The sequence below is a fragment of the Rhododendron vialii genome, chromosome 5a (assembly GCF_030253575.1).
Source record: "Rhododendron vialii isolate Sample 1 chromosome 5a, ASM3025357v1".
NCBI lineage: Eukaryota > Viridiplantae > Streptophyta > Magnoliopsida > Ericales > Ericaceae > Rhododendron > Rhododendron vialii.
The window spans coordinates 29,877,637-29,949,725 of NC_080561.1; the positions used below are offsets into that span (position 1 = coordinate 29,877,637).

Sequence of the window (72,089 nt, forward strand, 5' to 3'; positions counted from 1 at the left end):
TGGATAAACTCCTTGAGATAGCCCCGAGAGACCAAATCATCAAGGTGCCTCTTGTATACCTCACAATCCTCGGTCATATGGCCCCAATCCTTGTGATAACTGCAGTGCTGATTCGTAGCACGTTTTGCATCTTTGTCTCCACCTAGACTTGTGGGCCATTTAAAATATGGCTGATTCTTTATTCGATAAAGAATCCTGTATATTGGCTCTTTCCAAACCGTAGTGATAGAAAAGAAGGACTTGGGGTCAGGAGCTTGCTTGTCTTTGTATGCCTCCTTCTTAGCCTGCCCGTACTCCCTTCTGTCTTTGTAAGACTTGGGTTCTGGCTTATCCACCTTTTTGGCAGGTGCCTTCTGCTGTTCGGCAACCGTCCTGCCATCCTCACGGAGTATGTCATCCTCCATTCTGGCGTGTTGCTCTATCCGTTCCATCAATTTAGCCAAAGTGGCTACTGGATGTTTATTCAATGAACGGCGTAGCTCCCCCCGAACAGGCAAACCAGTTTTGAACGTAGCAATTGCATACTCTTCACTGCAACTTTCAATCTCGTTGAAAGTTTCCCAGTACTTCTTTGCATAATCCCTGATCTGCTCGTTCTCCTCCTGCTTCATGGTGGAAAGACTCTCAAAAGTCTTTGGGGCCTTTCTGCTCGTTAAGAACCGAGCAGTGAATTCCTCTGCCAACTGCCTCCATCCTCGTATGGATCGTGGGGCCAACTTATGAAACCAGGATAAAGCCACCTTGCCAAGACTGGAGGGAAACATCTTGCACAAGATGGAATCATCCCCCTCATGCATAAACATGGCCTGTTGGTAATGCTGTATGTGAGCTACGGGATTCGTATTTGTCTCGTAAAGTACGAATGCACCGTGCTTCACTCTGCTCGGCAACCTTGCTTCTTGTAGCCTCTTTGTAAAGGGAGAGGCTGCAATATTACTCAGGGCCTTGCGTGCTGCTTCTCGTGCAGTCACTGTCCCATCCTCTTGCTCCTTTGACTTGTGGGCCGAAGTCTTGACCCAATCAGCATCAGGTCTTTCGTACCTGTCTCGATGATGCTTTCTCGTGTCTTCTTCCTCGGGGGTAGAACCCCGGTCTCTGCTCCTTCTTTTTCGTGACGAAGTCCTCCTCTCTGGTGTTCGGCTTCTACTTTTTCTTCCCCTTTTTCGTGGAGAAGCTTCATGACGCCCTATGACAGGACTTCTGCTCCTTATTCCTCGTGAAGGATCTTTTCTGTATTGTACCATAGCATACCTACTACCTCTAGAATTTCTTCGAGACAGGCCAGAATCCTCCGGATGATCCCTAATTCTTTCCAATTCTCTGATCTCATGCTCTCGTTTTTTAATCAGACGAGCATACTCCTCGACTTCTTGCCTCTTCCTATCAAGAACGTCGTCACTATGGTGCACACTCCTGGAGTGCGCGATCGATTCATCCCTGTGATGGGATTTAGTCCTTCTCGTGGATCTTGAAGCCGTCTCTCCATCTCCTCTATTTTTGGAGTTATGATGCACGGTAAGGGGGCGGTCCTTACTCGTGTTCCTCCTGTGCCCACCCTGGGGCTTTCTCGGAGCCCCAGGTGGGGATTTGTCCCTTCCCTCATCTAACACATCTTTTGGCTCATGCGGTGTTACTGGAGTTACTCCCACCATGGTCGTATTTCAAAGGGAATTCCTTCGTTTCCCACAGACGGCGCCAATTGTAGGGGGATGAAAACAATTGACGCTTCGGATCAACTGGATTGCAACGGCTTATTCGTGCCTCTTCACCGGAACCCTAGCTCGACGTCTGAACCCTAATCTGCAAAATAGACAGGGGGTGAGTGCACCTTTGCCTCTCGTGGCAAAGGCCCTCCGATGCCTTTGTTAGTATCACGTACTAGCAATTAAACCCTAATTATCAGTAGGAAAGCAATAATAATGCAACGTATTGCGTACCTTTCACCTCTAGGTTTTCCTCATATTTATAGATTTATGGATGCTTGCTGTCCAAGCATCCTTATTGCCATAGGATTCCTAACTCGTGTAGGAAACCCAGGATATCAAGGAGTCTCGTTTCCTTTATCAGTTTATGGAAAAGAGTCCTTTTAGGATTCTTTTCCATTAAGAGCCGAACATCCCATACTTGTTGGGTATCTTTCTCAGATCCTATATTCTTGGGATCTTTATCCCTATATGGGACATGACTATTCTGGAATCTTCCAGAGCATTCCCTCTGCTCCTACTCTCGATTGGAGCTCCATCTTTGTTCGGCCGTCTCATGGCCGAACAGACGGCTTAGACCAATTACCTCACATGTAACCGGTCCTTGAACCCGTACTGTCCTGTCTATATTCAAACTATGGTCCCACGTACCATTTATTCGGATATCGATTGCATTGCTTTCAACCCGTGATTACTCATATCACATGCTAGGTTCTTTACATCATCTGTTCGGCTGTATCATAACCGAACAGTCTATTTATAGCCATGACTTCTCATAACACTGGTCCATATCGCTGTTCACCGAACTGCTCGGCGATAAGTCCAGTCGTATTTACCACGTGTTCCTAAACATCACGTGTTCGGTAACTAAATGTATCTGCTCGGGAATACCTCCCTACATTTTCTTCCCTAGCCTTTTCCTCTGCCGCTGCTCCTGTACGTGTCGAGAAGTTGCTGCCTTGCAATCTTCAAAAGCCGAATTCTGTGAAAGCGTCCTGCTCTGTTTCGTCATGTTTTCTTTTTATAAGGCTAGCTGAGAGTTCCTTTAAAGGAAAACAAAACCTTTTCTGATTTTGCTTCCCTAAAATTGTGAACCACTATCCCAAATAAAGAATAATATGTTTCCTAATTGTATAATAATATTAGGTATATATGGTGGTGATCAAACACTAGTATTTGGTCCTGCCATACTCGTACAATCCGTCCAAACATGAGCTGCCTTTCATATTTCCTTCCAAAACCCGACTCAAAATCCTTTTTTTTTAAATCTCGGACAAAGCCTTTTTGTGCGACAAGTCCAAAATACCTACAAAACATGAATCAATAATAATAAGTCTTAAATAACTATTAAGTGCCGACTAAAAATGCAAGTATGAGATACTTTTTAATACTATATTTTGTGTTCATCAAATACCCCCAAACCTGCATTTTGCTAGTCCTCGAGCAAAAGAAATAAATAAAACAAAGAACAAGGAAAACACTAGATAATCCTTTTTCGGAGGAGTCCGATTGCATTTAGCGTATGCAACAAGCCTTTAAACCCCTAGGTTGCCCTAGTGGACGAGTTATAGTCTCGTGAGGGTTTGCCGTGAATATACCCACAAAATACTTAACAAGATGACACTCGATTAGAATTCCAAAACATAGTCTATGGCCTCTCAAAGTAACTAGCGTGAGAATAACACAATTTAGAGGCAAGATATTTCATCCATTAACAAAGTTAAACAAGTGAACATTTTGATCCGAATTTGCACAAAAACTGTTCCTCCCACATATATTTGGATAAAAAGAAATCACAAGGCATGCGTGTAAATGAAAAATCACACAAAGATGTTCATTAACCTCGAAAACAATACACGCACCTTCAATGCCTCAATACTCATCAAAATGCTTATATCAAATTATAGCCCTTCCCTTTATTCATACTTTTTTCTTTTTTTTTGCTATATATATTTTTTCTTTTGGTCGTGCAATGCCTTGGTCCCTTAAGCTTTCTAATTGACCCTTGTAACGAGTTTTAGGCCAGTGACACCCAAACCAAATGGCTTTAGGGCACTAGATGTAGAGAACACCCCAACGGACTTAATCACTCAAGTCAAAAAGGCTACGAACCCAAGCTAACCACACATGACAATCGCGGAACTCTCCACTGTTTGACGCGAACACTCACTGCTTACTGAGGCAAGAGGCCTGGTCACTAAGTGAAAAGCCCGAAAAAGCATACTTTTTATTCTCTCCTTTTTTTTTTTTACTTTTTGGGGAAAGGACATTACGCATTTTAATAAGACATATGACTCATACTGAGGCATCAAAAATATATGTATGGTACTCGAGGTCAAATCCAACTCCAAGTGTGACGGTGCTCGTGCAAAGGCATGTACACAAGTGATTAATCGCTATCCAAACATAGATGATTTGAACCAACTGAGTGCCTCTCTTCAATACATGTGTTCACAAGTTTAACTAAACCAATGAATTCATATCAAGACTCCAACTTGGGCAACAATCAAACTAGCACTAATTGAAAACCAATAGACAAGTCGGAAATCATAATCAAGTATCCAAAATATTTTTTTTTTACTCATTTTTTCTTTTTTTTTTATAAGAGAAACAACAAAAAAAATTAAAAAAAAAATGGTTGATTACGGAGTCCATGCATTGAACAGACATAAATAATAAGTGAACCCTCCGCCAAACCTAAATGTGACAGTGTCCTCAATGTCATGAATGCAAGCGCTTACAAAATAGACTGTAACATAAAAGTGAGAGAGGATAGGATACACCTGATAAGCGCAATAAGACTGAACTATGTGACTCCTGCAAAACAAATTATGGGAACACAAGAAAAGAAAAGAATGCCTACAAATATTGAATGAGACAAATAAAAATAAAATAAAATAAAAATAAAAGAAGAGAAAATACTAATCTCATCTAGTAATGTACAGTAGCATACAAAGATCACCAGTTTTGGGCAGACTAAATGGTTAATCCTGATAAATAGGATCTTCCAAAAGGATTTCCTCTACTTCTGGGATTTTCAATTCTATAAACGGTTTCAACCGCTGCCCATTCACTTTAGACACGGAACCATCTTTAGGATTCTCAATTTCAACTGCCCCATGCGGATAGCTAGTGCGAACAATAAAAGGGCCAGACCATCGAGAACGAAGTTTGCCTGGGAATAAATGCAAACGAGAATTATAAAGAAAGACTTTTTGACCAGAAGTGAAAGATTTTCTTAAAATGTTTTGATCATGAACCCTTTTCATACGGTCTTTGTATGATTTGGCACGGTCGTAAGCATCATCCCGAATTTCCTCTAGCTCAAGAAGTTGAAGCTTTCTGCGAACACCTGCCTTGTCAAGATCAAAATTGAGTTTTTTGGTAGCCCAATATGCCTTGTGTTCTAGTTCTACAGGTAAGTGACATGCCTTGCCATAGACAAGTCGGTAAGGAGACATTCCAATGGGAGTTTTAAATGCCATACCGTAAGCCCATAATGCGTCATTAAGGCGTAAAGACCAATCTTTCCTATTAGGGTTCACTGTTTTTTCAAGTATATTTTTAATCTCCCTATTAGATATCTCAACTTGACCACTAGTCTGGGGGTGATAAGCAGTTGCAACTTTATGCGTTATGATATATTTTTTCATTAAATGCTCAAATACTCGATTGCAAAAATGCTTACCACCATCGCTAATAATAGCACGTGGTGTCCCAAAACGAGCAAACACATTATCGTTCAAAAATTGGACCACCACTTTGTGATCATTAGTTTTACATGCAATGGCCTCAACCCACTTAGAAACATAATCAACAGCGACAAGGATATATAAATTACCAAAGGAATTAGGGAATGGACCCATAAAATCAATGCCCCATACATCAAATAGCTCTACAATCAAAATTGGGTTAAGAGGCATCATATTTCTTCTTGTAATACGACCTAACTTTTGACAACGCTCACAAGCTATACAGTATGCATGCGAATTTTGAAAAATAGAAGGCCAATAAAATCCACACTGCAAAATTTTTGCAGCCGTCTTTTTAGCACTAAAATGGCCTCCACATGCATAATCATGACAAAAAGAAATGACACTACATTGGTCACTTTCAGGAATGCACCTTCTAATAATCTGGTCTGGGCAATATTTAAACAAGTATGGATCATCCCAAAAGAAGTACTTAACCTTGGATAAAAATTTAGATTTATCATGCTTGGGCCAATGCAAAGGTATCTCTCCAGTTACAAGATAATTTACAATATCTGCAAACCAAGGTGAAGATAATTGAGACACATGCATCAGTTGTTCATCAGGAAAAGTTTCAGAGATGGGCAATGAATCCTCAGTGAACTCTACAATTAATCTAGACAGATGGTCGGCCACCACATTCTCAGAGCCTTTTTTATCTCGAATCTCAATGTCAAATTCTCGCAGTAACAAAATCCATCGAATTAATCTAGATTTAGCATCTTTTTTAGACAACAGATACTTCAATGCAACATGATCTGAATAGACTACGACCTTAGAACCCAATAAATAAGCTCTAAACTTATCAAGTGCAAAAACAACTGCTAGTAACTCCTTTTCTGTAGTGGAATAGTTTAATTGTGCATCATTTAACGTCTTACTAGCATAATAAATTACATGAGGGAGCTTATCGACACGTTGTCCTAAAACAGCGCCTACCGCGTAATCAGAGGCATCACACATAATTTCAAAAGGGACATTCCAATTGGGTGGTCGAATTATAGGGGCGGAGGTCAACTCACTTTTTAATCTCTCAAAAGCAAGAAGGCACTCCTTGTTGAACACAAACGGGGCATCTTTGGCCAACAAATTACATAGAGGTTTAGCAATTTTACTAAAGTCTTTAATGAACCTCCTATAAAAGCCCGCATGACCCAAAAATGATCTAATCTCCTTTACAGTACGTGGGGGTGGAAGGTTAGATATCAAATCAATTTTAGCTTTATCCACTTCAATACCTTTATGCGAGATAATATGCCCTAATACAATTCCTTGCTTAACCATAAAGTGACATTTTTCCCAATTAAGCACAAGACTTTTTTCTTTGCATCGCATTAACACTAGGGTCAAATGGTGTAAGCATTCATCAAAAGAAGATCCAAAAACTGAAAAATCATCCATAAACACTTCCAAAAAACGTTCTACCATGTCAGAAAAAATACTAACCATGCATCGCTGAAAGGTGGCTGGTGCATTGCATAGTCCAAATGGCATGCGGCGGTACACAAAAGTACCATAAGGGCATGTGAACGTAGTCTTTTCTTGGTCTTCCGGTGCAATGGGAATTTGATTATAACCAGAATAACCATCAAGAAAGCAATAATACTCATGTCCCGCTAACCTTTCTAACATTTGGTCAATAAATGGTAAAGGAAAATGATCTTTTCGTGTCATGGAATTTAATTTTCGATAGTCTATACAAACACGCCATCCTGTTTGAACACGGGTTGGAACTAATTCATTGTCTTCGTTTTTTACTACCGTCACACCCGATTTCTTAGGAACAACTTGAACAGGACTCACCCAACTGCTATCAGATATGGGATAAATAACGCTAGCATCTAAAAGCTTAAGAATTTTTGATCTAACTACTTCTTGCATTGCAGGATTTAGACGTCTTTGTGGCTCACGTGAAGTTTTAGCATTTTCCTCTAAATGGATTCTATGCATGACCAATGAAGGACTAACTCCCTTGATATCATTTATGGACCACCCTATTGCTTCCTTGTGCTCTTTTAGGACATTCAACAATTTTTGTTCTTGTGTATCATCTAAATCAGAAGCTATGATTACTGGTAAAGACTCACAAAGGCCAAGGAATTTGTATTTGAGAGTGTTTGGCAAAGGTTTGAGTTCTAACTTAGGTGGCTCCACTATAGATGGAAGTGCTGGTGATGTAGATAGTGAAAGAGGGTTCACTTTTGGTTGCCATTCATCGATGCTCATTAACGGGGCATTGTCGAATAATGCATTAACCTGCTCAATTGATTCATCTATGTCAAATTCACACCCGAAATGTGCTAGGCAAGCTTCTAAGGGATCCTTAAAACTTGACTGAACAAAAGTATTTTCAACCAAAGTGTCTATCATACAAACTGCACTAATCTCATCTTCATCTAGTGGTTGCTTGCTTGTATTAAAAATATTTAGCTCGACAGTCATATTACCAAATGATAATTTCATTACGCCATTTCTACAATTGATTAAAGCATTAGATGTGGCCAAGAAGGGACGCCCTAAAATAACAGGAATTTGCCCATTAGAGTTTTGGACAGGCTGAGTGTCAAGGACTATGAAGTCCACAGGAAAATAGAATTTGTCAACCTTAATTAGAACATCCTCAATGACTCCTCTAGGAATTTTGACAGATCTATCAGCTAATTGGAGTGTTACTGGTGTGGGTTTTAACTCTCCTAAACCTAATTGTGAGTACACTGAGTAAGGTAATAAATTGACACTCGCCCCCAAATCTAACAAAGCCTGATCGATATGATGGTTACCTATAACGCAAAAAATTGTTGGACAACCAGGGTCTTTGTATTTTATTGGAATTTTGCATTGGATAATGGAGCTAACCTGTTCAGTTAAAAACGCCTTCTTTGGAACATTTGTCTTCCTTTTTATAGTGACTAGATCTTTCAAAAATTTAGCGCACGAGGGCACTTGTTGAATGGCATCTAAGAATGGAATGTTGATTTGTACTTGCTTAAACACTTCTAGAATGTCTCCAAATTGTGTACCTTTCTTAGGAGCTACTAGTCTATGAGGATAAGGAGCTTTAGGGACAAAGTTCCTAACAGGTGGCTCTATTACAAGTGGTGGAGAAATAGACTCTTGAACTTTAGTAGGATCAACATGATTTTCTTCTTTTTTAGCCTCAACTAATTCCTCTGTTGGCATACTAACTTTATTATCAACTTCTTTCCCGGATCTAAGGGTAATGATTGATTGAACATGGTGTTGCTCGTTTGAAGGAGTAGAGGTGGTGCCTATAGAAAACTGTCCTTTTGGATTCACTAGAGTTTGACTCGGAAACTTCCCTTTCTCTCTCTCTGCAAGTTGACTAGCTAATTGACCCATTTGATTTTCAAGTTTAGCAATGGCTTGAGCGTGCAAGTGAGTTGAATTTTCAATTTTAGCATCATTTTTTTCAATTTTAGCCATGATTGCTTTAAGGGTGTCCTCTAAGGATGATTGTTGCTGTGGTGCAACAGATTGGAAGTTCGGTTGAGACACGGGAGTTGGAGCATAAAATGGTTGAGATTGAGGAGGGTATGATTGTGTAGGAGGACGAAAACCTGGGGGAGATTGATTTTGTGAATGAAAAGGTTGCCCACCTATATTTGCAGTAGGTTGGTTCTGAAGCCATGAAAAGTTTGGATGATTTCGCCAATTTTGGTTGTATGTTTCCGAAAAAGGACTAGCAAATGATTTTCCATAATTATTGAGCGCATTCGCTTGTTCAACATAGCTGTCAGAGTATCCAATAATGGAAGGACATGTTTGTGTTGTATGCACATGACTACTGCAAAGAGAACACACCTCACTTTGAACTTGATTGGCTGACTCCATAGTTCTACTTAAAGCTAGAACTAGGGGTGTCAAACGTGCCTGTCGTGCCGTGCCGTGCCATTTTCTTTCGTGCCAACCCGTGCTTCGTGTCGTGCCGTACCGTGCCCGTTTACTTCATCATGCCATGGCGTGCCGTGCCGTGCCGTGCTCGTGCCGTGTCGTGGTGGGCCATTTTACTTTGTCGGGCCGTATCGGGCCGTGCCTTTTTTAAATCGTGTCATGTCGTGCTGTGCCCGATTAATCAATCGTGCCGAGTCGTGCCGTGCCTTTTTTTGTCGGGTCGTGTCGTGCCATGCTTTTTTTTGTCGGGTTGTGTCGTGCCGTGCCTTTTTTTGTCGTGTCGTGCCGTGCCGGCCCTTAATGGCTTGTGTCGTGCCGTGCCTTTTTTTGTCGTGTCGTACCGTGCTTTATTTTGTCGGGTCAGGTCGTGGCGTGCCTTTTTTGTCGGTTTGTGTCGCGGACCTCGCGGTGTCGTGCCATGCCGGTCCTTAATCGTGTGTTGTGCCGTGCCATGTTGTGCCTGCCGTGCTTATACCGTTTCATAGTTCTGCTGCTCCCCTCAAATTTGCCCGCTGGATTTCTCTGCTTCCTTATGGTACAAACCAAAATTACATGACTTTTTTTCAAGTAAATAACTTAGAAGGAGAAGAAGATGAACATGGTAAAAAGCAAATTTTAGACGTGAATTCTCTCTTAAAAGATCAAGTTGTGAGAAACAGGAGGCTATTGGTAGTTGAGATGTTTAACAATTGCCAACACGATTGCTGATTGCCCTCTACATATTGGGAGTTAAGGTGAACACATGGGAACTGTTATTCCCTAGATAATTATTTTACAGCCAGAGAACTGATTATGCTACTATATGGAAAGTAAACTATCCACCAAATCCATGGAAGATAGGGATATACATCTGCGCAACAAAACTATTTAAAAGGATTTGGACCATTTGGTGGCTTGTTTCCTCTTGGTAACCATCCGATGCTTTCCACCTACAGTAGGTGCAACTTCTCCAAAGAATAACTACTTCTCATGAAGAATTCATCGAATTTCCTAAGCTAAATGTGTAATTGTCCTTTAGTAAGTTCGCGTCTCGGTGTGTGATGCTCAACTATTGCAAACCGTTTCAAAGAAAATTACTATCAGATGCACGTCTCATTTTTTCTTTTGAATAAACAAAATTAATATCATCACCAAAAGTAAATGGTTGTTCTGCTGCAGCTACATAAAGGGCTAGTCCACGTCTCATTTTTTCTTTTGAATAAACAAAATTACTATCAGATGCACCACCAATTTTATCGGCATGTTTACTTCTTAGATGTCTACCATGTGGCCCTACACCATTATTACTTAAGCATTTATAATTTCTGTCACAATAATGGCATACGGCCCTCCTTCCTATGTCAATACCCTTTTCATCCTTGAAATTGTCTACTATAGAGAAATGATTCCATACCCATGAGTAGCGTCGTGACCTTTTTGAACCACTAAGGCCTGAATTTGCAGCTACAGAATCTGATGGAGTAGCAGTAGAACCTAAAGGTCCTGTTCCACTTCCACCAGGACCACCACCAACAATGTTTGAAGCGGCCTCCTCCTCACCTACAGAACCCATACCCTGTGGTGCAATAGGGTTTCGTGGTACTTCATCAGAAGAACTTGAGTGGGAGTCAGTAGCCATCTACAGAAAAACACCATAACATGGGTTATTAAAGGGGAAACACGAAAGCCCTAATTGGGTACAATATAACAGCATACTGACAAAATCATATGCAAAAGCAGCAACAATAGACTGATGAATCACATGGAGGGAATACAAGCTGATACTCTAATTTTCTAATTATTGAATCTTTTCTACAAATTGATCACGCCTTCATGAATATGGATTGTTTGCTGCAAAAGGCAGAAATATTCCCCAATGTTGGTAGTTTTGCATCTTATGATCTTGTTATTCCTCTGCAGCTCAAAGACAAGTTGGAGAAACTGCTCTAAATGATAAAAGCTCAAGATCACATCAGATAATTAGACTGGTAAACTTAATCAGCTGTTTGCTCATGACCTTTTTCAATGGTGTAGTGCAAGTGCGTCTAGGATTTCGGTTTATCAGTGATCATGAATGGGCATGAGGATATAAGAAATAAAGCTACCTCTATCTCTAAGAACTTAATATTTTAGATGAGCTGGAATATTACAACTTGGTGAAATATAATTAGCTATCAAATCGTTTACGGCTTGGACTAATTGGGTCGCTAGAGTCGAATCTTCTCATAATTTTAGTACTATTTTGTTTTTGACGAAAGGGGATACAATGGTTTGCGATGCATGATTCTTGGGCATATAATATCAGTCTCCAACTTCGAAACTCTAAAGTAAAGACCCACTGACTGACCCACATATATTTTTTCAGACTAAAGCTTCAGAATATCAAGGAAAACTCAAAACTGAAGCTATAAAAAGCAAGGGAAAAACAGATCATCGAGTGAAATACATCAAGCCAATGCTTTTCACCGTATTTAGAATAAAACTTAAAAAAGCAACAACATCGAGTGAAAAACAGATCATTAATTGAATTAACATGTTTTCGCGTCGAAACCCCAAGTACTTGCAGTAAAACGGCCTTAAATGCAACGACCGTGAACAAAAACGGGCCAAGGTTGTAAATACTCACCGTTTGAGAGTTGTGTGTCGCCGGAAATGAAGAGAGACAGAGGTGAGTCAGGCAAACTCAGATCTGGGGTTTGAGTTGTCTGACTTAGGGTTTGAGCCGTTTGAGTTAATGAACGGCAACAGCAACGGAACGAAAACCGCAATCGCTAAATGGTCACCGACTCACCGCTGGAAACGGAAACGGAAACGGCAAGGCAGTCACCACGGTCCACGGTCACCAGATAGGGCTTGCCGGCTTGGCCGCAGGCCGCTTGGGCTTCGCTGTTTCAGAGTTAAGAGGGAGAGAGGAAGACGTTGAGAGAGAGAGAGAGAGAGAGAGAGAGAGAGAGTCTTGATCAGATCTGTGAGTGAGAGAGAGAAACGCTGAGAATGAGAGAGAGACGTTGAGAGTGAGAGAGAGACGTTGTGAGAGACGACAGAGAGAGAGTGAGACTGAGAGACCGGTCAAATGAGATGAAAGGGCAAGGGCTGCTAGGGCTCTGGCTCCACTAATCTCTTTCTATTTATACCAGTGCCGTGCTTAATCATGTGCAACAGTCTCACCATAATCCATATGCACTCAATAAAGAAAAATTCTCGTAAAGTCTTATAATGCATCAATCGAGGGCTGCCCGAGCTGTTTTTTGAAAATCGAAACCGTCTATCTTTTATGTGGGAGTGGTTATATCATTTGTACAAAAAATGAAGTCAATTGGTTATCGTTATATACTTGATCGCACATAACAAAAAATTTCATATTAATGAATCTACGTCTCGATGAAAGGGTTTCCAAAATTCGATAGACCCGAATTTTTGCGAGAGTGATTAAAACACCAAAAACAACAAAATGAATGGAATGGATCATTATAGTTGTGTCATAATCGTGTGGCTAACATATTTTGGACTATGGCAGAGTACATTGATATAGAACCAGAGAAGTTCGATGTATAGATTTGAAAGGTAGCTACAAACTCATTTTTTCAAATGTTCGATCTAAACCGTTACAATTTAAGATCTTATATAATTTATCATTCTCCCCTGAATAGGTGATAAATTGATAATCGGATGTCGGAAACCACGTGATCAGAACACATTCGGTGGTTCTAAACGCGTTAAAGTCCTATAATACACCACTTGAGGGCCGTCCGAGTTGTTTTTTGAAAATCGGAACCGTTTACCTTTTATGTGGGAGTGATTATATCATTCGTGCAAAAAATAAAGTAAATTGGTTATCGTTATATATTTAATCGCACATTACAAAAAAAATTCTATTAATAAATCTACGTCCCGATGAAAGGGCTTCCAAAACCCAATAGACCCGAAAATTTGCGAGAGTGATAAAAACACCAAGAACAACAAAATGAACGGTATGGATCATCATACTTGTGTCGCAATCGTGTGGCTAGCGTACAAGAGGCTCGTCTTTATAGAATAGAATTATCAATTATGTAATATATATTACTTGTTCTAATTATAAGCATAAAAAGATTGTTGGCCTTGGTGGTTTGAGATGTGTGTCAACTGTCAAGTCCCCAAGAACTTGGGTTTGAACTCCATAGAGATTATTTTTTTAAAACCATTTTTTTTAAAGTAGTTTTTTTTCTTCTTTTTTTCTATGTATTTTTTAAAAATCTTTATTAGATAAAACATAATGTATATTAGTATATGTGTAGTAATTAGTATATTTTATTATTATCATGTTTGAATTTTGATTTAAAATTTCTTAATCATATAAAATATTTTAAAAGCTTATTTTACTTAAATAAAAGGAAAAGATTATTAAATTATTGAATTATAAAAAAACACATACAAATAAAGTAAACTATAATCTAAAATCCTTTGTTCATTTAATAACTTTTTTTTTTTGGGTTTTTCCACGCCTAGTGCCGTGCCGTGCCCGACGACGAGAACCGACACCGTGTTGTGTCGTGCCTGTGCCGTGCCGTGCCCGACTAAAATCCCGTTCTACTTCCGTGCCCGTACCCGTGCCCTTGCCGTGCTTGGTTAGAACCATGTCGTGACTCGTGCCCCATCCTACTTCCGTGCCGTGCCGTGCCAAACCAACTTCCGTGCCGTGCCCGTGCCGTGCCCCCTCATTTCCGTGTCTGTGCCGTGCCCCGTGCCTGTGCCGTGTCGTGCCGTGCCTGTCTAGAACCGTGTCGTGCCGTGCCGTGACTCGTGCCCCATTCCACTTCCATGCCGTGCCCATATCGTGCCCGTCTAAGACCGTGTCGTGCTGTGCCTGTGTCGTTCCCGCTCACTTCCGTGCCCGTGTCGTGCCGCGTGCCCACTACGACCGTGCCGTTCCGTGCCGTGCCGGGATTAAATCCGTGCCTGTGCCGTGCTGTGCCGCCTTCAAACGTGCCGTGCCCGTGCCGTGCCCGTGCCGACCCGACCCATTTGACACCTCTAGCTAGAACCTCAACCTTTCGAGTAAGATTATCCAATTTTATTCTCATATCAGAATCCTCTTTCACTTCATATACTCCCCCTCTCTTAGATGTAGAAGATTGTTTGTCTCTATGAGAAGTAAAATCCCACTGTTGAGAGCTCTCACACAAATTTTCAAGAAATTCATAAGCTGCATCGCCCCTAAGATTTAGAAAACCACCCCCGTTCATTGACTCAAGCATATTGCGGTTAGACTGAGTTAAACCATTATAAAAAAATTGAACTAGTCTCCATGTTTCAAAACCATGAGGGGAGCACTTTAAAATAAGATCTTTAAATCTCTCCCAACTCTCATAAAATTTTTCATGTTCTTCTTGACAAAAATCAGTAATCTCCCTCCTTAGAGTAGTTGTTCTTGACATTGAAAAGAATTTTGAAAGAAACTTTTTAACGAGGATGTCCTATGAAGTGATTGAGCCAGAGGGTAGAGAATTTAACCATGCCTTTGCTTTATCTTTCAGTGAGAAGGGAAAAAGGCGCAATTTAACAGACTCCTCAAAAAAATTTTGAAACCTAAAGGTAGCACAAATTTCAAGAAAGTCTTTAACATGCATGTATGGATCCTCTCGTTCAATCCCATGAAATTGAGGAAGAAGTTGTATTATGTGAGGTTTCAGCACAAAATGTGTCGCATTTGTCGTGGGTAACACAATACAAGAAGGAGGATTAGTGGTTACAGGTGAGAACTACTCTCTTAAAGGTTTTGTATGTAGAGACCCGTGTTTAATTTCAATAATTTTAATGTTAGAATAAAATTAGAATATTGAGGTAAAGAGAAAGTGTGATTTGAATATGTGATTTGGGTTGAATGTGATAGAATCTGGAAGTTTGGGGTGAAATTGTAATTGATGTGTGTGGTGGTATAAATAGGTGAGAGTGAGTGGTAGAGAATCATTCTCCCACTCACATCTCTCTCTCTCTCTCTCGGTCTTCTCTCCCTCCCGCCCGATTCTCTCTATCTCTCTCACTCTCTCTCTCTCTCGAAATCAAGCCTATAAACTTGAGACCCATGAAAATTAACCTTCATTCCTCCTTCCACGCGCGATCTTGAGCTCGTATTTCGTGGGTTTGAGCTCGGAGAGGAGTATTCGGATGATTCAAAGTTTTCGGAGCTAGGGCTTGCTTGGTTGGGCTTGGATTTCGTTCTTCGACTTCGAGGTAGGGATTTCTCTCATCTATTATATGTTTATGTGTTGATTTGGTGTTTGAATCGCACCTTAGATCATTGGTTTTGTTGTTGGAATTGTTCTGGTGAAATCTGAAAATCGTGCACTGAAAACCCAAGTCCTACCGGTAGGAGTTTTGGCCCTACCGGTAGAAACGCTGTCCAGTAGAGTCATTTTCGTGAAATTGTGGTCTCCTACCGGTAGGAAAATGTGTCCTACCGGTAGGAAATGAAAAATTCAGCATTTTGGCAAAACTTCGAAAGGGCATAACTTTTTCATCCGAACTCTGTTTTGGGTAAATTTTATACCGAAATTCATGTGCCGGAAGTCTACTTTCCAATGGTGGTGGTCTCATCTCCTAATTCTTCACCGATAAGATTTGGTAGCCAAAATAAGATGGATATGTTTGTATACGTTGGATATTCCTTTTTCCTTAGAAACGTTGAGCGAGCCACGGACGTCCTTAAGTACGCCTGAGTACATAATTGAATGATTAGATGAGGTTAGTGGTATGCTTAAGTCTTTATAGTAGTCGTTGGATTCCGTATGAGCCTATTGATATCGAAACGAGGGTTTAGAGAATATATGGAACATAGGTGAGCGAAGGTTGTGTGTGTTGACATGCTATGTGAAAAGCGAACATGTGGAACACCCCTTTGAGTTAAACAACGCTAGGCATGGATATATGAGACATTTTCTTATATTTGATATGTGGTACATCTCTTGTGTAATTGGTACGGTTTTATGAATTGCAAGGTGAAGATCTATGAATCGTTGTTAGGGAATATCCCTTGATATGTAAGTGCTTGTATGGTGATGAGAAACTAATTACGTAATGATAGCTAGTTGACTGAGATAAAATTATCCCTACTACTTCTTTGTGAATAAGTCTTTGTTGTGAATTCATTATATGTGATTGAGATGAATGGCTGAGTTGTGAGGTGTATTGGAGGAATTGTGGTAGAGTGATCTATACTATATGATCGATGTGATTCAGTTCTTTTAGTGAGGAAGGTATTTACAGGGAGTAGCGAGACTCCATAAACAGCCCAGAAAGAGTACTTGCTTGTGATGTGTGACGTGTGATGTGGGATTGCAACGGTGATGTATATGAGTAAACGAAAGGGTTTGTTTGATGAATATACGAAAGAAATGATTGGTTGTCGAAACAACACCATAGAGTCATCTATCAACAGGTCCTTTTCTTTAAACATGGGACGTTATGACTAAAGTGAAGTCAATGAGCGGATAGAGTATTCGGAATAGGGTGTGGTGGTTAGCCTAGAGTCTTGGTGTGTAGTCATGGTACTTCATCTATGTCGTCGACATTGGGAAAATTACTAGTCGTGTTTTGTTTCTCCTTTGAGATACCGTATGTTGCCTCTGTTATTCATTCTACCTGTCATCCCATTTGCATATAATAGTTGTGTAGATTTCTCTACTGGGCTAGTGTAGCTCAACCTATCATTTTCAGGTGTGAACCCGGAGCAGTAGCATGGAGCGAAGTGCATGCATTCAAGTGCATATTTTCGAAAGAAGTGGCAAAAGAGACTCAAGGACTTTTGATAAAACATGTTTTGGGAATGTAATAGCACCTTAACTCTATTTCTTTTTATGATCTAATATATTCAAACTCTTGGAGTTGGATCTGTAATTTAATGATTAGGATTTGGTGAACTCTTTTGGGGTATTATGTAAGATAATGTGAGGGGTTTTATTTATGAAAAGCTATCTTTATTTATGTTGAAAATCGAGGGCGTGACAACTTGGTATCAGAGCATAAGTTTAGAATACCTTGAGACCGTGGGGAGACTTTGAGTCTCATGGGTTCAAAAAAAAAAATTATTGCATTGTGACATGACTTGTGTGCTACTGAGTGATTGACATGCATCCAACTAGGTGGCATTGCATTTATGTTACCGTATAGTGGCGTAGAGTTGTTAGAAGAGATTGGTGGAGTTGGAGATTCGTAGTGTATCTTTTGTTGATGATCTTTTTATTGTTTCTTTGTAGTGAGATGCCTCCGAGACCTGAGAATAGACGGGGTAGGACTGGGAATCCGAGAATGGAGGCAGGACAGAATCAGCTTGCTAGGGATATTGTAGCGGCACTTGCGGCGGCTAATCTTTTGCAACCACCCCCTAGGGATAACGTGAACAGTCGGGCCATAGTAGCCATGCGAGAGTTTAGTCGTAGAAATCCACCTCAGTTCGATGGAGAAAGTAGCGACCCCCTTGTGGCTGATCATTGGCTTGCACAAATTCGTAAGATCTTCAACGCACTAAAGATTACGGAGGACGACCTACGGGTGAGCATAGTAGCTTGTCAACTTACCGGTGAGGCGAATGAGTGGTGGGAATCTGTTTTAGGAGTAAGGAGAGACGTTAGGAGGGCGGCTGGAGTTGCAAATCAGGAAATTGAGCCGGTTGAGGAAAGTTTGACTTGGGCTGAATTTGAGACACTTTTTGAAAACCAATATTTTCCAGAGTCGTATCGTGAACAGCTTAGAAACCAATTCGAAAGGTTAGATCAAGGTGACATGACCGTTTCAGAATACGCCACTAGGTTCCAAACCTTGTCCCGTTTTGCGCCAGAGTTAGTTGCAACCGATGGTAGGAAATGTAGGCGTTTTGAGAAAGGGTTATGTCTGTCTATCAAGAAGTTTGTGGTAGGTCAACGAATTGAAAGGTTTTCTGACATTATCGAGTGTGCTAGAAGCATTGAGTATACGGAGGAAATACCAGAGGAGGCGAAAGTGCGGGAGTCGAGGAAACAAACCATTAGCAAGAACATATCTATAGAAACATCTGGGAGCCAAGGCAGGAAGAGACAAAGAGATCAATTTTGGTCCACCTCGGGCCAGCATAGTTCAGAACCACCTAATCTTTCCAGAACGTCAGGAGTTCCGTCGGGATCAACAATTGTGTGTTATCGATGCCGCCAGTCGGGCCATCGTGCAGTAGACTGTCCTCAGGAGAAGGAATATCATGGTCAGAGACCACCTCGGGTTTGCTATCGGTGTCGTCATCCGGGGCACTTAGAGGTAGATTGTCCACAATCGACAAGCAGAGGGAGCGTACAAAGACCCACGGGGTCGGGTCATGCGTTTTATACCGCGTTGCAAGGTAAAGTGAATTTATATGTTATGTTGAGATTACTTATGCATATACAAAGTGCTTATTTGCCAAATGATTGTTATTATGAAGTGTAAGGTCTATTCTAGTGTTGGATAGCATTGCGGAGTTGTCTCTATGAACTTGTCTGATAAAATCTAAGTGTTGTGACAACTAGACTAGTGGGATGAAAATATTCAAGATTTATAAAATGAATAGAAATCGTGTAAGGTCTTGTGGGATTGAAATGAACTAAATTACTATTGGGCTTCTTAGAGCCACGAGTTATGAAGTATTGGACACTGTGTGAGCCCGTGGTTGTGTAGGGTACTGTGTGAACTCGTGGTGAGATAGGGCACTGTGTGAGCCTGTGGTATCTGGGCACTGTGTGAACCCGTAGGGTATAGGGCACTGTGTGAGCCCGTGGTTGTATTGGGTACTGTGTGAACCCGTGATGGTATTGGGCACTGTGTGAGCCTGTTGTTGTATAGGGCACTGTGTGAGCCCGTAGTATGCTGGGTACTGTGTGAGCCCGTACTATATTGGGCACTGTGTGAACCCGTTGTTGTATTGGGCACTGTGTGAGCTCGTGGTTGCGTTGGGTACTGTGTGAGCCCGCTGGGTACTGTGTGAACCCGTTGACGTGTAGATGTATTCGGTACTGTGTAATTGCAATAAATTGTGCGGAAAGTCTATGATTGGTTGACTTATTACTGTATTTGGTGTATAAAATGTGTTGCTATTTAGTTTCAACGTACATGTTAGAACTAGTGTGCAATGTTTCGTTCTTAGGATGTGGTGCTGGATAGATAATGATATAATGTGAGGGTACTTGCTACATGCTAGATAGATAATTTATTGAAGGTGTTTGTATGGACGATTTAACCTCTTAGTTAGATGTAATGCTACATGCTAATTGGAATCTCTTGTCTCGACTACTAAATTTGTTGCAGCTTATGAATTGATGATAGTTTTGCATGTCTTTCAATTTTTGTATTATGGTTTCGTTGAGACAACTGCTAGTTTGGTTAATCCTTCGTGAAGTTGTTGAATAAGCAAGACTACCCTGGACGTCGTAGACATATGCCGAACATGAATTGAATTCTTTACTTGGAGCGCCGCGTAAATATAGTGAAATGTGTGGAGTGGTGGGTCTTGGTTTAGAAAGTTGTTACACTTACGGATGTACATATTTTGAACTCAAAAATTTTCGGAAAGGGATAATGCTTGGTGAAAATTGAATCTTTGCATAGTTCATTTTCAAAATTATAACGGTATAGATCATTTTCAAAAATGATAACGGTATAGACTTGGAGTCGGCTACATCATAGTCCATTTCCATGTTGACAAAATTGTCATTATTTTCAAATGACCAAGTGCGCTGTTCGTAATAAATTGTTGATAATGTCGTTCCGAAATGAACATTTCCTTTCAAATTCTATAGAATTTTGTCACACATGGGCATGTTTCAATGGTTTGGCAACTACTTGAACAAGAGTTTTCAAGGAGGGGGCAAAATTTTCATCAAAACTAACACTTCACCATGGCTTTGGAAAATATAAGTTGGAAATTCATGATCATTTTTAGTTTAGACTTCATCGTGTTGGACACTTTAACAACTACTCGGCATTTGTCTTTTGAGGGAATTTGTCTTGAGTTAGTATTAAGAACTATTAGAGTTCTACTTGTGCGAGTCTTAATAATTTGAGTAAGTCGGGGAGTAAAGAAATGAGGTGAAAGGAGAAATGTATGAAAGTTGATTTCCCTGTAAGCGTGCGCGAAGAATCTAGTAAATCTTGGGATGGATGAGTTAATCTTAGAACTTTTCGATTACGTATTGCTTGACAAGATTGTTGAATTACAACGTTATGAAATTCTCCTTTGTGTTTGGACACGGTCCATGGAACCAAAATTGGTTAGTCGGAAGTAATGAGAATGGATATGGTTTGTGAGACTGGAATTAGTTGGTAACATGACTATGATTTGTATGAATACGACAACTTCGTGATTTGACGTGAATGAACATCGGAACTTGGCAATTGTTTAGTAAGAAGCTAAGCTAGTTAGTTGTGGCATTATAGAGTTTTCTACTTTTCTTGCATTTTGGACACGGAAGTGGCGGATACGAAGCGTTGTGTGATGAACACGGCCCTTAGGACAAGAAATCCATTGATGGTGTGCTTTCATTTATTCTATGCAAATTTCGGGACGAAATTTCTTTAAGGGGGGTAGAATGTAGAGACCCGTGTTTAATTTCAATAATTTTAATGTTAGAATAAAATTAGAATATTGAGGTAAAGAGAAAGTGTGATTTGAATATGTGATTTGGGTTGAATGTGATAGAATCTGGAAGTTTGGGGTGAAATTGTAATTGATGTGTGTGGTGGTATAAATAGGTGAGAGTGAGTGGTAGAGAATCATTCTCCCACTCACATCTCTCTCTCTCTCTCTCGGTCTTCTCTCCCTCCCGCCCGATTCTCTCTATCTCTCTCACTCTCTCTCTCTCTCGAAATCAAGCCTATAAACTTGAGACCCATGAAAATTAACCTTCATTCCTCCTTCCACGCGCGATCTTGAGCTCGTATTTCGTGGGTTTGAGCTCGGAGAGGAGTATTCGGATGATTCAAAGTTTTCGGAGCTAGGGCTTGCTTGGTTGGGCTTGGATTTCGTTCTTCGACTTCGAGGTAGGGATTTCTCTCATCTATTATATGTTTATGTGTTGATTTGGTGTTTGAATCGCACCTTAGATCATTGGTTTTGTTGTTGGAATTGTTCTGGTGAAATCTGAAAATCGTGCACTGAAAACCCAAGTCCTACCGGTAGGAGTTTTGGCCCTACCGGTAGAAACGCTGTCCAGTAGAGTCATTTTCGTGAAATTGTGGTCTCCTACCGGTAGGAAAATGTGTCCTACCGGTAGGAAATGAAAAATTCAGCATTTTGGCAAAACTTCGAAAGGGCATAACTTTTTCATCCGAACTCTGTTTTGGGTAAATTTTATACCGAAATTCATGTGCCGGAAGTCTACTTTCCAATGGTGGTGGTCTCATCTCCTAATTCTTCACCGATAAGATTTGGTAGCCAAAATAAGATGGATATGTTTGTATACGTTGGATATTCCTTTTTCCTTAGAAACGTTGAGCGAGCCACGGACGTCCTTAAGTACGCCTGAGTACATAATTGAATGATTAGATGAGGTTAGTGGTATGCTTAAGTCTTTATAGTAGTCGTTGGATTCCGTATGAGCCTATTGATATCGAAACGAGGGTTTAGAGAATATATGGAACATAGGTGAGCGAAGGTTGTGTGTGTTGACATGCTATGTGAAAAGCGAACATGTGGAACACCCCTTTGAGTTAAACAACGCTAGGCATGGATATATGAGACATTTTCTTATATTTGATATGTGGTACATCTCTTGTGTAATTGGTACGGTTTTATGAATTGCAAGGTGAAGATCTATGAATCGTTGTTAGGGAATATCCCTTGATATGTAAGTGCTTGTATGGTGATGAGAAACTAATTACGTAATGATAGCTAGTTGACTGAGATAAAATTATCCCTACTACTTCTTTGTGAATAAGTCTTTGTTGTGAATTCATTATATGTGATTGAGATGAATGGCTGAGTTGTGAGGTGTATTGGAGGAATTGTGGTAGAGTGATCTATACTATATGATCGATGTGATTCAGTTCTTTTAGTGAGGAAGGTATTTACAGGGAGTAGCGAGACTCCATAAACAGCCCAGAAAGAGTACTTGCTTGTGATGTGTGACGTGTGATGTGGGATTGCAACGGTGATGTATATGAGTAAACGAAAGGGTTTGTTTGATGAATATACGAAAGAAATGATTGGTTGTCGAAACAACACCATAGAGTCATCTATCAACAGGTCCTTTTCTTTAAACATGGGACGTTATGACTAAAGTGAAGTCAATGAGCGGATAGAGTATTCGGAATAGGGTGTGGTGGTTAGCCTAGAGTCTTGGTGTGTAGTCATGGTACTTCATCTATGTCGTCGACATTGGGAAAATTACTAGTCGTGTTTTGTTTCTCCTTTGAGATACCGTATGTTGCCTCTGTTATTCATTCTACCTGTCATCCCATTTGCATATAATAGTTGTGTAGATTTCTCTACTGGGCTAGTGTAGCTCAACCTATCATTTTCAGGTGTGAACCCGGAGCAGTAGCATGGAGCGAAGTGCATGCATTCAAGTGCATATTTTCGAAAGAAGTGGCAAAAGAGACTCAAGGACTTTTGATAAAACATGTTTTGGGAATGTAATAGCACCTTAACTCTATTTCTTTTTATGATCTAATATATTCAAACTCTTGGAGTTGGATCTGTAATTTAATGATTAGGATTTGGTGAACTCTTTTGGGGTATTATGTAAGATAATGTGAGGGGTTTTATTTATGAAAAGCTATCTTTATTTATGTTGAAAATCGAGGGCGTGACATTGTATCTTCTGCAACTTCCGCCATTTTTAATTGATTATGTCCCACTCTTTGAATATTTAAACTGCGTCTAAAGGTTCTCTCAATTTCCGGATCAAGAGGTATTAATTCTAATTTTTTCGAACGGCAACCAAACATAAACTTATGAATGAAAGCAAATAAGTGAAACGACCGAAAATAAAAATAAAAATGATAATAATAAAAAATGCGGCAGAAGTATCTAATGCTAAGAGTGACTTTTTTTTTTTTTGGCAAACACTGACTCACGAACACGTTAATAAGAAAACAATAAATAATAACAGTAAAGTAAATTCTACTAACCTTCAATTAGTTGCTTCTAACTCCAACCACAGTACGTGCACGGAAATTGCAGTGGTTCCCGGCCAAAGTTATTTCAATCAAGCATTTGTAGCCAACTTGGAAATCTCGACCGATAAAAACAAATAAAAAGACAACTCTACTGTGTGACAGCAACCACAAAAATACTTAGTGACAAAAAGCAATTACTACTAATCAGAGATTCACTGTATAGCAAATGCACGTGATGAACGTTTTTTTTTTTATTGCTAACTAAACTAGTAGAAGAGTGAAATCAATTCAAATCTCTAGATTTCCTAAAAAAAATAATTAAGTCCCCGGCAACGGCGCCAAAAACTTGATGTGAAATTTTAATGTACTCGCAAGCGCACGAATCGTATTGTAATATAGTATGGCGAGAGCGAGGTCGAACCCACAGGAACTTTGTGATTTTTATAGGAAAACTAAATAATTTTAAAATGATCCAACCCTAACCTAGTTGACAGAAGTTTGAGATTGATTTTTAAACTAAAAGTGAAAAGTAAAAACAATAAACTAAATTATCAAAGACGAGGAAACTGAAATTTCTTTTTAATCAAAGGAGAAAATACTAGGGTTTCGGGATCCACACCCATTAACTAGTATCATTATATATTCACGATCATTGACTTTACCCAAAATTTCTTCATGATAATCTGAAAGCTAATTCTGTTACCATGGAAAATATCATCGTGAAAATTCATCAAAAAGTCTAATATTTGTTCCTCTCCGCTCGTAAGTATAAAACCAAATCATTAATTGTATCCGCTTTTAACAAATCACAATAAATATCCAGTTTTATAGTTAATGATGAACAAAACAGCATCCAATGTTAAAGACAATTCCAAATCTTGAGAAAAACATGATTGAACTCATATCCAAAATTTATCCCTAACAGTTGATTTGGAGTAAGAGCAATTTAATCATAATCGAAATCACATATTTGGATAAAATCAAATCTCATAAATATATAAATAATAATCGTTAATGGGGCTTCATCCTCAACCCTAGTTGAAGAGTTTAGCCGCTCATGGAGTCAAAACACATACTCAAATCATAAAAGAACTCCATAAAAGCTTACAAAATTAAAGTAGTTATTTTTTTCTTCCCTAGCCTTTTCCTCTGCCGCTGCTCCTGTACGTGTCGAGAAGTTGCTGCCTTGCAATCTTCAAAAGCCGAATTCTGTGAAAGCGTCCTGCTCTGTTTCGTCATGTTTTCTTTCTATAAGGCTAGCTGAGAGTTCCTTTAAAGGAAAACAAAACCTTTTCTGATTTTGCTTCCCTAAAATTGTGAACCACTATCCCAAATAAAGAATAATATGTTTCCTAATTGTATAATAATATTAGGTATATATGGTGGTGATCAAACACTAGTATTTGGTCCTGCCATACTCGTACAATCCGTCCAAACATGAGCTGCCTTTCATATTTCCTTCCAAAACCCGACTCAAAATCCCTTTTTTTTTAAATCTCGGACAAAGCCTTTTTGTGCGACAAGTCCAAAATACCTACAAAACATGAATCAATAATAATAAGTCATAAATAACTATTAAGTGCCGACTAAAAATGCAAGTATGAGATACTTTTTAATACTATATTTTGTGTTCATCACTCTCTTTTCAGACTCCGGCGGCTTCATTTCAAGTACAGCCACAATCTTTGACGGGTCAACTTCAATCCCACGAGTAGTGATCAGAAAACCAAGCATTTTACCTTCCGTGACTCCAAAAGTACACTTCTGCGGATTGGGGCGCATCCTATATTTACGGAGTCGTTCAAGGAACTTTCGGAGAATAGGGACATGCCCCTCACGAGTTTTTGACTTGGCAATCATGTCATCTACGTAGACTTCAACTTCCGTGTGCATCATGTCGTGCAAAATGGTTGTAGCAGCGCACTGATAAGTAGGACCGGCATTCTTCAAACCAAACGGCATGACCAAATAGCAGTAAGTCCCCCATTCAGTGATGAACGTCGTTTTCTCACGGTCCTCTGGTGCCATGAGAATCTGATTATAACCTGAAAAACCATCCATGAACGAGAGCATGGCATGTCCTGCCATGTTGTCAACGAGCACATCAATATGCGGTAGGGGAAAATCGTCTTTAGGGCTTGCCCTATTCAAATCCCTGAAATCGATGCATACCTGGATTTGTCCATTCTTCTTAGGTACCGGCACAATGTAGGCGACCCAAGTAGAGTATTGAGAAACTATGAGAAAACCAACGTCGATCTGCTTAGTGACCTCATCCTTGATCTTCTGCACCCAATCCAGCCGCATCCGTCTTAGCTTCTGTTTTACGGGTTTAGCATTTGGCAATAGAGGAATTTGATGCTCCACTATCTCTGGGTCAATGCCGGGCATGTCTTGATAAGACCATGCAAAAATATCATTGAACTCCGTGAGCAGTTCTTTGAAGTCCTGATATTCCTCTGGGGATAAAGTGGAGCCCACTTGAATCATTCGGGGATCGCTCTCATCTTTCAAATTTAAAGAAACTATTTCTTCTTTTAGCGGTTGAGCATGCCTTTGATCTTCCCTTTCGATGAAGGCACGGACTTCCTTGGGAACATCCCCATCGAAGTCTACCCCTTCATCATCAGGGTCGACATAATTTATATAAAGATCATTAAAGTAGTCAGAAGTAGGTTCTTTCATTCCAAGAGGCTCCTCAGGGGCTGCCAAGTACAGCAGAGTCAAACTCAAAATAAAAGCTATGACGTGGAAGGCCAAGAGGCACAAACTCCGACTCAAAGCTAGACTCACAAGACTCTGTGTCAGACTCAGACTCAAACACATCATCAACGCAAGTTAAGCGTGGCTTGAAAATGCAATTTTTAAGGCTACCCTTGGCTTCTGTAATAAGAGAGGTGGGATCCTCGAGGGCATCGGGCCCGAGCATGAGCACTTCGGCTTCTTCAGCTTCTTCGACCAAACCCACTTGGGAGAACTTGTGAAACAGCTGCTCTAAGCTTCCCTGATTGAAAGATCCCAGCCAGTCAGTCTTGATCTTCGGTTGATTGAGCTTCTTTTTGAATTCCACCCCTGCTAGCTCCTCATCGCTATCCGACCAGGTGTCGTTAGCAAAAATCTCAATACCCGGTAGTAGCTCCCCAGTCTTTGGGTCGATAAAGGGCTCAGCCTGCCCTGTGTAAACAGCGTTTCCCTTCTCACAGACGAAGTAACTGTCAGGATCACCATAAAGGGTTCGAGGTTTTCCCGCACATTTCCTTCTTTTGGCATCATTGGCCGAGGCGATATACCCCAAGCCAAAGCGGCCCTCACAGGAAGGAAAGGTAGGGAATTTCGGAATCCCTTGTTGGTGAATCCCTAAGCCCAAACCAAGTAGATAGGACATCCTCCTCATAATATCCAAAGCAATGGAGCTTATGATAAAGTCCCCATCCACGTTGATGGCCAAGACAGAGCCTGATGTGTCGAAAGAGAAACCTCCGAGATCCATGTCCTCCTCACCATGGTTAATTCCCAAAACCGGAGTACCATCCTCCTTGAGCGGGCGAATGCAAGAGTCCCCTCAAATTGTTAACGTGCCAGTAGGAAGTCACAGCATGACTTTTTGGTGGAGAGTTGATGGGACAGCCATGATGTTAGATCTATGGAGCCACGGCGTACCGAGCGTAAGGTTGAAAGTGGCAGGGATGTCAACGACATGGAATTCAACATCCATTTCAAAGCCCTCGCAATCGAGCTTGAGCATTAGCATACCCTCGACCATACGGCTAGTGCTGTCATATGCTTTAACGGCCATATTGGAAGGTTCAAAGTCCTTTTTAGTCAAACCTAGACGGTAAGCCACCCTCAAAGGGCAAACATTGATGGCTGAGCCATTGTCGATGAGAATAGTCGGAACCCAGACCCCTCGGCATTTGATAGTGATGTGTAAGGGGCGATTGTGATCGACCCCTTCAAACGCAGGTCCTTATCAGTGAAGATCACGGTATGTTTGGAAGTAGGTGGGAGGATAAGAGATATCATTGCTTCAGGAGTGACATTAGCTTGAACCTCGAGACAGGAGAGAGCGTGACTAAGCTTCTGACGATGCTCACGGGAGGAACAGATTAGTCCCCGAATTGATATGGCAGCAGGAACCCGCTCTAGTTGCCTTTGAGCTGCATCGATAATCGGAGAGTCAGTCGGAACCTCAAGCGGTGCAGACCTTGGGAAAGCAAAATGGTCGTTCCTCTGGTTAGAAGGGTTGGACGAACTCCCAGCGTGCAGATTAGCAGGCTGAAAAATCCGTCCACTCCTCGTAACATTGTGAACATTTCCTAAGGAGGGCATGACCTAGGGGTCTTCATTTACATCCCAAAGATCAGCCGGGACTTCACCTAGCTTGCGTTTTCCTTTATCGACGGCCGGTGCTATTGCAGGCACTTCCCAGTCTAAACCCAAATCCTCAGCCAAATCTGTCATCAGCAGCGATTCCCAAAAATCTACGTCCTTAACTGCTGCAACCTTCGCAACGGGTTCTGGATTGGCGATGAAAGGAACATATCCCAAAGTCCGCCCTCAGCTAAGTTACGATTGACGGTCCAGACTTCTGTTCCAACTTGGATATTGACCACATTATCCACGTCCTAAAGGTCGGGTGGCGGGATGAGATCCGTGACCATGATACTGCAGTCTTCTCCAGCCGAAAAAGGAACCATGGGGCGCGGGAGTCCCTCATCAATGATGTAAAATGTGGGATCTTGCTCGATGTTAGATACCGAGTTGACGAGGCTGTCGATGGTAGATGGGAGAAAGCATTCCCCTAAGACACAAAGTTCTTCTTGAATGAAATCGTCCTCAACAAAGTGAGTCATGTAATCTGGTAAAGCGTAGCCTTGAAGGGGATTAGTGTCAAAATCCAAAGGGAATTGCCAAGCGGGCTCAGGATCCCAATAATATTCTTCCTTAGGAACAATAGGTTCGGGCTACTAAAAGAGCATGAACAAAGAGATGCCATCCAAGGGGTCGAGCAATGCCTGATTGTGCCCGCCCAGCCACTCTGCGTTCCAAGCAGGGTCCAAAAGGGCTTGTTCAGGCAATGGGACTTGTTCGGGATGCATAGGGAACCCTTCCAACTCAAGTTGATGCCATTCTTGGATTAGAGAAGCGTCATGATCGTGGCCGTCGGCTATGGACCAACCTACAACCTCCATGTCAAGCTCCAGTTCAGAGAATACAGACATTGAAGCCCTGAACCTGGATGCGAAACTCTGGGATGGGTTGAGATTAGCCACAATGAACGTAGGATCACGTCGAGTTGAAGTAGGACCGAATTGTACGGGTTAGATTGGGCCATTATGGAGATCGCTGATAACCTCATTGAGAAGGTCCAATCCTGCTTGCAACAGCTGAGGGGGCGGGTTGGAGGTGTATGGTTCTCCAATGTACATGAGTTCAGTCTCGGTTTCCAATGGTATGGACATAATTGGTTTGGGTTGATTGGCGGAGATTATGTGGTCAGTTGGGTTGAATGTGGTGGAGCGGAGGTTGATATGAGTGGAGCTAAGGGATATTTGGCCAACATGCGGGACAACTTTATGGTTGGGCATGGAGTTAGAAAGGATGTTTGGCTTTTGAGGCAATGGAGGCGGGGCTTGAAGAGTGCCCGCATCTATGAGATCCTGAATCGCATGTCGGAGGCGAAAGTAGGAGTCCGTAAGATGACCAGCCCCTTGGTGATAGGCACAGTAGAGATTGGCCTTGAAATTGGGTGAAGGGTTTTTGGATAAAGGAATTGGATCAAGGGGCTTCAGATGACCTGACTTGATCAACTTTTCCATAACAGAGGATAATGGAGCCTCGAATGCGGAGAAACTGCGGGTTTGGTTACGAGGCCGGTTGTTCTATGGAGTCTGCACTTGATTGACGTCGGCAATGTGGTTGGTAGTATTAGAGGAAGCGTTAGTACCACTGGTTGTTGCGTTGGAGAAAGTCCCACCTCTAAACAGTGCATTGGCGATGCCGGAGTATGCCCGAGGTTTTGACTTTGGAGGGTTAGAGGATTCTCCTTTTGATAGAATACCACTTTGCAGCGCATCCTCGATGGCCAGGCCAGAGTCGAAGAAGGTTTCAAAGTTTGTCGATGCTTGAACAAGAACCAAATGCTTGGTGTAGTCTGGCTGAAGACTGCGGGAAATGATGCGGAGTTGATCCCTCTCACTTGGACGCTCAGTCATTAGAGCGGCTTTCGCCCTTTATCTCTTGACGAAGTCTACGAAGGACTCCTTGGCTTCCATTTTGGTGGATTCAAGTTCCCATGTAGTCATTTTCGGTAGAGAGTTATAACTGTACTGCGAAATAAACGCAGCAGCAATATCTTCCCAAGTCCTTCTCTTAGCGATGTCAAGTGATAAGAACCAATGGAAAGCCGGACCGGAGAAAGTCTGAGGGAACAATTGTGACATGGCTTCGGGCTCGACTGACAAGAGCTTCATAGTAGCATGATAACTATAGAGATTAGTCTTAGGGTCACCACTGCCATCAAACTTGGCTAGGTTTGACATTTTAAACTTATTGGGAAGCTTGGCGTTGGGATATAAACAGAGACGGTCTAAGTCGATTCCTCCAGCACTGATCCTTTCAGATTTAGAGATAGCCTCCTCCAGCTTGGTGATCTTGGTCATAAAAGTAGCCAAATCAGGATTTTGAGCAGGCCTAACGATTGCAGGATTCAAGTTTGCGGCTATTGGGCGAGCTTCTCTTGGATTGGGCTAAACTATGAGTCGCCTGCATGATTCGGGTCCTCGACAAAGATGGGTTCCGCATGAACATCCTCATCGACCTCGCCTCCTATTTCTGCTACTGGCGGAAGGCGAGTGTTGAAGAGGTCATTTAGACGAGTAACATTGGCATCTGTTTGAGCAGCTCTTTGTTGCATGGTGGCGATGCTATTCTGAAGGCTCATGAACATTGCTTCCATAGTAAGAGGTTGGGGTTGATCTACCATGATTGGTATTTCAGAGGAGCTTGACGAAGATGAGGTAGTCGGCGAAGTCGGGGGTTTAACTTCTTGAAAAACTGAAGACGAGCCTGACTGAAGAGTAGCCAACAGAGAACGCGGAGAGTCTTCCATTGTGATTGACTGGGATTGTAACTTGACTAGCCTTTGAACCGGATTCTGACGCAGATGTTCCCAAGTGGGTTTGCCTTTCTGCTTCGATACTCTCCGTGGTGGTGCAATGATTCAGAACTTTGCTTGCAGTAAAGTGAGGAGAGGCTCAATAGGGGTCTCGCAATAACTTTAATCTAAATAAAAGACTAAAGCGAAAGTGCAGTCAACGTCGTCAGTGTCATCCTAGACTCTACGACTATAGACGAGTCTGTCTCATGATGTTCGAACGCTGCTAGAATCCTCGGATTTCTTTTTGAGGGTGTATCCTTGTTTGAATCGACTAACACTAAGAGATGTCAAAACAGACTAAGCCTTTGTCTATTCCATTCTAGAAGTTTCGACTTGGAATTCGGAACAACTCAGTATTGATGGCATGACACCTTAAGTTTGAACACCGCGGTGTATAGTGACTTCGTACTTCAACCGGGGTAGCGCTGGTGACACAGCATCCATACTTTATGGTTCCTTATTTTCTGTTGAAACTTCAATTGGGCATAAGTCAAGGACTTAAAAAGGTTTGATTTCCTAAAGTCTCGTTGATCTAAGGACTTTGAAAATTAATAACATGCATCATTGAGATGCACGACTCTTCATCGGGTCTAGCAGTGTCCTAATAAGCATGAGAGAGACTCGAAAGAGAGACAACCTAGAAGCCACCCTAAACATGCTCCTACGCACAACGGTATGTATGTACAAAACTAGAGACAAGTTTGCCTTACGAATTTCAGACGTTGCCAGAATCATCAGAATTCTTTTTGGCGATGTGTCCCTGAGTAGATCGATAGATCCTAAAAGATGTCGAAATAGACTAAATCTTTGACTAGTCCCATTTGAAGGTTCAACTTTGAATTTGGAACGACTTGGTGGTGATAACATGGCACCTTAACCTTGAACACTGCGGTGTATAGTGACTTCGCACTTCAACCTTAGTGACATGGCATCACTATTTTTGTTGTTCCATATTTTCGGTTGAATCCTCAATCAGGCATGAGCCAAGGATGTAGTAAATTTTGATTTCTCAAAGTCTCATTGAACTAAGGACTTTGTGCTTGATAACGAACATTCGACAGAATGAATGACTCCTCATCGGGTCTAGCAGCGTCTTAGATAGTGTAAGACAAACTCGAAAGACAAAATGACCTTAAGCATGCTCCTATGGATGTACAGTACATGCGATAGGAAAAGCAGTAACACATAGACAGTATATGAGGGTTAGATGCAAGTAATCCTACCCTGTAGGTACCTGTCCTAGTTTGAAAAGTTCTAATGCTTTGTATATGCAAAGGCCGGTTTTGGCTTGTAACGGGTTCCTCGGACTAGGGCCAAAGATATACCTCCCATTGCCCGCGTAACTGCAGAGCAACAGTCGAACGGTAAAATGACCCATCATCGTCGGAGGTTGTTAGTCATTCGGGGTCCCCGGGCTCCAGTAAACCATGGCGAATTGCCAAAACGATCCAACGAGGCTTATCCCACATCGATGCAAATGAGAGTGCTAGATTTTGATTTAAAAGAAGAAGAATCGCAAAATCGCAAAATGCCTTTTCAAATTTGTCTCTCTTTATTTAATCAATACTTAGAGAAAACTACACGAGAGAACAATCGGAAAGCTTCGTTTTGTCTTCTTCAACAGTCATTCATAAAAACTCCCTTTCTTCCGCCATAGCCGCCGCCTGCAACTCGCTCGTGTCACAGGGTCCTTGTCACTAAACTCGTAAGATTTTTACTTCTTCTGTTTAGGTTACCCACTAAGATTTCTCTCATTCCCATTAGTTTCCCTCTGAGATCTCATTCTCAGATTTTAGGTTAAGGGTTTAAATCGCGCCCATTTCCAATTTTACTTTTTCTTTGAGTATATTCATGGCGGATGAACATAATCCAAAGCCTAGTAAATTTAGGAAACTCTATGACACCTCTGCCGCCATGGCGACATTTAGGACTGAGTATAGTATCCCTGATAACGTAGGGCTCGAACTCGCCCCTTTGCGAGCAGATAGGGATAGTGGCTCATGGGATAGAATGTGTATCCCAATCGTGGCCATTGTCGAGGGTGGAGTCCGTTTCCCCCTACACCCATTACTCCGCCAGATTCTGAATTGGTATCGTCTTACACCCATGCAAGTTTTGACAAATGTGTTCAGGCTGATAATGGGGATTATAGCCCTAAATGGGATTCTAGGGACCCAATTAGGAATCTGGGATATCCAATGGTGGTATAGTATAGTACTAAACCCTGAGTATAATACTTACTACTTTAAGGTTAGGAAGGCAGACAAACGTCTTGTGCTAAATCTACTAGATTCCGCTCGCGACCACAAGATCGATTTCCTCTATGTAACGGGAGCATTCAAGCCAATAGGGGAAGATGGCCAAGTGGTGGGGCTCCATTGCCCCCACATATGGGGCTATCCACGTATGCTCTCGCTTTTGACTTTGCAATACTTTGTTTACTGCCTTCTCGTAGCTTTTCTATGTGTCTAATTGTAACTTTGAATTTCGATCTTTGCAGCTGAAAACGCTAACAGGCATCCTAGACGAGAACCAAGCTACGTCCAAACAACGGAGATCAATCAGGTTCTGAAGTATTCAGGTGAACCCGGCACCTCAACAGCTGGTCGGCGCCGGAACGCTGACGTGCTTTTGGGATACGATCCCTCTTACTGAGGTGTTATAGACAGAAGACTTGCCAACCCCAGCACTAGTGCTGCCTCCACATCAACTGCTCCCCAACCGAGGAGCACAAGAGCTAACGCTGGAGTGACAGTAGCCGGGCAATTGGGTGAAGTTCCTATTTCAGAAGGCGTTCCATTGCCTCGGGTGAGAGTTCGAAGACCTTTATTGAGACAGGCTGCCTCTCAACCACAGTCCGAACAGCCAGCTCCTAGCCGTGTAACCAGCCAATCCTCCTCTTCAGGTTATTCTCTATCTCCTCCAAACTCTAGTACTATGACTCGTTAACCACTAAACCTCAGCTCCCTTCTCACCGTCTCTTCTCGGGGACGTGGAACTGGTCGGGTGGCCTCTACAGGGAACGCTCCTCCAGCACCCCGTCACAACAGAGGAGGTTCTAACCGCTCCCCTTCATCTATTCGAGGAGCGGACGCCGCTCCCAATGTCGGTGACGTTCATCGAGATAAACGGCCTAAATCTTAAGACCAATCTGGCAATGCTTCTCAGGCTGATACAGAAACCCATCACCCCACGTCACCAACTACTCAAGTACTTCCCCAAACATGGACTCCTCCATTCACTAGGGGAGACCGTCCCGTTCACGTTGGGGATAGTGCTAGTTCATCAGAAACAACACTTGCCCTGACACAAGGGTTGCTGCTCCCAGTTGCATGCAGAAAGAATCTGGATCCCCACCTGATCGTCTTGTAGCCACTGGTCTCGTCAGTGGTATTAAGGTAACAACAAAAACTTTCCTTCAATCAAGTTTTGATCCTTGTATTATATTTGATCATTAACTCTTTTGGTATTCCTTAGTTTATTCAAAAAATGGTCGTACTGGGCCAAAAACTCCAAGAGATCGAATAAGAGCGCAACAGGCTTTTGAGAGATAACACAAGGCAACTTCAAACAATGACAAGGCTGGAGAGAGAGAGAGAGACAAGGCAAAACTGGAAGCAACAGGAACTAAGGAAAAGCTTGAAATTGCCGAGGAGGGTCTCAGCCAAGCACTGTCCGAAATTGACAGTACAAAAAAGGCGGCCTATGAAGATGGATACCAGAAGGGCTTTGATGCTGCCACTTCCAGTTATGTGGAGCAGATGCCAGCCATCCAAGATCAGATCTAGGCTGCTTGCTGGGAGGCGTGCCTGACAAAAGTGGGGGTTGCAGAAGATTCTCCCCTCTGGGAAGATAATGATTTGCTGAGCACTTGTGCCCAGGTCATTCAGGAACCAGCGGAGCATCCAGAGGATGACATCGAATAGCAGATCGAAGAATTTGCTAATGCTGAGGAAGATATGCTTACCGAGGTACAGCCTCTTCAATCACCTGTTCGGGTTTAAACACTTGAGCCTATTAACTTGGAGGAGAATGCAACCGAAGGTGATACCACTGTGGAAGTCAGTGTAGAAGTTCCAGACAGAACACCTTCAGATGTCCAGAACCTGGATTAACTTTGGTAAGGTTGCTTAAAAATGCTTTTAAAACAATTTGGCTAGTCCTACGTGACCATGATATTTGAGCCCTGCGTGGCACCAGTACTTTCTCTAGTATGGTAATACTTTGATAATACCGGTATTCGGCCCTTTGTGGCATAACTATATAATTCGCTCGGCTCCCCTCGTTTTTGCATCTGTTCGGACGCAAATAGATTAATCTAAGCATTTCGTACTTTGATCATATGCTTTGCTTGTGTTTAAGTGTTCAGTACTTAGCAAATCTTGTGAACATCATTTCTTTCTATGTTTCTAAGTTTCTCGTACTTTTGAACTGAATTTAAGTTTCACGTACTTAAAAAACGTTCTAAGTTTCTCGTACTTGTTTGAACTGAATTTAAGTTTCACGTATTTAAAAACGTCTAAGTTTCTTGTACTTGTTTGAACTGAATTTTAGTTTCACGTATTTAAAAACGTCTAAGTTTCTCGTACTTTATGAACTGATTCTAAGTTTCTCGTACTTACCAACCATACAAGTGTTTCATACTTGTGTTTGTTAACTTTTAAGTTTCACGTACTTAAAAAAGACATACACGTGTATTCATACTTGTTTAAGTTTCACGTACTTTAAAAACCATACAAGTGTTTCATACTTGTACTCGTTAAGTTTCACGTACTTAAAAAAGACATACAAGTGTTTCATACTTGTACTTGTTAAGTTTCACGTACTTAAAAACCATACAAGTGTTTCATACTTGTACTCGTTAAGTTTCACGTACTTAAAAACCATACAAGTGTTTCATACTTGTACTCGTTAAGTTTCACGTACTTAAAAAAGACATACAAGTGTTTCATACTTGTACTTGTTAAGTTTCACGTACTTAAAAACCATACAAGTGTTTCATACTTGTACTTGTTAAGTTTCACGTACTTAAAAACCATACAAGTGTTTCATACTTGTACTCGTTAAGTTTCACGTACTTAAATACCATACAAGTGTTTCATATTTGTACTCGTTAAGTTTCACGTACTTAAAAACCATACAAGTGTTTCATACTTGTACTCGTTAAGTTTCACGTACTTAAATGTATAAGTGCATGTTCCCTGCTCCCTGCTCCCCAATACGAATGAGGGAAACCAAGCCCGTAGTTCGTATTTTTAAGACAAATACCAAGAACGCAATGTTTAAAAAGTGATTTTATTCATAATCTGCCAAACTCAAGAGGGCGTTATTCGTACCCCTTGCAAAATAACAAAACTAGAACAAGGGAGTTATATTCGTAACTCCCACATAATCACGTAGTGCAATCTAAAACAAAACTTAATGCTTCTAAACAAAAGAATTTTGTAGATTATGGACATTCCAAGGCCTCGAAATTGGATTACCATCCAAATCTGTCAATTTATAGGCCCCTATGCCTACAATCTCGGTTACTCGGTACGGGCCTTCCCAGTTGGCCCCCAGCTTGCCTTCGTTGGCCACTTTGGTGTTGCCGAGCACCTTCTGTAGTTCTAGGTCTCCAACACCAAATTCTCGAGGATGAACATGCTTATTATAGCTCTTCATCATTTGTTCCTGGTAGGAAGCCAGATGGACCAAGGCCCTTTCGCTCCTCTCCTCGGCGAGGTCAAGCTCAATTTAAAGGGCCTTGTCATTGCCCCCACTTTCAACTAATGCGGTCCTATTGGTCGGAAGACCAACTTTTAGAGGTATAACAGCCTCTGTTCCATATGCCAATGAATAGGGGGTCTCTCCCGTAGACCTCCTAGGCATTGTTCGGTGAGCCCACAGCACTAATGATAACTCGTCAGGCCACTTCCCTTTGGCTTTGTCTAGCCTTTTCTTGATCCCGTCAAGGATAGTTTTATTAGACGCCTCCGCCTGCCCATTACTCTGAGAGTAGGCTGGGGTGGAATAATAATTTCGTATTCCATACTGGACACAAAAAGCCTTAAATTTATTCTCAAATTGGGATCCATTGTCTATAATCAATGAGTAAGGGACCTCAAAGCGAGTGATGATACTTTTCCACACGAACCTTTCTATCATAGGTTCAGTGATTTTGGCCAATGGTTCTGCCTCAATCCACTTAGTGAAATAGTCTGTTGCAACTAGCAGGAATTTTCGATTCCTAGTTGCTTTGTGTAGGGGACCCACGATGTCCATTCCCCATTGAGCAAATGGCCAAGGACTTGTCAAAGGCACCAGATCCTCGGCTGGTGTTCGAATCATTGGTGAGAATTTTTGACACTTCTAACAAATCTTCATATACACCTTTGCGTCTTCCTGCATGTGTGGCCACCAGTAGCCTTGGGTAATTGCTCGGTGGGCAATGGATCTGCCTCCAGCATGGCTCCCACATGTTCCCTCGTGGATTTCATGAAGAAATTTCTGCACCATCTCAGGATGTACGCATAGCAAATACGGGCCTGTAAAGGATTTTCTGTATAACTTTCCCTCTAGGGACAGCCAAAACCTAGCAGATTTGATCTTTATCTTATGAGCCTCCTTTTTGTCAGAAGGGAGTATCTCGTCTCGTAAGAACTCCATGATTGGGTCCATCCAACTTGGTCCTTGGTTCACGTCCAAGACCATGTCCACACTCTTCCCAATGCTCGGCTAACTCAGATATTCTACTGCCACCTTCCTTTTGAACTCAGTTGGTACAGCTGCAGCTAACCAAGCTAACGATTCTGCATGAGCATTCTGTCTAGAACTTATCTGTTCAATGTATACCCTTTCGAAGGTATCAAGCAAGTCTTTGGCTGCCTGTACGTAGGCTACCAATTTTTCACTTCGGGTTTCATATTCCCCGGACAGCTGATTAACCACAAGCTGTGAATCACAATACACCCTAACCCGTTCTGCTTTTAGGGTTTTTGCACTTCTCAAGCCAGCTAAGAGTGCCTCGTACTTCGCCACATTGTTTGATGCACTGAAACCTAGCCGAACAGATAGTTCGATCATTACTCCTTCAGGAGGAAAAAGGACTATCCCAATTCCTGATCCAGTATTACATGCTGATCCGTCAACAAATAGCTTCCATTCCGTGGGGTTCTGTTCGGCTGAGACTTGTTTCCTCTTGGGTGATGTCTTAGTCTCCTGTTCCTTTCTCGTAGGAGGCAGGGGAGCTACTACAGGAGAAAACTCTGCCACAAAATCAGCCAACACCTGGCCTCTAATTGCCGTACGCGGCTGATAATTGATATCGTATTGCCTTAACTCGACGGACCATGTCGAGATCCTTCCTGAAAAGTCTGCTTTTCGTAGCAGTGATTTCAATGGAAACTCAGTATAAACCACAACCTTGTGGTTTTGGAAGTAGTGTGGCAGTTTCCTTGTGGCTGTTCTAAGTGCTAGGACAAGTTTTTCTAAGGGCAGATATCTCGTCTCTGCATCCAGTAGTGTTTTGCTAACATAATAAATAGGGATTTGTTCGATTCCCAAATCCCTCAACATGACTGCACTTACTGCATGCTCAGAAACAGCTAAGTACAAAATTAAAGACTCACCTGGCTGTGGAGTTGACAAAAGCGGGGGCTCGGCCAGATACTTCTTTAGGTCCTAGAAGGCCTGTTCGCACTCTGCTCCCCATTCGAATCCCTCCCTCTTTTTCAATAGTTGGAAAAAGGGTCTGCACTTGTCACTTGACCTACTGATAAACCTATTAAGTGTTGCAGCCATTCCAGTCAACCTCTGGACTTCCTTAGTGGTTTTGGGACTTTGTAGCCTTTGTAGGGCTGCAATTTGATCAGGGTTAGCCTCAATTCCTCTCATGGTCACCAAATGGCCCAGGAACTTTCCTGAACCGACTCCAAACGCACATTTCGAGGCGTTAAGTTTCAGTTTGTATTCCCTCAGGATTTCAAAAACTTCTTTTAAATCAGCTATGTGTCCCCGTTTATCTTGACTTTTCACCACCATATCATCTATGTAAACCTCCATGGTCTTGCCAAGCAGCTTTTTGAACATGATAGTTGCAAGTCTTTGGTATGTTGCCCCAGCATTCTTTAGCCCAAACGGCATAACACTATAGCAGTACAACCCTCGTGGTGTGATAAATGAAGTCTTCTCTTGATCAGGCCCGAACATGGCAATCTGATGATATCCCCGATATGCGTCGAGGAAGCTCATTCGCTCGTACCTAGCAGTTGCGTCAACCAACTGGTCTATCCTTGGAAGGGGGAAACTATCCTTTGGACATGCCTTGTTTAGGTCTGTGAAGTCTACGCAGACATGCCACTTCTCATTCTTTTTCTTCACCACAACGGTGTTGGATAACCACTCTGGGTAGTAGACTTCACATATTGCTTTGGCCTCTAGCAAACGATCGACCTTCTCGATTACTGCATTCACATGCTGCATGGCTGACCTCCGTTTTTTCTGAATGATTGGCTTATGCTGAGGATCAATGTTTAAATGATGACAGATCACACTTGCATCCACTCCGGGCATTTCCTCTGGCACCTATGCAAATACATCAACATATTCCTTCAGAAATCTTATTGATTCAGCCTTTTCGTCCGCTGGTAATGATTCTCTGATTAAGAAATATCTTTCAGGATCAGTCTCGTTGATCTAAATCTTCTCCAAGCCTTCAACCACCTTTTCTGCCGGACTTCTTCCAACATCCTCGATAGTTGGTTGATCTGGTACTTCTAACGTATGAACGTGGTGGGCCTTTAGGGCTCTTTTAACAATGGAAATCAAACATTGTTGGGCCACTTTCTGATTGCCTCTAAGTATCTCAACCCCATTTGATCCTGGGAATTTTACCATCTGGTGATAAGTCGAGGAGACTGCTCTCATCTTGTGCAGCCATGTTGTAGGGGGATGAAAACAATTGATTCTTCGGATCAACTGGATTGCAACGGCTTATTCATGCCTCTTCACCGAAACCCTAATTCGTCGTCGGAACCCTAATCTGCAAAACAGATAGGGGGTGAGCGCACCTTTGCCTCTCGTGGCAAAGGCCCTCCGATGCCTTTGTTAGTATCTCGTACTAGCAATCAAAACCCTAATTATCAGTAGGAAAGCAATATGAAAGCAATGTATTGCGTACGTTTTACCTCTAGGTTTACCTCTTATTTATAGATTTTCGTATGCTTGTTGCCCAAGCATCCCTGTTTCCATAGGATTTCCATCTCGTATAGGAAACCCAGGATCTCAAGGATTCTCATTTCCTTTACCAGTTTATTGGAAAAGAGTCCTCTTTGGATTCTTTTCCATAATGAGCTGAACATCCCATACTCGTTGGGTATCTTTCTCAGATCCTATATTCTTGGGATCTCATCCCTTAACGGAATACTACTGTTTCTGGATCCTTCCAGAGTGTTCTTTTTACTCCAACATCTAATTGGATTTCTTTCTCTGTTCAGCTTTCTCATCGCCGAACAGAATGTCTGGACCAATCACTTCACTTGTAACTGGTCCTTAAGCTCGTACAACCTTCCTGGACCATTGACTTCTCATGTCACTGGTCCACATTGCCGAACATTGTTTATCATGATGACTGTCCTGTCTATATTCAAACTATGGTCCCAGGCACCAAATTGTTCGGATATCAATTGCATTGCTTTCAATCCGTCATCCCTCGTATGACGTGCTTGGTTCTTATTTCATCTGTTCGGCTGTATTATAACTGAATAGTCTCCTTGGACCAGCTACTTCACATGTAACTTGGTCCAATGTAATCGGAATGTCTCTCACTGCCGAACAGTCAGTTTATAGCCATGACTTCTCACGTCATTGGCCTTTAATTAGCCAAACAGACTGCATGGATCAATGACTTCTCATGTCATTAGTCCATTTCGCTGTTCACCGAACTGCCCGGCGGTAAGTCCTATCGTACTTACCACGTGCTCCCAAATATCACGTGTTCGGCAACTAAATGTATGTGTTCGGGAATACCTCCCTACAATTGCTCCCCAGCTTCATCTATTTACCTCTGTTCGGGGACAATATATGAAGCTTTTAGAAACAAAATTTTATTTAGACCAGACTCTTCTGATCCCATGCAGTCATAATTTCAATATTTCATTGATGCCTTTTGGCGCCTCCGTCATTATACCATTTCGGGGTAATGACTCCACGTGGCACGTTTCGTATGCCAATCATTAATTCCGATTTGACGTTCTTTGAAACGGCGTCAGAACGGTCTTTGCTTTCCGTTACTTTAACCTATAATGGCGTGAGAGGAGACGTTTCGTCTCCGTCTCTCGCCCTTAAACCCCAGAAAGGGTTCCTTTTGGGTTTTCACCCAAAAAAAACTCGAACTGTCAGCCTTTCTCTCTCTAAGCTCTCCGCCATCGCCGCCGTCTGCAAAATCGATTGCTTTCCACGGAATCGTCACAGTATTCTTGTAAGATCCTCGTTCTTACTTCATTTCTTCTGCTTAGGTTTCCTATTTAGACTTCCCCTCCATTCCATTAGATTCCATTTGAGATTTTCATTCTCAAATTTGTGGGTTGTTTCTAGGGTTTCAATCGTACCTATTTCAAGTTTTACTTTCTCTTTCGAATATATCCATGGCGGATGATAACCCTCCTAGACCCAGTAAGTTTAGGAAGCTCTGTGATACCCCTGCTGCCATGGCGGCATTTAGAGAAAAATATAACATTCCTGAAAATGTAGGGCTTGAACTCGCTCCATTAGGAGCGGATAGGGATGCTGGCTCTTGGGACAGAATGTGTATCCCAATCGTAGCTATTACTGAGGGCGGGGTCTGTTTCCCCCTGCATCCATTACTCCGCCAGATTTTAAGCTGGTACCGTCTTACACCCATGCAAGTTTCAACGAACGTTTTCAGACTGATAATGGGGACTATAGCCCTAAATGGGATTCTAGGGACCCAATTAGGAATTTGGGATATCCAATGGTGGTACAGTATAGTACTAAACCCCGAGTACAATACGTACTACTTCAAAGTTAGGAGGGCAGACAAACGTTTTGTAGTCAATCTGCCAGATTCTGCTCGTGACCACGAGATCGACTTCCTCTATGTAACCGGAGCATTCGAGCCTTTAGGGGAAGATGGCCAAGTGCTGGGGCTCCATTGCCCCCACATATGGGGCTATCCACGTATTCTCTTACTTTTATCCTTTTGCAATTCTTCGTTTACTGCTTTCTCATAGCATTTCTATATTTTAACTTTGTTTTTGCAACTTTGGGTCTTTGCAGCTGAAAACGCTAACCATCGTCCCAAACGTGTACCGAGCAACATCCGAACAGAGGACATTAACAAGGTACTAAAGTATATAGGCGAGCCCGGTACCCGAACAACAGGTCGGGGCCGGAATGCTGACGTGCTGCTAGGTTACGACCCTTCGTACAGAGGGGTCATTGACAGAAGACTTGCCCATCCCAGCACGAGTGCTGCTTCTACCTCTACATCAACTGCTCCCCAACCACGTATTTTAAGACTTCAAGCTGGTGTCACTCTTGCCGGACAGCCAGGTGAAGTAGCAATTCCTGAAGGCGTACCTCAGACATGTGTGGTGCTCAGAAGACCTGCTGGTCGAAGGTAAGTGATCTCTGAAGAACAATCCATTCCCTTCTGCAATACTAACCAGTCATCTTCCTCTGGATACTCCTGATCGCCTCCAACCCCAGGTACGATGACGCGCCAACCCATTAACCTCAGTTCTCTGCTCACTGTCTCCACACGGGGACGTGGTGCTACCAGTAGGGTAGCATCAACTGGGGCCCCCCCCCCCCCCCCCCCTCCCCACGATCACGTCGCAATAGGGGAGCAGCAAGATCATCATCTTCTCCTCGGGGACACGATAGTTCCCTAGAGGCTGCTGATGCTCATCGGGACAAACGTCCCAGGAGTGAAGAAACTGGAGACGCCCCCTCTCAAGCCACTCCTTTAGTCCAGGAACCCCATTCATCGAGCACTCAAGTGCTTCCTCAAAGCTGGACCCCCAATCTCATTAGGGGTGATCGGCCTGTTCACATTGGGGATAGCGCCAGCTCTTCGGAAACAGCACTCGCTCTTGCACAAGGTCTGCTACTTCCTGTAGACATGCAGAAGGAGTCTGAGGCTGCACCTGATCGGCTCGTTTCCACTGGACTCGTCAGTGGTACCAAGGTAGTGTGACTTGATCTTTCCATACAAGTTTTCATGTATATTTCGTATACCGCTTAATATGTATTGCTACACCCTTTACTTACTGTTTGGTGTTTAGTTCATTTAAAAAATGGTCACACTGGGCCAAAAGTTCCAGGACGCTGATAATGAAAGGATCTCACTTTTGAATAACAATACAAGGCTGCTTCGTACCATCACCAGACTAGAGAGAGAGAGATAAAGCCAAAGCTGACTACGAAGTGGCAAAAGATAAGCTTGGAGCTGCTGAAGATAGCCTCAACCATGCTTTGGTTGAGATAGAGCAGACCAAAAAGGCAGCTTTTGAAGATGGCTATCAGAAAGGCTTCGACGCTACAACGGCTAGCTACGTGGAGCAGATGCCAATCATTCAGGATGATATCTGGGCTGCTTGCTGGGAGGCATGCCTTACGAAGGTAGGTGTTGCTGAAGATTCTCCCTTATGGGTAGAGAACGATTTACCAAGCCGCCAGGTTGCAGCCCCAACTAACGACGTCGATCAACAAATTGATGACTTTGCAGACGTTGATGAAGAAATACAGGTAGAATCACAAAATGATGTTGAGCAATCATCTGTTCGGGAAGTGACCACTTAAATTGTCGTCCCAGAGGAGACTGCAGCTGCTGTTGGCAACTCGGCTGGAACTGATGTTCAACCAGAAATTCAGAATCTAGATTGATAGGTAAGCAAGTATTTTGTTGTTAAACAATGTGGCTGGTCCTGCGTGATCATAGTATTTCAACCCTGCGTGGTACCAGTACTTGCTCTTTAGTTTGGTAATACTTTCGGTAATACAGGTATTCGGCCCTTTGTGGCATAACTTTATACTTTTGCTCGGCTCCCTTCGTTCTGGAGCTTTTGTTCGGATGCAATTTAGTTCAATCAAAATATCTCGTATTGTGATCATCATATGTTTGCATAAGTGTTTCGTACTTTAGCAAAGTTTACAAACATGATTGCTTGTATTGATTCTAAGTTTCCCGTACTCAAAATCATTTGCTTCTCAATGTCTCGTACTGTCTACAAGTTATTTCATACTTGTACTTTTCACGTAAAAAATACATACAAGTATATTCATACTTGGATTGTTTAATAATCATACAAGTGTTTCATACTTGTATTCTATATGTATAAGTGTATTCAACAGACTGTTTCCTAAGTTTCACGTACTTAATTTTGTTGCAACAGACATACAGGAGTTAAGTGTCACGTACTCAACTTATTTAAGTTTCACGTACTTAAATAAGTGTGGCTAACATATACTCGTATGCTTTAAGTCAAGCCAATAAATATTTACAAGTGTCACGTACTTAGATTCCATACAAGTGTTTTCATACTTGTTAAGTTTCACGTACTTAAGTATTTCGTACTTGTTAAGTTTCACGTACTTAAAAAATCATACTTGCGTTTAAGTTTCACGTACTTAAACAAGGCATACAAGTGTTTAAGTTTCACGTACTTAAATATATACCCTGCTCCCCAATACGAATGAGGGAAACTAATCTCGTAGTTCGTATTTTTTAAACAAATACCAAGAACACAACAGTCATACTAAAAAGTGACTTTATTCTTTAATCTGTAAAACTCAAGAGGGCAATATTCGTACCCTTTGCAACTAGAATAAAAACTAGAACAAGGGAGTTATATTCGTAATTCCCACACAAGTACGTAGTGCAAATCTAAAACAAAACTTAATGCTTTTTTAAACAAAGAATTTTCGTAGATTATGGACATTCCAAGGCCTCGGAAGTGGATTACCATCCAAATCTGCCAATTTGTAGGCCCCTATACCTACAATCTCAGTTACTCGATAAGGGCCTTCCCAATTGGCCCCCAACTTGCCTTCATTGGCCACCTTGGTGTTACCGAGCACTTTTCGTAGTACGAGGCCCCCAACACCAAACTCTCGAGGGTGAACATGCTTGTTATAGCTCTTTATTAGCTGCTCCTGGTAGGAAGCCAGATGGACCAATGCCCTTTCTCTCCTCTCCTCGGCGAGATCAAGCTCGATTTCAAGGGCCCTGTCATTGCCTCCCCTTTCAACCAAAACGGTTCTGTTGGTCGGCAGACCCACTTCCAGAGGTATGACAGCCTCTGTTCCAAATGCCAATGAATAGGGGGTCTCTCCCGTAGACCTCCTGGGCGTTGTTCGGTGAGCCCACAAAACTAACGGTAGCTCATCAGGCCATTTCCCCTTGGCTTTGTCCAGCCTTTTCTTGATCCCATCATGGATAGTTTTGTTGGACGCCTCTGCTTGCCCATTACTCTGAGGGTAGGCTGGGGTGGAATAATAGTTTCGTATTCCGTACTGGGCAGAAAAAGCCTTGAATTTCTTCTGAAATTGGGATCCATTGTCTGTAATCAATGAGTAAGAGACCCCAAAGCGAGTGATGATGCTTTTCCACACGAACCTTTCTATCATGGGTTCAGTGATTTTGGCCAGTGGTTCTGCTTCAATCCACTTAGTGAAATAGTCTGTTGCTACCAGCAGGAATTTTCGATTCCCAGTCGCTTTATGTAGTGGACCCACGATGTCCATCCCCCATTGAGCAAATGGCCAGGGACTTGTCAAGGGCACCAGATCCTCGGCGGGTGTTCCAATCATTGGTGAGAATTTTTGGCACTTCTCACAAATCTTCACATACACCTTGGCATCTTCTTGCATGTGTGGCCACCAGTAGCCTTGGGTAATTGCTCGGTGAGCAATGGATCTGCCTCCAGCATGGCTCCCACATGTTCCCTCGTGGATTTCATGAAGAAACCTCTGCACCATCTCGGGATGCACGCATAGTAAATATGGTCCTGTAAAAGATTTTCTGTACAACTTACCCTCTGAGGACAGCCAGAACCTAGCAGATTTAATCCTTATCTTATGAGCCTCCTTTTTATCAGAAGGGAATGTCTCGTCTCGTAAGAACTCCATGATTGGGTCCATCCAACTTGGTCCTTAGTTCACGTCCAAGACCAAGTCTACACTCCTCCCAATGCTCGGCTCATTCAGATACTCTATTGCCACCTTTCTTTTGAACTCAGTTGGTACAGCTGCAGCCAACCAAGCTAGTGAGTCTGCATGAGCATTCTGTCCAGAACTTATCTGTTCAATATATACCCTTTTGAAGGTATCAAGCAAGTCCTTGGCTGCCTGCACATAGGCCACCATCTTTTCATTTCTAGTTTCATATTCGTCGGACAGCTGATTGACCACAAGCTGTGAATCACAATACACCCTAACCCGTTCTGCTTTCAGGGTCTTTGCACTTCTCAATCCAGCTAAAAGTGCCTCATACTCAGCTACATTATTCGATGCGCTGAATCCAAGCTGAACAGATAGTTCAATTAGCACTCCTTCAGGAGGAAAAAGGACAATCCCAATTCCTGCACCAGTATTACAAGCTGATCCGTCAACGAATAGCTTCCATTCCATAGGATCCTGTTCGGCTGAGGGTTGATCCTTCGTGGTTGATGTCTTAGTCACCTGTTCCTTTCTCGTAGGAGGTAGGGGAGCCACCGTGGGAGAAAACTCTGCCACAAAATCAGCCAACACTTGGCCTTTGATTGCTGTGCGTGACTGATAATCGAGATCGTACTGACTTAACTCCACGGACCACGTCAAGATCCTTCCCGAGAAGTCTGCTTTTCGTAGCAGTGATTTCTATGGAAACTCAGTGTAAACCACAACTTTATGGCTTTGAAAATAATGTGGTAGTTTCCTTGTGGCTGTCCTAAGTGCCAAGACAAGCTTTTCTAAGGGCAGATACCTCGTTTCTGCATCTAGCTATGTCTTGCTAACATAATAAATAGGGATTTGTTCCATCCCTAAGTCGCTCAACAGGACTGCACTTACTGCATGCTCGGAAACAGCTAAGTACAAAATTAAAGACTCACCTTGTTGCGGTGTTGACAAAAGTGGGGGCTCGGCCAGATACTTCTTCAGGTCCTGGAAGGCTTGTTCACACTCTGCTCCCCATTCAAATCCCTCCCTCTTTTTCAGCAATTGAAAAAAGGGTCTGCACTTGTCACTTGACCTGCTGATGAACCTATTAAGTGCTGCAGCCATTCCAGTCAACCTTTGGACTTCTTTTGTGGTTTTGGGACTCTGAAGCCTTTGTAGAGCAGCAATTTGGTCGGGGTAAGCCTCAATCCCTCTCATAGTTACCAAGTGGCTCAGGAACTTTCCTGAACCAACTCCAAACGCACATTTCGAAGCGTTGAGTTTCAGTTTGTACTTCCTCAAGATTTTGAAAACTTCTTTCAAATCAGCTATATGCCCCTGTTTCTCTTGACTCTTTACCACCATATCATCTATGTAGACTTCCATAGTCTTTCCAAGCAACTTCTTGAACATGATGGTTGCAAGTCTTTGGTATGTTGCCCCAGCATTTTTTAGCCCAAACGGCATAACACTATAGTAGTACAACCCTCGTGGTGTGATAAACGAAGTCTTCTCTTGATCAGGGCCGAACATAGCAATTTGATGATACCCTCGATATGCATCGAGAAAACTCATTCGCTCGTAACCAGCGGTTGCGTCAACCAATTGGTCAATCCTGGGCAGAGGAAAACTATCCTTAGGGCACGCTTTGTTTAGGTCTGTGAAGTCTACACAGACACGCCACTTCCCATTCTTTTTCTTCACCACAACAGTGTTGGATAACCACTCTGGGTAGTAGACTTCACGTATTGCTTTAGCCTCCAATAAACGATCGACCTCCTCAATTACTGCATCCACATGCTGTACGGCTGCCCTCCGTTTTTTCTGAATGATCGGCTTGTGCTGAGGATCAACGTTTAAATGATGACAGATCACATCTGCATCAACTCCGGGCATCTCCTCAGGCACCCATGCAAATACATCAATATACTCTTTCAGAAATCTTATCGATTCAGCCTTTTCGTCTGCTGGTAATGATTCTCCAATTAAGAAATATCTCTCAGGATCAGTCTCGTTGATCTGAATCTTCTCCAAGCCTTCAACCACTTTTTCAGCCGGAGTTCTTCCAACATCCTCGATAGTTGGTTGATCTGGAACTTCTAATGTATGAACGTGGTGAACCTTTGGGGCTCTTTTAATAATGGAGATCAAACATTGTTGGGCCACCTTCTGATTGCCTCTAAGTACCTCAATCCCATTCGATCCTAGAAACTTCACCATCTGATGATAAGTCGAGGAAACTGCCCTCATCTTGTGCAACCATGTCCTTCCTATAATTGCGTTATAAGAAGAGGGAACATCGACTACTAAGAAATCTGTCCTCAATACCACTGACCCGGCCTGAACAGGGAGTGTTACTTTTCCAAGGGGCCAGACTGCTCCTGCACCGAAACCGATCAGGGGTGTTGTAGATTGCTCTAAATCTGTTTGGGCCAACCCCAGCTTCTTGAACGCATCGTAGTACAACACCTCTGTATAACTTCCTGAGTCCACAAGAATCCTCTCAATGTCATATTCCCCAACTCGTAGCGTTACGACCAATGCATCGTTGTGGGGTACTTGGACCTCTCCTAGGTCGTCATCTGTGAATGATATGCTCTCCTCGCACGCATCATTCTCTCGTCCTCTTTTGCTTCCCACTCGCATCACATGCTGATCGTGTTTGACTTGCCTTTGTAACAGCCTAACCTCATTTCTCGTATAAGGTGTGGCCAACCCATGTATCATATGGATTACTCCTTTAGGGTTTTGCTCGTAACCCAGCTCCAAAGCTTTCCCTTTCTCCTTAGGATGCTCCTGGATAAATTCCTTGAGATAGCCCCGAGAGACTAAATCATCAAGGTGCCTCTTGTACACCTTACAATCCTCGGTCATATGGCCCCAATCTTTATGGTAACTGCAGTGCTGATTTGTAGCACGTTTTGCATCTTTGTCTCCGCCTAGACTTGGTGGCCATTTAAAATATGGCTGATTCTTTATTCGATAAAGAATCCTATAAATTGGCTCATTCTAAACTGTAGTGATAGAAAAGAAGGATTTAGGGTCAGGAGCTTGCTTATCCTTGTACGGCTCTTTCTTAGCCTGCCCATACTCCCTTCTCTCTCTATAAGTCTTGGGCTCTGGTTTATCCATTTTTTTGGCAGATACCTTCGGCTGTTCGGCAACCGTCCTGCCATCCTCTCGGAGTATGTCATCCTCCATTCTGGCGTGTTGCTCTATCCGTTCCATCAATTTGGCCAGTGTGGCTACCAGATGTTTATTCAACGAGCGATGCAGCTCTCCCCGAACAGGCAAACCAGTCTTGAAAGTGGCAATTGCATACTCCTCACTGCAACTTTCAATCTCGTTGAAAGTCTCCCAGTACTTCTTTGCATAATCCCTGATCTGCTCGTTCTCCTCCTGTTTCATGGTGGAAAGACTTTCAAAGGTCTTTGGGGCTTTTCTGCTCGTCAGGAACCGAGCAGTGAATTCTTCAGCCAACTGCCTCCATCCTCGTATGGATCGCGGGCCTAGCTTATGAAACTAGGCTAAAGCCACTTTGCCAAGACTGGAGGGGAACATCTTACATAAGATGGCATCATCCCCTTCATGCATGAACATAGCTTGTTGATAATGCTGTATGTGAGCCACGGGATCCGTATTTGTCTCGTAAAGTACGAATGCACCGTGCTTCACTCTGCTCGGCAACCTAGCCTCTTGTAGCCTCTTTGTAAAAGGGGAGGCTGCAATATTACTTAATCCCTTGCGTGCTGCTTCTCGTGCAGTCACTGTCCCATCCTCGAACTCCTTTGACTTGTGAGCCGTTGCTTTGGCCCAATCAGCATCAGGTCTCTCGTACCTGTCTCGATGATGTTTCCTTGTTCCCTCCTCTTCGGGGGTGGAACTTCTGTCTCTGCTCCTCCCTTTTCGTGAAGAAGCCCTTCTCTCGGGTGTTCGGCTTTTACTTCTTCTTCGCCTTTTTCGTGGAGAAGCCTCATAACGCCCTATGATAGGACTTCTACTCCTTCTTCTTCGTGAATGGGTCTGCTTATGGACTACCATTGTCCGTCCATCCCTCTGGGAATTCCTTCGAGAAAGTCCAGAATCTTCTGGGTGATCTCGTATCCGCTGAACTCCTGTATCTCATACTCTCGTTTCTTAATTAAACGAGCATACTCCTCGATTTCCCTTCTCTTTTTATCTAGAAGATCGTTATCATCGTGTATACTTCTTGAACGGGTGACTGACTCATCCCTTCGATGAGACCTACTCCTTCTCGTGGAGCCAGTAGCAGTTTTATCTCCTTTTTCTCTGGGGTTATCCCCATTATGTCTACCAGTGGGCTTTCTCGGAGCACCTGGTGGGGATTTATCTCCTCCCCCACCCAACTGGTCCTTCGGACTAAATGGTGTGACTGGATCTTGTTCCATCATGATTACTTTTCAAAAAAGTTTGTTCGTTTCCCACAGACGGCGCCAATTGTAAGGGGATGAAAACAATTGATGCTTCGGATCAACTGGATTGCAACGGCTTATTCGTGCCTCTTCACCGGAACCCTAATTCGTCGTCGGAACCCTAATCTGCAAAATAGACAGGGGGTGAGCGCACCTTTGCCTCTCGTGGCAAAGGCCCTCCGATGCCTTTGTTAGTCTCTCGTACTAGCAATCAAAACCCTAATTATCAGTAGGAAAGCAATATGAAAGCAATGTATTGCGTACGTTTTACCTCTAGGTTTATCTCTTATTTATAGATTTTCGTATGCTTGTTGCCCAAGCATCCCTGTTTCCATAGGATTTCCATCTCGTATAGGAAACCCAGGATCTCAAGGATTCTCGTTTCCTTTACCAGTTTATTGGAAAAGAGTCCTCTTTGGATTCTTTTCCATAATGAGCTGAACATCCCATACTCGTTGGGTATCTTCCTCAGATCCTATATTTTTGGGATCTCATCCCTTAACGGAATACTACTGTTTCTGGATCCTTCCAGAGTGTTCTTTTTACTCCAACATCTAATTGGATTTTTTTCTCTGTTCGGCTTTCTCATCGCCGAACAGACTGTCTGGACCAATCACTTCACTTGTAACTGATCCTTAAGCTCGTACAACCTTCCTGGACCATTGACTTCTCATGTCACTGGTCCACATTGCCGAACATTGTTTATCATGATGACTGTCCTGTCTATATTCAAACTATGGTCCCATGTACCAAATTGTTCGGATATCAATTGCATTGCTTTCAATCCGTCATCCCTCGTATGACGTGCTTGGTTTTTATTTAATCTGTTCGGCTGTATCATAACCGAATAGTCTCCTTGGACCAGTTACTTCACATGTAACTTGGTCCAACGTAATCAGAATGTCTCTAACTGCCGAACACTCAGTTTATAACCATGACTTCTCACGTCATTGGCCTTTAATTAGCCGAACAGACTGCATGGATCAATGACTTCTCATGTCATTAGTCCATTTCGCTATTCACCGAACTGCCCGGCGGTAAGTCCTATCGTACTTACCACGTGCTCCCAAATATCACGTGTTCGGCAACTAAATGTATGTGCTCGGGAATACCTCTTTACACATGTCCTCCCTATAATCGCGTTGTAGGAAGAAGGAACATCGACAACTAAAAAATCTGTCCTCAACACCATTGATCCAGCCCGAACAGGTAGTGTTACCTTTCCAAGAGGCCAGACTGCTCCTGCACCGAACCCAATCAGAGGTGTTGTAGATTGCTCTAAGTCTGTTTGGGCCAGCCCCAGCTTCTTGAACACATCGTAGTACATCACCTCTGTACAACTCCCTGAGTCCACTAGAATCCTCTCAATGTCGTATTCCCCAACTCGTAGGGTTATGACCAGAGCATCGTTGTGGGGTACTTGGACTTCTCCCAGATCATCATCTGTGAACGCTATGCTTTCATTGCACACCTCGTTCTTTCGCCCCCGCTTGTTTCCCAGTCGCATTACATGTTGGTCGTGCTTGACTTGCCTTTGTAACAGCCTAACCTCATTTCTTGTATAAGGTGTGGCCAACCCATGTATCATGTGGATTACTCCTTTAGGATTTTGCTCGTAACCTAGTTCCATGGCTTTCCCTTTTTCCTTTGGATCATCCCGGATAAATTCCTTGAGATAGCCCCGAGAGACCAAATCGTCAAGGTGTCTTTTGTACATCTCACAATCCTCAGTCATATGGCCCCAATCTTTATGGTAACTACAGTGCTGATTCATAGCACGTTTTGCATCTTTGTCTCCGCCTAGACTCGGGAGCCATTTAAAATATGGCTGATTCTTTATTCGATAAAGAATCCTATAAATTGGTTCCTTCCAAACCGTAGCGATAGAAAAGAAAGATTTGGGGTTAGGAACTTGCTTATCCTTGTACGGCTCTTTCTTAGCCTGCCCATACTCCCTTCTCTCTCTATAAGTTTTGGGCTCTGGTTTATCCACCTTTTTGACAGGTGCTTTCGGTTGTTCGGCAACAGTCCTGCCATCCTCACGGAGTATGTCATCCTCCATTTTGGCGTGTTGCTCTATGCGTTCCATTAATTTAGCCAACGTGGCTATCGGATGTTTATTCAATGAGCGACGTAACTCTCCCCGAATAGGCAAACCAGTCTTGAAGGTGGCAATTGCATACTCCTCACTGCAGCTTTCAATCTCGTTGAAAGTTTCCCAGTACTTCTTTGCGTAATCCCTGATCTGCTCGTTCTCCTCCTGTTTCATGGTGGAAAGACTTTCAAAGGTCTTTGGGGCTTTTCTGCTTGTCAAGAACCGAGCAGTGAATTCCTCAGCCAACTGCCTCCATCCTCGTATGGATCGTGGGGCCATTTTATGAAACCAAGCTAAAGCCACCTTGCTAAGACTGGAGGGGAACATCTTGCATAAGATGGCATCATCCCTCTCGTGCATAAACATTGCTTGTTGATAATGCTGTATGTGAGCTACGGGATCCGTATTTGTCTCGTAAAGTACGAACGTACCGTGCTTCACTCTGCTCGGCAACCTAGCCTCTTGTAGCCTTTTTGCAAAGGGAGAGGCTGCAATATTACTTAGGGCCTTGCGTGCCGCTTCTCGTGCAGTCACTGTCCCTTCCTCGAGCTCCTTTGATTTGTGAGCCGTAGCTTTGACCCAATCAACATCAGGCCTCTCGTACTTGTCCCGATGGTGCTTCCTTGTTTCCTCCTCTTCTGGGGTGGAACTTCGGTCTCTGCTCCTTATTTTTCGTGAAGAAGCCCTCCTTTCCGGTGTTCGGCTTTTACTTCTGCTTCTCCTCTTTCGTGGAGAAGCTTCGTATCGCCCTACGATAGGACTCCTGCTCCTTCTTCCTCGCAAATGAGCCTGCTTATGGATTACCACAGTCTGTCTGTCTTTCTGGGAATTTCTTCGAGAAAGTCCGGAATCTGCTGGGTGCTCTCGTACCCGTTGTAATTCTTGTATCTCGTACTCTCGTTTTCTAATCAAACGAGAGTACTCCTCAATTTCTCTTCTCTTTTTATTGAGGACATCGTTATCATTGTGTATACTTTTTGAATGAGTGACTGATTCATCTCTTCGATGAGACTTACTCCTTCTCAGGGAACCAGTGGCAGTTTTGTCTCCTTTTTCTTTAGAGTTATCTCTGTCATGTCTACCAGTGGGCTTTCTCGGAGCACCTGGTGGGGATTTATCTCTTCCCCCACCCAACTGGTCCTTTGGACTAAACGGCGTGACTAGATCTTCTTCCATCATGATTATTTTTAAAAATTGGTTCGATTTCCCACAGACGGCGCCAATTGTAGGGGGATGAAAACAGTTAATGCTTCGGACCACCTTGGATTGCAACAGCTTATTCATGCCTTTTTACCGGAACCATAATCTGCAAAATAGACAGGGGGTGAGTGCACCTCTGCCTCTCGTGGCAAAGGCCCTCCGATGGCAAAGTTAGTCTCACGTACTTGTCAATAAGCCCTAATTATCAGTAGGAAAATCTCAAATAATGCAACGTATTGTGTACCTTTTTCCTCTAGATTTACCTTATATTTATAGATTTGCGGATGCTTGCTGCCCAAGCATCCGTGTTTCCCTAGGTTTTCCTACCTCGTATAGGAAACCCAGGATATCTTGGATTCTCGTTCCCTTATCAGTTCATTCCCTTAATCCTTGTAGGACTCTTTTCCATAAAAAGCCGAACATCCCATTCTCGTTGGGTATCTTTCTCAGATCCTATATTCTTGGGATCTCATCCTTTACGGGACATGACTACTCTGGAATCTTCCAGAGTACTCCCTCTGCTCTTGCTCTTGATTGGAGCTTTTTCTTTGTTCGGCTGTATCATAACCGAACAGTCTGCTTGGACCAACTACTTCACATGTAACTTGGTCCAATGTAATCGAAATGTCTCTATCTGCTGAACAGTTAGTTTACACCAGTGACTTCTCATGTCATTGGCCCTTATCGCCGTTCAATGCACTGCTCGGCGATAAATCCTGTCCAATCTTTCACGTGCTTTTATACATCACATGTTTGGCAACTAGATGTATCTGTTCGGGAATACCTCCCTACAGGGATGGCCGGACATGAGGTCCTGTTAAATCACCAATCCTTTCTTTAGCAGCGCGAAGCTCACTATTTTGACAGACTTTTATGGGATTGTTCTCAAGCGTATTAAAATCTAAGTATAGACCAATATTGGTTCGATCCCCAGCAGAGTCGCCACTGTGGGCAACGTGCCTTTTTAAAAGGATTTCAGTCCCTTTAAAATGCCGGTTCGAGGGAGCGCTTAAGCTAGACGACAAACGCTCTCAGAAATATAGAGTCGCCACTCGGGTTTGAAGGTCCGACATCTAAGGAACCATATTTCGAAGCACTTGCCGTGCTGTTTGATTTGAAAAAGTTAAGGAACTAATCCGTCATAACCATATCTGGGTTCGGGAGCCAGGTTATGAGAGGGGAAGGGTTTTAAGGCACCCCTCTCGCCCAATCCGGAGATCGGTCTCTACTTAGGCATTTTGCGAAAACTTTTGTGATTCTTCTTCTTTTAATCAATTTTAGCCAATTAGGGGGGGGGGGAGCAGTTAATCGGGGATTTAAACTGTAATAGTTTGCAAGATGTGAATGATAGCATGGATGACATGAAATGTTGGAAAATAAATGGAATAAGATTTAACACTGCAATTAAACATCAAACAGTGCTTTGGTATGGATTTGACATGAGCAGTGGCCAACTTGCATGCATGGAAATTCATGCATGCAAGCCAACCATCGCACGACAGACCCATACAAACGCGCGAGGGTTGATGTCCTACCAACAGGTTGAATTTTATCCCCTTCTGGGCTCTGGAATGACCAGTTCTCACCCAGAGGGCAAACCAAGCAGTTTATATGTATTGAAAATAAACAATTATTATAGACAGGAATAAGTTACAACCCCTAAACAGTGAGGGTATTAAAACAGAGGTCAAGGACCAAATTGCCCATGCAAGGGCCACCACTGGAGAAAGTCTTAGCATCGCGCGACATACTGGGACACTCGCGCGATCGATGAGACTGGACTTCTAGGAATTGCTTTGCATGCCTGGGCTCTGAAGCATACTCAGAAGCTACCCAGGGGCATTCCAAAGAAAACAAACAAGCTATCTACGCCTACTTATGAGTTTTAACATGCAAAACAGTGAGCTTATCCTAATCATGCTTTAAATATCTTATAATACTAAGGAAATAGAGAAATAACTAGCATCCTATCCCCACGAGGACCATCCCGTGCAACCTGGAACAGTCGTGCGAGAGTCTGGGTCCATCGCGCGATGGAATGCTAGCACACAGTTCTTGTAACCTTGCCAGTTTTAGGGCCAGGACTGGTATTGATTACCAGCCTTGACCCTACCAGCCCCCCTCAGGGATCAAAATAGTAAACAGTAGGTATGTTATACCTTTGCTTGAGTGCTTTGAAGATGGATTTGAACAAGGTGATGTTGCTTGGGCAAGAAGTATGGGAGTGATTAGAATGGGGAAATATGGAATGTATTAGGGCTTGGAGTCTTTCTTGCTTGAGAATTGGTAACCTAAAGTGTAACTTGATTTTTTGTAACCTTCTGGAAGGAGGACCAATGGGGATACTTATAGGCAAGAGGAGGTGCATGGTGGGTGAGAGGCTTGGCCTAGCAACCAGCCAACAAGGCTGGTCAACCTCGCTTGGTGGAGAAAGAGGCCAACAAGGTGATGGGAGTGGTTGTGTGGGTGGTGCAACCCATGAACCTGCAGAACACTGTTAAGTCGACAAAAACGGGGTTCCTCAGGGCAATGGCCCCCTGATCATCACAAAAGCCAGCTGGAAAAAGGTGAAAGTGACAGGTGTTGACCATCGCGCGAGGGTATGAATCCATCGCGCGACGGTTGTACCAACCTACGCGACGGTCAACAGTCAAGGCATTGACTTTGACCAACACCTGGCAGGTACATCATCGCACGTGGGATCCAATGGATCGCGTGAAGGTCAACCCTGAGGTCAGAGTTTTGACTCGGGGTTTTTGGGGTTTAGGATGGGCTCCACTCACTCCAAGTTCAAGCAATTTTACTCTCAAGACTGTTTTTGATCTGATTCATCATCAGGGAAATAAGAAACCGAAAAACGAAGTAAAACAATTTGGGAAACTAGATTGGGGTGTTTACAAGATGCATAGGAGATCACACACTGTCACTACCGGAGCACACTGGAAAGGTAAATTCTAGTTTCGTGGTACTTTTTGAGGCAATGAAAATATAGTTGATCATTTGATTGTTTGAAAATACACCTGCCTATAAATTGGTTGCTAAAATACATGTTTAAGTGGGTGAAGATGGTACGGTAATAAGAACCATTTTTAGAATACTCATGCTTCTTTTGAAAAGCATGGCCAACACAGTAGTTTCCCAAATTCATGTTCTAAATTCAGTCCCAAATGATAACAATTTGTTTTTTTCTTTTTTTCCCCTCCTACTCCATTTTTAGAACAAATATCATAAGAGCATCCATACCAGGGTATTAAAACATATCGTAAAGTCTTACTATGGAGATATATGTACCTGTTGCAACCGAGAAAAAAGAATGCGATGTTCTACCTCACATTGCAACCATTGCCGTGTTTGGTTATACCTGAATCTGGTGTTGGTGTCCAGACTCCAGAGAGAGATGTTAATGTGAGAGAGAAGGTCCAAAAGTGATTGTTATGTTATGGTTTCAAAATTTGAAATGGCTAATAATGGCCAAAAGTGTTACTGAACACACATGACCCGTTAGATTAGAGGTTGAAATAAGTCCTGGCCCTTGAAAGTTAGTATGTTTTCAGTAATTGTCAACCATTTTGTAATTCAAACTTCTAATTTATTTTTCTTTTTGCCATATTGGTTATTGTTTGGTACGACTGTTCTCATTCTGGTACTTATAAGATGGGGTACAAGGAAATTCGTTGAATGTGTCCCATTTTGTTTAGAATTCAATGTGTCCCATATTTGTGTTCGTGTTCGTATCTGTATCCATTTTTGTGCTAAATAGTTAATTGGAGTTGAATTTTGTTGGTCATGAGCACAACATACGTGTGTACAGAACCAATTTCTGCATTGTCTTTTCAAAGCTACTTTATATATAATCTTTTCAAAGCTACTTTATATATAAATATATATACATGTCTAATGGTCTCTTGCATTTGCAGGTTGATAACATAGGCGAGCATGCACAGTATGAATGATGGGAAATCTTCTTCATTAATAAGCCAACCGTTTTGGGTCTTTTTGTATGGGAGATTCGCAACTATAAGTTTGATCTTTTGTTTTTGGGGATACGGAATTGGAACTTGTATTTTGTTGCTTTGGTTTTGATCTCTTCATTGGCATTCTATGCCCAACACTCTTGTTTTGTGATAAAGTTATGTGATGACTCGGTAGACACGAGCCTCTTGTTTATAGGATATCTGATTTTATTATATGTAACTTGCATTTTGATAGTTAAACTTCAAATATTGGCCGCTACAATTCGGTATACGAAAAATAGTGGATTGTGTCAAAAATTGGAGCAGGTTCATTTTAAAATGGAGAGATTATGTCCAAATTTTTACAGGCGGTTCAAAAATGCAAGCAAAAGAATTACAATAAATGAAAAAACATATAAACGGCTTTTAACAAATGCCGGTAAAGAGTTAGAACATTTGCGGCATTTGCCTAATGCCGGGTATAATATCTTTTCCGGTGGTTTTATCAAGTGCTGCTAATAGGTGCATATTCCTCTATTTTTTTACCGGCATTTATCAAATGCCGAGAAAAACGAGGAAAAACGCCAGCTTTTTTCCTGGCATTTGTACAAATGTTGTTTTTACATTACCGACACTTTGATTTCGTCAACAACTGCCAGGAATAATTTTACCGGCGTTTTTTGAACTTTATTGGCATTTTATAAATGCAGGAAAAGTGTAATTTGGCGCAGTGGGGCTAACATTATTGTTTTATATACTAATTATAAAAACGACTACCTAACTAATCGGTGCACGGCATAATGGAATTCAAGGGATGACATGTACATAATACTTCTAGTCTAGTTGGAGTAACATTTGTCAGTTTAAGAGACTAACCATTATTTACTATATAGCCAGTGATTAATCTAATTAGTGAATGGACAATACAAAATCACTCTAGCTTCGTCTTCATGGGGTACACGGCCTACATGTTTTTCTTTTTCATTTTGAACTTCCTCTTCGAATGTTTAAGCACCATTCATTCCGGTAAAAATAAATGTAACATATACACCACATTTCAAGTTCAACGTTTACAAGCTATGTACAAATATACTTAGGGAGGTAGGATTTTAACTACCTGTTGTCCGGCGAATGGGGTTTCGGAGAGATTTTGGCAATGGTTCGGAGCGGATGCAGAGCTCGGTCGGATGGTGGCCTGGCTGTGACAAGAGGTGGTGGTGTTCTCGGCGGTGAGGGCTTCTCCGGTTGGTGGCTGCTCCGGTTGATGGATGACCGGCTGCCACTTCTCTCTCTCGCTGCACTCTCTCTCCTCTCTCTCTCTCTCTCTCTCTCTCTCTCTCTCTCTGTCTGAATTTTCCGGAAGAAAATAAAATGGGAAGGGGGAAATATTGGGTTTGATTTTTGGAGAGTATGAGGGAGGGCAAGAACCAATGGATAAGAAATTTGTAGTAGGCTTAGCCTTAGGGTGAGTTGTCGAATTTTTGTGGGAGTTGAAAGGTGGCGACAGCCGAAAATATGGAGGAAAGTGGGCATGTGATGGGTTTGATTTCCCTTGGCCAAGAAAGAATAGACAGAGATAACAAAATAAGGAATAAGAAAAATGTAAAGGATGTTTGGTTTCTGGCGTGAAAATGAGGGAGGGAATTGGGGTTTGGGTAAAATAATCCAATGTACACACATACACACAATAAGGAATTTACTTGTCGGAAAAGCGCGCACACAATCGATTGCAGAATAAAATTTGTTGTGACGACATAAATAATTTTTTGAACAAAAATAATATTTTTGTTTTGATAATAAGTATTATTTTTATTAAAAATATTGGGTCTTTACATCGGGGAAAGATTTGTCAAAACATAGTTCAGGCGGCCAACGTGGTGCACCAAAGCCAAAACTTGAGATCTAGTTGATAGATTATGACCGAGTCTTGAAGAGAGAGACTGCCTACGTATCTCCTTCTAGGGAATCAGGTCAAAACGTAGTTTAGGCCAAGATTCACTCGTGTGTTTTGCCTCTCCTTTTGCGCTCTAACTTTTGCCTAGTACCACATTTTCAGGTTTTTCGGTCTAGCGAGCTTTGAATATTTTGCCTATTTATTTTTGTCTAGACTGCCTCCTTAGGTTTTCGTTCTAGCAGGCTGCTCTAATTTTTGCTTGGCACTGCCCACCCTTGTGGTTTTTCAGCCCAATGAGCTTCTCTCAGGAAAAAGTAGCTTTAGTTGATCCACGTTGACCAAGGCATTGACTTTGTTGCCATTGAGGTCGATGAGCTTTAGCTGTAGCCCCAGATAAGGTGGCTTTGATAATGAAGGATCTAGAGCACTTCGGCTAAAACTCCTTGCTCTAGTTCATTTTTTGAACTTTCTCATTGGTGGAACACCGCCTCGCTGTTTTGAACATGGTATGAGACCTGGAGCCTCTGATCTTCTACTTTCTGGCTTGGCATCGGTAGCCGGGGATTTGATGCTTCGTTATATTAGGAGCGGCGCTAGACATGTCTTTTGGGAGACCATGCCAAGCCGCCGATGAACTCTTCGAGCCTGTCTATCCAGGCGCAATACTCCTCAGGGGACCGCGTTGAACCAATTTCGAACCATCTAGGGTCTACCTCATCTTTCAAGTTTATTGAAACTACTTCTTCTTTTAGTAGGCTAAGCATGCCTTTCGTCTTCCCTTTCGGGGATGGAACACATTTTAATGGGGATGATCCCGTCGAAATCTATCCCTTCGTCGTCAGGGTTGACACGCTTTATTCAAAAGTCAGCAAAGTACTTAGAAGTAGGATAATGAATATCATAAAGAAAGCCCTCTCGGGATTGCCAAGTATAGCAAAAGACTCGATTTGAACATAGAAGCTACGACATGGAGGGCCAAGAGGCACAAACTCTGACTCAAAGCTAGACTTAGACTTCTTGATAAACAATGTGTCAGACTCAGATTCAAAAGTGTCAATGCAAAATAGACGCGACTTGAAAATGCAATTTTTAGAGTTACCCTTGGCGTCCTCACAGAGAGGTGGAATCCTAGAGGATGTCAGGTCCAAGAAATAGCACTTCGGCTTCCTCTGCTTCTTCGACCAAACCCATTTGAGAAAACTCCTTGAATAGCAGCTCCAAGCTTTCATGATTGAAGGACCTCGACCAGTTCGTCTTTTCTTTTGATTGATTAAGCTCCCTCTTAAATTCCTCTTTGGCAGGCTCCTCATCACCATCAATCCTGGTGTCAATAGTGAAGACCTCAATTGCACCTATGGCCATCAGGTTAACCTCAGGTTCGGACGGGAGAGACGATTGGTTTGGATTGATTTTTTGGGATAATGTAGAGGTTTGGGTAGAATTTGGTGCAGTTTGTATTGATTTGAGTGGAGTTAATGGATATCTAGCTAACATGTGGGTTGGAATCGTGTTAAGGCATGAGCTTAGAGATGACATTGGGCTTTCATGGGAGTGGAGTTGGAATGATACCAATGTCGATGAGATCTTGAATGGCATGTCGGAGGCGGTAGCAGGTATCGGTGGGATGACCAGGCATTTAATGGAAAGCACAATAGGTGTTTTGGTTGTGACTGATAGGGAGAATTTTAGGCAATGGAGTTGGGGTTAGAGGCCTGATGGAACCAGCATCGAAGAGTTTCTCATAAACTGAGGCCAAAGGTGAAGGGAAGCATGAGAAAATCCTTGGTTGGTTCCTGCGACTAGATCGAGAGTTCAAGGTGGAACCTTTGCTTGCTTTGCAGCTGCACAACATTGCACCATCAACAAGATGCACTCTTTTGCCTTTGGGGTTGATTTCTTTATCGCGCATACCCTCCCTTTCGGCGTTGGCTTTGACCAAGGATCTAGCATCCTCCTTTGGGTGAGTCCTACCTTCATGAAACTCAGCCAGGTCTTTGAACATGTCTTTCAAGCATAGCTTGGTTTCGACTGCTGAAGTGTGGCAAGCATGTGGAGGTTCTTTGATTAGCCCCAGATTCGACTTTGACATGGTAGAGGTGAAAAGGTCAACTAGCCCCTAGACCATAACCATTTGTTTGTCCATTTTCTGGTTCAGTTCTTGTACAGCCTTCTTCAGCTAAGCCAGCTCTGCTTGTGCTGCCATTTTGGATTGATGATTGAGGATGAAAATATGGCTTTGGAAGCGACGGTGAAATAGCCCTGGCAGACGCTTCCAAGTAGGTTTGGCTCTTCTTTTCAGTGACATGGCCTAGAGCTTTCAGATAGTAAAGTAAATTAGAACTCGGTGGTGTTCCTGTAGCAAGCTTTTTGAAAGAATTTGAAGAAATGCAATGCGTGTAACGCCCCGAATTTTGGGTACGTTAAGAAGACAATTTATTGATAAAATCTGTAACGCCCTGAATTTTGGGTACGTTAAAAGGACATTTTATTCATAACCTCAAAAATGGAGTCTGGCTCTTATTACAACAAATACTCCTACAAGAGTTCAATATTTACAAAAATGAAGGGGGTTCTACGGTTCCTGACTACAGCTCCTCAGCTCCTCCGTTCTTGCCTGCTCCTCAGCTCCAAAGCCTCCATGGTGATCTGCTTACCCTGATTATCTACAAGGTCTGACACATTATACCGGCGTCGCCACCCATATAATATGTCAGGGTCACCAAAAGGCAACACCATGAGCTACAAAGCTCAGCAGAGTAATCCCATACCCGCTAACCCATAACTTATAAACAAAACTATAATACAACATCAATTTCCACATGATAAGTATAAACACAGTTTAATCAATGACACATCCACATTCATTAATCATCTATCGTCGGTGTCCAAGAGTTCAGAGTTTCTCCTACGCGACTCATCGTAGACCGTGTCAACATTTTCACTTACAAAACAATCTTTCAAAAACCATTTGTTTAACACAAAACATTTGCATTGGCTCCGTACCGCGGATAACCAAGCCATACCTCACCATGGTTCCGCCGCTCCGGGTTCCCATGGGAACACACACATTTCAAAACCCTCAGTTCCACCGCTCCGGGTTCCCGAGTCTCCCACAATGGTTCCGCCGCTCCGGGTTCCCAATTGGGGGTTTTCGAAATCTAAAAACCTCGGTTCCGCCGCTCCGGGTTCCCGAGTATCCCCACAATGATTCCGCCGCTCCGGGTTCTCATTGGGTTTTTCAACACACACAAAACCTCGGTTCCGCCGCTCCGGGTTCCCGAGTATCCACAATGATTCCGCCGCTCCGGGTTCTCATTGGGTTTTTCAACACACACCACATAATGGGCTTCCACGTCCGGCCACATTGCGGTTTTCAAAACATTTCAAAAACCCTTTCACATGTTTCTTTTACACACGCACACAACACACATAATGCCACCCAAAACCGGTCATTATGTTGTTTCAAAATATTTCCTTCCTCGGAAAACATTTCTTTTAATTAACCACACCCTAGGTGTCATGTTTCTACTTTCTCGGTTCTCGTGTCTCGTTTACATTCAAAGACTCCGCGGTAGGACATGAATCTTTCTAACAAGATCATCCAATTCCATATTACTTTAACACGCTCAATCACTACTTATAGCATAACGCCACATATACGGACGCCTTTGGAGTGTATCACTTATGCTTTATTCAAAGCACAACGCCACATGTACGGACGTCTTTGGAGTGAAATCACTTATGCTTTATCACATACCACAAGTAATACAAGCAACTCATATACGCATACTTATAACTATCTTAAAGATCAAAATACGAATACTTCTAATCAAACGATAAGTACGTAAATAAAGATAACCTACTTTATATTTGAGTAAGTAAATAAATAGGGAGTAAGTAAGGATTTCCTTACAGTTCTTCTAGGCGGTAGTCGGCTACGGAAAGTACGTCGGTGGTCGGACGGAGTAACCTCCTACGGTGGTCTCCGGTAGCTTCGAAAGAGAAAGGTTTCTCTCGAAACTTCTACTTGACTAAACTACTACTACTTTATGGATCGAATGGTGGTCGAGTGGCGGTTTAGTGGCGGCCTAGGTTGAGTTTCTTGAAGAACTCAAGAACTACTCAAGAACATGAAGAACAAAAGAAAGAACAAAGGAATTCTAGAGAGAGAAGTTGTAGAATGGGAGGTGTGAGTTCAATGCTTGGAATGGGGTCTTATTTATAGGAAAAATCTTGGCTCCCTCTCCTCTCTCAAGGCCGGCCCCCCTCTCTCTCACCATACCTCACACTTTGACACTTGTCAAGCACTTATGGAAGGTCATAATCTAAACCCTAGGCTTGCATGGCTAGGTTAGGCTAAAAGGTAGGTTTGCATGGCTAAGATTTGTCCTTGGATGGGATTATGGGAGATTTGTTGGAAGATTTGGAGACAAAGGTACAAGGTTCTTGGTTAAACAATTGAAAGTTGTACAATGGGGAGTTATATTTGGTTAGGAGAAAGATTCACCAAGGATTTGAAAGATCAATTGAAAGATCAAGGGAATCAAGGTACACATCAAGATCTCTCTCTCTCTCTCTCTCTCTCTCTCTCTCTCTCTCTCTCTCCTAGTACTACATATATATCTATATGCATATAAACAAGAAAGAATAAATACAAAGTACAAAGTACAAAATTTTCCAAAATCAAAATACCCATTAAAGAAATCCAATTGGGTACAAAACCTCAATACAAAATAATAACAAAGTACTTAGAAGAATATTAGGCTTTAAAGGCTACAAGACTACTAAGTACTTTAATAACAAAATATGGGTACTTCATCACATGGGCAATAAGGAAAAATGACTAGTTTAATAAGCTCATGTACTTGGTGAAAGAATAACTCTATTACCCAATGGATAATAAATACCCTAACTTTTATTATCCAATGGACAATAATAACTAGGGAACTTTTATAGTAAAATAATCAAGGAGTACTTTTAAGCATGTGACAAAAAGCCCTATATTAAATATAGGTGTGGTACCAAGTACCCCAATTAAATAAAAATGCTAGGATTCTCCCCAATTAAATAATAATAAAGTACAAGTCAAATCAACTTTATTGGAAAGTTCCCTTGTCACATCGGTACTTTATTTGGTCAAAAGTCTCTATTATCCAATGGTTACTAACTTCCCTAGCGGTTATTATCCAATGGATAATAATTCTCCTTGCGGTTAATAACCAATGGACAAAAGAAGTACAAGTACCTTTTATTAAAATAAAGTTTTGAAAAGACTACATGTACTTTTATAATAAAAAGTTTATTATCCAATGGACAAAAATTACCCTTGCGGTTATTATCCAATGGATAATGGAGGGGTGGGAGAATCCCCAATAAACAATGCATATAAGTACTAGCACAAGTTTTTATAAACCATAAAAATATTATATCTTGTACTTACCAAAAATATTTTAATAGGAGGCCTATTGTCCAATGGACAAAGATTACCCTAACCATTATGGACCAATGGGCAAAGGCAAAAGGTTCAAAAGGTCCAAAAGGTTCATCTAGTAACTAAGTAAGTCGGTTGCTCGGTTCCTCCAAGTAGTCGGTTGGAAATTAACAAAATTTGTCACGTAGGTTTTTCTAGTCACGAGTTTAACCAAGGACCAAAATTTAACTACGATGAATATCAACAAGAAATCATATAACACTCAAGAGAAAATAAGTAATTCAAATAAAATTCAAATATTTAACGAAATTTTTACAGACCAAAATTCAGGGTCGTTACAATGCGCACGTCATTGTCGTCAGTGTTCTCCTAGATTCTAAAACACGAGCCTACCTTATGGTGTTCGGGTGCTACCAGAATCCTCAGAATTCTTTTCGAGGGTGTATCCTTTGTTTGAATCGACTAACACTAAGAGATGTCAAAATAGTCTAAGCCTTTGACTACTCCATTCTCGAAGTTTCAACTTTGGAGGTCGGAACAACTTGGTGTAGATGACGTGATACCGGAACCGGGGCGGCGTAGGTGGCAACACTCCACTTAGACAAAACGGTGTAAGTGTTTAGCACTTAACCTGGGTGGTGTAAGTATCACGGCATTCTCTCCGTTGTTCCTAGTTTTCTGTTTGAAACTTTGATCTGGTTTAGACAAGGACTTAGAAAGTCTTGATTTTCCAAAGTCTCGTTGATCCAAGGACTTTGAAAATTGATAATGTGCACCATTAAAATGCACAACTCTTCATCGGTTCAAGGCAACGTCCTAATAGGATGAAGACAGACTCGACAAGAGCTAGACAACCTAAAAGCCGCCCTAGCATGCTCCTACGTAAAACGGTATGAATGTATGTACAGGCATGCGATAGGAAAAGCAGTAACACATAGACAATATATGGGGTTAGATGCAAGAAGTCCTACCCTGCGGGTTCCTGTCCTAGGTTGGAAGGTTCTAGTGCTTTGTACACATGTAGAGGCCGGTTTTGGTTTAAAGGGGTTCCTCTGACTAAAGCCGCGATATACCTCCCGTTGCAATGCGTGTAACAAAGCAATGGTCGAACGGTAGTACGACTCATCATCATCCAAGGTTGTTGGGCATTCAAGGACCCCGGGCTCCAATAAATTGTGCCGGTTTCCCAAAAAAAACCTCAACGGGGCTAGCCAACATCGATGCAAATGGAGAATGCCGAAGAATGATTGAATGAGAGAAAAACGCAATGTTTTGAAAAATGCCGTTTTAAGTTTGGCTCACTTTTTATTAGTCGATACTTGAAGAAAACTACACAAGTGAACAATAGTAAAAGCCCCAGTTCAGATTGGTCGGATGCAGAGATCCTGTTATGTTACCATTCCGTTCTTCAGCAGTGCGGAGCGCACTGTTTTGACAGACTTTTGAAAGATTGTTCTTTGATGTATTAATTTCCAAATATCAATTAATGCAATGAGTCCCCAGCAGAGTTGCCACTATGGGCACACGCCCCCTAGAAATTTTATTTTGGATATAAAATCGGGTGCGCCCTTTTTTGGAAAAGTGCGGCGAAACACTACAATTAAGAGTCGCCACTCGGGTTTCGCGGTATGCACCCAAGGAGCCGAACTTGAAACGTTTTGCTACGCTGTTTGATTTGAAAAAAAAAAAAAGGCTTGTAGACTGGATCGTCGTCAGCTTCGATATTTGAGATTCGGGAGCCAGGTAACGAGAGAGGAAGGGTTTTATGGCACCCCTCTCGCCCAATCCGGGGATTTGTCTCTACTTAGGCATTTTGTAAAATATTTGCATTTTACTCTCATTGATCATTTTTTTAGCCAGTTAGGGCGGGGGAATAGTTAAAGAGGATTAAAACTGTAACAAGTTGCATTTATGTGGCAAAATGTTATGGATGTCTTATTGAAACAGTATAGATTGAAAACAGACTTCTGTGAGCATTTTAAACAGATTGGAAAACATTGATCCGGAATGACGTGTGCAAGAAGAGGTCTGCATGCACTGGCCAAACCACTGCATGTAGGCTTCACCTGCGCATGCCACACACAAACTGGCGTACTCTAGTAAGCCTAAACTCATAGCTCTTATTTTCAACCCTCTGGACTTTGGAAAGGACCAGTGCACACCCAAGACAAACCACGCAGTTTATATAACAAGATTTATACAGATACAGACAGCATAAATGAATCTAAGGAAACAAAATAGAGAGGACACCCCATGAGTAGTGTGGGGAAATAAATAGAGGCTAAGGCCTAAATATCATGCAAGGACTAGCCACTGGACCTCGACATAACTGTCGTACGCCAATCATAAGACACCGTACACCAGTTTCGTCATTTGTCCAATGCTTGGCTTTGCATCATCTGGGCTCTAGAACATGACCAGATGGATCCCAGAGGCTTTTTAAAGCAGAAATAACAAATAAATACCTACGCATTCCTAAAATACAGAAAGCTATAAACTGGTTATTAGCATGCAGTGAGGTGTCAATATGAAAAGAAAAGTATAAAATGGATGATTAATGATCCCCACACCAGTTTTGCACGTACTGCCATAACTGGCATACGACTGAGTTCTACTGGCGTGCGCCATTAATCACCACACACGATCCTTGAAACCCTGCTAGGTTTAGGGCCAGGACTGCTATTGATTACTCGCATTTACCTTGCTAGCCCCCCACAGGGGTCAAAACTGAATATATACAAAAGGTGGTATACCTTTGCTTTAAGTTTGATGATGTGTTTAGAGCTTGAGCTTGGGGTTTAAGGGATGGAGGGTGTATGTTTAGGGTGTGAAGGGTGTATGGAGAGGTTTTGTGCTTTCTCTTTCAATGGATGAAAGAAAAGAAAGCAAGGAGAGAGAGAGAGAGAGAGAGAGAGAGAGAGACTTGGAGCTTTTATGAGTGTAACCATTTGCATATAAATGCAAGGGTGGTATTTATAGGTAGGGAATGATTGGAGTGGGGGTGTAACCAGCTGAGTTAAGGACTGGTTAGCCTTGAGAGAAAGGCTTCCATGCATTAAATGCATGAGACTAGTTGATGGGGGATGTAGGAGAGAGAGGGGAGTAGCACTGCTCGTTTGCAATCATCAAAAGATTGTTCAGCGTACTGGGGTGGCCACAAAAGTCTTGTTCACGTGGTTGAATAGTGATATTTGACTGGCTTTGACTGGCGTACGCCAGCACTACACTTGCGTGCGCCAGTGGTAACTGAGTCAACGATCGATGACTAACACATGGTAGTTTACCAGCGCATGCCAGCAGAGTACCAATGTGTGCAAGCAGGGTTTTGCTGAGGCCATTTGGTTCTGGTTCGAAGGGTTTGAAATGAGCTCGAAAGAGGTTTGGGACGCTCAAAGCTCAAACATACCAACAATCTCGGGATGTTCTTGACGGTGTTCATCATTAGGGAATCAAAGACCATAACCGTAAGTAAACTAATCTGGATAGTCCAGAATATGGTGTCTACACATTCTCAACCAAGCTTACTTTTCAACAAATAGTATATATCACATCATCGATTACGGGAGTAAAGTATAATGACCACACACCAAGATTCTAGTCTAACCATGTTGACTTACTATCCATGTGAATTACTCATAACTACCATGATCCCTCATCCCTATCCAAGTAACAAATTAGACATCTCAAGTTCATAGTAGACATAAAGTCTCACGCTTAAAGGAAATGAGAATATCACTATACTATCGTGCCCGAACAACCAACCATTTCTCTCATGAATTTATTCGGCTAATCCTTCATTCGTTCATATGTCACAGTTGCCAACTATCTTTACATATCACGAGCGAATGCTCCTGCCGAGCTATTGATGGAGTCCCATTACCCCCTGCCTGTACCCTTCTCACTAGTGGATTGAATTCATGTCTCACGGTATAGGTCACCATACCACTTTTCTATTGATACACTTAATAATTCAACCATTTGTCTCAATCTCACATAGAAAATTCATAAACAAGACTCATTCACATGGAAGTAGTAAGATAATCCCATTTCAATCATGCACGCGTTCACATACCTCATATAAAGGTATATTCACTCACAACGATTCCAAGATTCCCACCTTTTTGCTCATTAAATATTGCAAGCTACGCAAGAGAAATATTATGCATCAAACATAAAGAAATGTCTCTCGTATCCCAATCTAGCATTGTCAAGCTTAAAGGAGTGTCCTACGTATCCGTTTCTTGTATCGCATGTCAACACATATAATTTTCGTCCACTTTCGTTCATTATGTTACATAAGTTCTAGTTTCGGTGTCATTAGACTCCTACTGATTAGCACCCAAGAATGTATAATCTTGGGGCTTAAATCCTCTAATTTGTAACTTTTATGCATTTAAGTAGTCGTTTTTATCCGATAATGCATGTAAGGTATTTTTGTGTGTATTTCAGGAAAAACGTGCTAATAAGGTGGTTTTGAATGCCAAGGGATGTTTTGGGATGTAACCAAGTGTTCAAGTGCCCAGCGGTATACATTTCATTGTCACGAGATCCTAACGGCATCATAAGGAGCCTTGTAGGACATTCGGTGGTAAAGATGGCGAGGAGCATGCCAAAGTGTTTCAAGCGAGGCATATGCATGGAGGATGGGCATCGAGGGTATCCAAGAGACCAAGGCCACAAGGAACACCTCCTCCAAGTCCCGTTGATCAAGAAATCAAGCATTGGAAGGCCGTTGGGGCACGACAAGGCATGATGTTGCAAGCTATCCCAGTTCTGCAGTTTTCACGGATTGGTACCAATACCTATTTTTGTGGTACCGGTACCATGTTGCTAATATGGAAAACAGTTGAGTTGGTACCAATACCTCATTTTTAGGTACCGGTACCAATGCCCTTCGACCAGCTTTTTGTGCTGAATGTTTCAATCTTCCATATATGGAAAGTTTATACTTTAAGCATGTTTTTGGGATATTTTAAGGGCTTTTTGGTCCATTGTTTCGCTGATTTGTAAGGCTTTTAAATAGACTTTATTGCCATTTATGGCCATAATGTAATCTTTCCAACTTTAAGTCTTTGAAATTCCTAGAGCTCCTTTGGTAAGTTTCAAGCTTTATTTCTCTTGTTTTCTTCAAGAACACCAGCAAGCAATTTTATTACGTTAATTTCTCGAGTATTAAAGTTGTTCGTGTGATTTGGATCTTCTATAAAATCAAGTTTATTTTCATTTTTATCGGTGAATCACGTTTTCCATGCTTAACTCTTTTTCTAGTCTTTTTGCTATGTGTGAGTAGTATATAGGTTTGGTCATGGGATGAGGTTCAATCTATGACTTAGTGGTTTAAATGGTTTCTCTTAACTTTAGCTTAATTTCAAGATTTTGAATGAATTATACCCATGATGTCTAGTTTTGATCATGGGGTTGGTGGCTTCTTTGATCAATGAAGTTTATCGCTTTGTGCTACGAGCTTGATAATCCTATGCGTGCGAACGATTTTTTTTCGTCTCTCACTTGTGTTAAATGAGTTCAATTTGAATTAGAGGTTTGAATTAAGTTATAAGTAGTCTTCAGCTTTTAATTCTTCTAGTGGAATCCGAACGGTTTCGGTCCACTCTTGGGTTAGATGAAGAAACCATTTGATGGCTAAGTCGTGGGTGAATCAATCCCTTTTGACTCGACCATCTATAATCTAGTTTAAATATCATCATTCAAATCGAATACCAAAGCTGGCCGCTTGAACGCCACTACTTTCTACACAACATCTATTCCGAATTCGCTTAAGAAGATTTCTCAGTGGGAACGATTCTGGTCTTACCGGTTATTATGCTTTTAACGACCTAGCCCTGCCTTCGGGGTGTGAACCTTTCTAAGAGGTTAGGTTGCGACGAAGCACCTACAGAACCCGAAGACCACCACCAAGCCTTAAACATACTACAACGGTCCCAAGCCTAAGGGCATACGTAAACTGACCTCTCATGAAGCTCAAACATCCACAAAGTGGGTGGAAGGAGTCTCGAAGCATACAAGATCACTGGGAGTGATACACAAAGAAAGTTGCCTCAAAGGCCTGGGTATCGATACCTTGGAAACTGGGTATCGATACCAAACGTCTCAGTGCTTTATAGAATCACCGGTATCGAGGTATTGATACCAATGACTTATGGGCTACGATTTTCTAGATTTTGACAGCGCTCAATGAGATAAGAATGGGATGATCAAACACGAATCTAAGCATCAAATCAACACATAAACATATAATAGAAGTGAGAAATCCATACCTCAAGGATCTAAGCTGAACCCAAGTGCTCCAAGCGAGCCCTAGCTCTCCAAGACTTGAAATCCACTGAGAACATCTCCTCCGAGCTCTAATCAATTGGGTACAAGCTCAAGAACGCGACTTACAGGTGAAGTAGGGGTAGATCCTTGCGAGTTTGAGGAGTATTGAGCTCGAGGGTAAGTCTGTGAGAGAGAGAGAGAGAGAATGGGGAGAGTGGGAGAATGATTCTCTACCACACACTCACCCCTATATAAACTACTACACACATCAATTTACACTTGCACCCCAAACTTCCAAATTTTCGCATAAAGAATCCTCAAACACATTCTCCACATTATTATTCATATAATTTATAACTCAAGCATTTATTAAATATCAGAATTATTAAAATTTAATACGGGTCTCTACAGTAATTCTAAATTCGAGATTAAGGGATTGAAAGCTAGGGTTTTTGTGAGTGTTGAGAGGAGATTTGTGCAGAGATTCGAGGTATTTTGATGGTTTGAAAACCTAACTAAGTTGGAGGTAGAGGCCCTCTATTTATAAGGAGAGAGTGGTAAAGCTTGAAGATTATCACTTGGAATTAGAATACTCCGAATTGAGAGTTTAATCCGAGTATAACTCTAATAGAGAGAGTTTTAATGAGATTGTGAATGTATAAATATCAGAATTATTAAAATTTAATACGGGTCTCTACAGTAATTCTGAATTCGAGATTAAGGGATTGAAAGCTAGGGTTTTTGTGAGTGTTGAGAGGAGATTTGTGCAGAGATTCGAGGTATTTTGATGGTTTGAAAACCTATCTAAGTTGGAGGTAGAGGCCCTCTATTTATAAGGAGAGAGTGGTAAAGCTTGAAGATTATCACTTGGAATTAGAATACTCCGAATTGAGAGTTTAATCCGAGTATAACTCTAATAGAGAGAGTTTTAATGAGATTGTGAATGTATGTGGACGGTATAAGCAATTAGAGTTTGAACAGATTCAAACTCTATTCACCGTTTAATTGGGTTTTGGAATATTCTACTGTGAAAGGAGATCAGCAATTGCCAGAAAATTTGTGGCGAT

At 42.2% G+C, this 72,089-nt stretch overlaps 1 protein-coding gene, 1 long non-coding RNA gene and 1 other non-coding gene across 3 annotated transcripts; 2 read left to right on the top strand and 1 right to left on the bottom strand.

The window, feature by feature from the left end:
- Positions 1 to 4,687: 4,687 nt before the first annotated feature.
- LOC131327791 (uncharacterized) lies at positions 4,688 to 9,307 on the bottom strand. Its single transcript, XM_058360923.1, has 4 exons — positions 8,618 to 9,307; positions 8,312 to 8,440; positions 5,801 to 7,384; positions 4,688 to 5,305 (listed from the first exon to the last, which is right to left on the bottom strand). Exons 1-4 carry the CDS (start codon positions 9,305 to 9,307, stop codon positions 4,688 to 4,690), a joined length of 3,021 nt encoding a protein of 1,006 aa, XP_058216906.1.
- Positions 9,308 to 14,641: 5,334 nt separating this feature from the next.
- LOC131328090 (small nucleolar RNA R71) lies at positions 14,642 to 14,748 on the top strand. The gene has a single exon (XR_009200372.1). It is a non-coding gene; the product is annotated as a small nucleolar RNA R71 (small nucleolar RNA).
- A 6,498-nt stretch (positions 14,749 to 21,246) lies between these two features.
- On the top strand, positions 21,247 to 22,956 carry LOC131327403 (uncharacterized). Its single transcript, XR_009200293.1, has 2 exons — positions 21,247 to 21,364; positions 22,847 to 22,956. It is a non-coding gene; the product is annotated as an uncharacterized LOC131327403 (long non-coding RNA).
- Positions 22,957 to 72,089: the final 49,133 nt, after the last annotated feature.

Coding starts and splice junctions, on each gene's coding strand:
- LOC131327791 (XM_058360923.1), bottom strand. CDS start 9,307: ATGGAGTCAGCCAATCAAGTTCAAAGTGAGGTGTGTTCTCTTTGCAGT. Junction 8,441..8,617: donor GTATGCCAACAGAGGAATTA/GTTGAGGCTAAA, acceptor GAAGTGTTTAAG/CAAGTACAAATCAACATTCC. Junction 5,306..5,800: donor CTGAAAGTGACCAATGTAGT/GTCATTTCTTTT, acceptor TATCACCCCCAG/ACTAGTGGTCAAGTTGAGAT.